Raw genomic sequence first — 60,948 nt, forward strand, 5'->3', positions numbered from 1 at the left:
ATCAACCGATATATGTCTCAAAATTCATAATAATTCCATAATCAAGCTGTTTCTTAATCTGACTTCGATTCTACGATGTCTAACATATAAAAAACATCATATATGAATTCTATTCAATTCTGACAATGAAATAATTTCAAAGCATGTCAAAACGTAGCAAAACTTACGTCAAGTTGTAGCCTACGTTGATAGGATTACAGTAGTGAAGTCAGATTACAATTTGGACGGACGGATTTCTCACAAAAGGCGTAAGGATTTTCAACACATATACAGGAACATTTTCTCGATTCTTCTCTTTTCTTTCTACTGAAGGAAACAAACGTATATATGTATATATATATATCCTAAGTTGCATGTTTCAGCAACGTGTCATTTTTTCTTGAATCTCGGTTGGCGCTCGGGCGGGCATATATTTTCGCCCGGGCGCTTGCTCGGCGCTCGGGCGGTTGAAACTTATCGCCCGGGCGCGAGGGGTTCTGCCTTCCGATTATTCCTTGGCGCTCGGGCGGTCAAAAACTACCGCCCGGGCGCCACATCTTCTGTCCGAGGCATACACTTGTTGCACAATGGCGCTCGGGCGGTCAAACACTACCGCTCGGGCGCCACTAGTTCTGTCCACCACTTGTGTAACTTCATATGCATTGCTCAATCTGGTCTCGGGATAGCCCGGATATAATCACATCAATTCATAATCAATAAATCATATCAGATTAATAGAATCAAAATCTCGGGCATTACAAGCGCCCAGTGGTTGATTGGACTTGATAGAAATTAGTCTGCTACATTTGACGGGCCCATAATTTAATTGGGCTTGTAATTAAATTGGACTTCCATAAGTAATTATTTTTAGCCCAAACAAATACGTAAAGACAATCTTGAGGAATAATGTTTATAACCCATTTCATTCACCCTGTATATTGCTAGTACTGGATACCCATGATCTCGCATCAAAATCGATCTCTAACAAACCCATCACAATCCACGTATCGCAAAACAATAACCATCTATGATTTATGAGATTCATCAATTGCTTCATCAACAAGAATAAAAAATTTGGCATCTCCAACTTCATCACGAATTTTACTTCGATCAAGATCGTCAATAATTTTTAGTATCTCTTGTTGATATGATGGTGATATATATTTGGCATTATTAGCTGCTTTATCTAAGATAATATCACCAATGTCTTTGCATAATTCTCCTTGAAATTTGATCAATGTCATCCTCCTATCAATATGTTGAGATACATTTTTCAAACATTCCAATTTTTGCGTAGATATACTATGTAATGAATTGAAATCCCCTTCATGCTTTTCCAATGGACAAGTTTTGCAATTAACCCTTTTCCAGTTCTTGAATCCTTCGACTTTAAATTTCTAATGATGTGCATGTCAAAAAAATAACATGGAAAACAAAAGGAACTTTCCTTCATTTTAGAGAAATCAAGCCAAGGAAATTTTATAAAACAAGAAGATTGAAAACTCCGTCATTTTAGGCACTTTCCTTCACTTTAGATAATTCATTTTAGAGAACTTAGGCACTTTGACATCTTAATTCACCTATATAAAAATTCCTAAATCATCATTTTATTTTACTTATAAACATAATATTAATGATAAAAAAAACTAGTTAACAAAGACATAACAAGAGCAATGTGTAAAGTCCAAAAACTCCAAATCCACATTACATACAATACAATGCATAAAGTTAAAAACAAAAAAAAAAAAAAAAAAAAGTGAAAGAGTGGTCACCAATTTTTAACGAGAAGTGACAGATGCGAGAAGCTTTTTCCAGCGGTAGTAGAGAATACAGGTGACTCACGAGCAGTAATTTTTTTTTTTATGGGGAATTTGGTGATAAATATCTAAGCAAAAAAATAACTTTATGTTCAATCCGCATATCTAAAATCTTATTCTGCACTGCTTAATACAAAGAAAACTTTTTTTCCACTCTCCCTGCTCACATATTTACTCATTTTTCTTTTATTTTATTTCTACGATATTTAACTCTAATTGATTTCATGTCCATCGATTTTAAATGGGTTTTAAGTCAATAGTAGGGCCCGTTAATTATTTCATCTTCTTCTCGATAACCAAAAGATGCAAATCATAGCTCGCAAATCATGAACTTTGACAAAGGGGATTCATTTTTCATGTATTTGGCATTTGTTGTCATTTGTTTGGTCGAAAAAATGTATGGTCATGTTCGAAATTAGGATTTCCAAAATTAAATTTGATTGTATTTTCAAAATTAGCGATTTCAGTCGGTTGTACAACCATCCATTCAGTCAGTCATGTACAACCATTTGCTTGTTTTTTCATCTTTGTAATGGCAAGAAAGTGTTTGACGTTAATTTTAGTATGCTTTGCATTTTTTTTTTCTGTCTTGTTTTTTTATGTGACTAATTTTGATGGTACGCGGTGTTTGGACTAATTTTAGAAGTTTATGTTGTTTTTAATTGGTTATATTTATACTTTTTATTATTTTTTCTTTTACAGAGGTAGAGAAGATTTTTGTGGTTATGAAGAAGTCTCGGACAAGAATCGCAATATCATAATGAATTATCTTACAAAGAAATAATTAAGGTAAAGCTCTTACCATTTATCAATTTTATTTCTTGTTTTTATTTCATTATAGTTAACCATATTCTTGTTCTTGTAGTAATACTGTATGGGAAGGAGAAATATTCAAAATTTGTGGCCTTAAATTTTGTGATTTGTTGTTTGAGAATGAGTTGAAAGAAAATATCATCAACTGTTATACAAAATTGTAAGTGAGTATAGTGGGAAAAATGATTCTGAAATATTTTGCATGCATACAATAGTCAAGGTTTGTATTTTTTTAAAAATTTGAATGATTGTTTTGTATATATGAAATATAAATATGATAATATGTTTTTTTCCATGCTTGGGATGAGGTATTGGGTGCGTTACAGAGCTTGAACAAAAAGAGAAAGTTAAAAGATGATGGCTACCATGATTTTTTTATCACATTTGACAAATTATTCGAGGGGAAAATTAGAAAAATTAAATGAAAAGTTGATGGATCGTTATAGATTTTTGTTGTTCCCAATTCACACCAGATATCATTCATTCTTGCTTGTAAAAGAACTAAGAAAATAAATTTTTAATTTAAAAACTTGATATACACATCTATGTCACTTGGAATCGCAAGATCTTATGTAAGTTAATATTAACTGAGTGTTTGTTGTCATTTTTTAGGCTTTGATATTACCAACAATTTAAAGTGGTTACTTTGATTTACCGTAATTAATATAAAAAATATATTTATTAAATATTTTGTACAATATTTTATATTTTAAAGTGTATTAAATATTTAAGTTTTATAATAGCTTGTATAAAAAAATATAAGTTGTATAATTGTATTATTTTTGTTATTTTTACATGTTCGGAAAAACAAAAACAACTTTCGATAGAAAAATGAGAATGAGATGATACTTAAACCTATATGAAGTTGATTTCAATATCCACAATATTGATGAAAAGCTTGAGATAAAATTATTCTCACAATTGAGGTCAAATTAAGCAACAAGTGAAAGTGATACCAATATAATTAAAGTTTTATCAAGCTTGAGTATCTTAACGATATCTGTCAAAATACTTAGTAAAAAAATATGAAAATTTATTACAATTCTGGAAACTCAATTATGAACAACATTTTTTTATGTGGAAGAATAAATTCCGTTGGCAAAATTGTCAAAGATGGAGAGCAAAATGCTATAAAGACTTGGGTCATTAATGAAGAAAAAAATGTGCCAATTATATGTAGAAAAATAATATTTTATGTGAGACCCCGAAAATAAAATACTATTGATGGTATTTTTGTAAATAATTTGAAAAATAATCAATTTATTTTGATGGCATTTTCGTAAATAAGTTGAAAAATAATGAATTAATTTTAAGGGTAAAATGGTAATTAATGACATATCTTGGCCATATGAAGTCCAAATGATTTGAGATTTGGATATAACGTAAAAAACTTATAGATATAAAAGTTTCATGTTTTGAGTTTTGGAAAATTTGATCGTTTGACTGGTCCAAAAGGATATACCAGAGTTAAAATAATAAATATTATATATTATATTATATTATTTTATTTTATTAATATAATATAATAAAATATTTTTTTAAAAAATATATACATAAATCTTAAACGTGAGTCGGTGAATGAATTGAAATTCATTCATCGACAGCAGAGTTAGCAGAAAGAGGAGAGAAGATAGATAATAGGGTTTTCGAATTTTTTTTTTCGATCTTGCGACTTATCGGTTTATCCAATCGATGAACCGATTTCAATTCTGGGATCGTTGACTTGAGGTCTTCGATTTGAGGTATAAATTTTATATTTTTGATGATGTTTGAAATTCATCTATTTTTGGAATACATCCGATAAATTGTTAAAGCATACAAAAATTGAAGATTGTTGAATAGTGTATGATTTTAACGAATAAAAGATGATTATAGTGATGTTATTTTGAATTATTCCTAATTTATTATAATTAGGGAATTTTAATCGTTGGATTGAGATTGAAGAATTGTTTGTCAGTTGTTATTAATTCTGATTATATATGTGGAAGAATAGCCGACAAGAAACTAAGCTTTGAAGTCGGAATTAAATTATGTTATGATTTCGATTTGATATGAGTTTTTGAAGTTTCAAAAGATAATTGAAACTTATATTATTGAATTTGAATGATTTTATTGATTGAAATGAATATGTTATTGATGTAGATAGATTATTATACTGATATCTTCAAGCTACATCGACTGGAACGGAGAATTGAGGTATGTTGCGACCGAGTAACATACGACAGGTATCTGTATCATATGATATATGTTTGATTGATTTGATTGATTTGATTGAGCATATATGTCTATATGCCTTATTTGTTGAGTTGATGTGGCATACATGACATACACGTTGAGCTATGATCCTTGGATACCCTGATATGATTTGATTTGATTATGGGGTTTGTGAACACGATGCTATGTTTGGCATTATGTGGCCCTTAAAGCATAGTCATTTGTGGCCCAGCTGATTGATTGAGATTTGAGATTTGATAGCGCTTTGTCGACGTTATCATATGAGTATCCCTGATTGAGGCCGGTGTGCCAGCTCGAGCATTGATTTGATAGCGATTCGATTGTTCTGACATGTGCTAAGTGGATGGGCATTTGACCTGATACCTCCACGACATACATGCATTGCATATCATATATCATTGTTTAGATACTTGTGGTATATTGTGGTTGCTTCAGACTGAGCTTTTCTCACCCCAGAGGGGGCTATTGTTGTCTTTGTATGTTGACAACAGGTACGACAGGTTATCAGGAGACCGGAGATGGTACTTCTGGAGGGAGTCATGGTTGATTTGAGGTTTAGTGGTCTATTCCAGTATATATGTATATGTATCTATATACCGGGGCATGTCCCGAGGATATGATTGTTTGTCTGTATTTGGGTTTGATTATGTGTGGGCATATTGTATGATGTGAGATGAACTACTATTTTTAGTATTCAAATAAGATGTTTTGGGCTCATTGTAAAGAAAATTTAAACTCGTTTTCCGCTGTAATTAATTAACTCTAATTAGATTGCATTGTAATAACGATTAGAAGTTAAGGACCCCACACAGAGTGGTATCAAAGCATAGCTGGGAATGCTCGATTGAGTCTTGTGTACACTTGAATAGGCACAAATGAATTGTGCGTTTGTGTTTGATTTATTTGTATTACTTGCTCCTACTTGATTTAGTTTGAGTAAGTTATTGATGAGATTGATGATATGAGATGATGATGATGTGAAATTGATATTGATTTGTGATATTCATCCTTTGATTTGTAGATGGATCCCACGAATGAAACTGCGAATAGCAGTAATGAGAGGATAGTTGGACAATTTGAAGGATTGTCCATGGATTTAGTGATGGCTCGATTCCAGGATTTGAAACCACCGAAGTTCTTTGGCACCGAGAGTGCAGAAAGAGCAGAGGCCTGGTTGAAGGATATCGAGCACTTGTTTAATATTGTTGAATATTCTAAGGCTCGAACAATGAAGCTTGCTTTGTATCAATTGAAAGACCGAGCAAAATCTTGGTGGGAAGCCGCCGAGATTGGACTGAAAGAAGCCGGAATTGAAGTCACCTGGGATGTCTTCAAGGCCCAGTTTTTGGAGCAGTATTCTTCTCCTTCTTTTTATGCTGCTCAAGAGAATGAATTCAATAATCTGCAGCAGGGAACAATGACTGTTGCAGAATATGCTTCGAAGTTTTCTACTTTATTGAAGTATGCGCCTCACGTAGCTGCGAATGCAAAAGCAAAATATAACAGGTTTGTAAATGGTTTACATCCTGCTATTTATACTTTTGTCATTTCTGGTTTACCTACGAGCTACGCGGAGGCATTCGAATAAGCTGAGGCCACCGAAGCTGGACTAAGGCGAGGAGGTCCAAAGTATACTCCTCCACCTCCAGTGTCAGCTCAGCAGCCTACCTTGCGTCCGAGAGGTAGGAAGTTTAAGAAGACTGGTTCCACTGTTTCTTCATCTTCTTCGAGTTCGAGTGGATCCCAGCGAGGGATTCCAGTGATTGCTCCATATTTTAGTCATTGTGGAGGTAAACATACTATCGAGCAGTGTCGAGGTATGTTTGGTACTTGTTATCAGTGTGTACAGGAAGGCCATTTTTCTCTAGTATATCCGAATAGGGGTACGACTTCTGCCCAACCCCAGCCAGGATTTAGAGGTGGCCCCAGTATGATGAGACCTGCTGTTCATATTCCTTCTTTCCAGCAGTAGAATCTTTCACGATATTGAGGACCTGGTAGTCAGACTGCCCAAGTCCCTCCTCAAGTTCGAGTGTATGCAATGACCGAATATCAGCGAAAGAAGCTCATGGTGGTGTGATTGCAAATATCTGCATGCTTTGCGATTATCGTGCACGTGTTTTATTTGATACAGGAGCATCTCACTCATTCATATCTCATGCATTTGTTGCATATCATGACATTATGTGTACCCCATTGTATGATACCTTATCGATAGCAACGCCAGCAGGGAAGATTATTCTGTCTGATAAAGTTGTGCATAATTGTGTATTGATATACGAGGATAATGTGATATTCCTAAATTTGATTGTCCTCCCAATGCACGACTTTGATTGTATTGTTGGCATGGATATCTTGACAACAAATCGAGCTACTGTTGATTGTTTTCATGGGGTGGTTCGATTTTGTAAGGACCCTGTATCGTATTATCGTAAATCATATGTTTATTATCGATAATTCATGAAATTGTCATGTGATTATGTATATGATGTATATCATGACAATGAAAGTGAGAAAATAGGTGGTGAGGATGAAAGATTGTATTAGAAATTGATTTGTATTTGAAACATGTGATGAACCGCAACAGAAAAGTGACACATGTTACATTTTTTAACATAATTAATTGAGTATTAGTCCAAATGACTTGAGACCAATTTCATTGAAAATCTAATACATAGTACTAAAACTTTCATGTGTGGAGTTTTGTCCAAATCCATTTGGAAATAGGGGCAAAATCATCCAGAATTGTATCGTGTGCGTTGCAGTTCCTGCACTGACATATTTTGGGAGAATGAGCATAACTCTCGCATCCGATATCCAAATTGAGTGAGGTCAGTGGCAAATGAAATCCAAGACATAGATCTACAACTTTCATGTTTATCACTTTTGATAATTCGAAACCTAAAATAGCGTTTCGGACAGAGCAAGGCGCGCATCCGCGTAGAACTGCGCGCGCGGGTAGTACTGGGCGCGCGGCCGCGCGTGTTTTGGCGCCACTGTGCGCAGCATTCTGTAACACACGATATAAGGGTGATAAGGATGAGTTTGTTGATAAGTATCCATCCATTTCCTCTGAAGCTTCGAAGGGAAATGTTGGAATTCGATTTCTTTCGTACGAAATCACCTCGAAACGTTGTCCAAACATGAAACAAATTATATATTCAGAATCCTCGTGTCGAGAGCTTTCTTTTGAGGTAATTTTTTTCTAGTTTCAGCACTTTTAGCTATTGAAGTACTGGAATAACATGTATTTGAAGTCGAGATTCATATATGTGGTAGAATAACCGACAAGAAACTAAGTTTTGAAGTCGGAATTGAATTATGTTGTGATTTTGATTTGATATGAATTTTTGAAGTTTTAAAAGATACTTGAAATTTATATTGTTGATTTTGAATGATGTTATTGATTGAAATGAGTATGTTATTGATGTAGATAGATTATTATACTGATATTTTCAAGCTACATCGACTGAAAACGAAGAATTGAGGTATGTTGCGATCGAGTAACATACGACAGGTATCTATATCATATGATATATGTTGGATTGATTTGATGGATTGGAATGAGAATATATGTCTATATGCCTTATTTATTGATTTGATGTGGCATACATGACATACACGTTGAGCTATGATCCTTGGATACCTTGATATGATTGGATTTGATTCTAGGGTTTGTGAACACAATGCTATGTTTGGCATTATGTGGCCCTTAAAGCATAGACATTAGTGGCCCCGATGGTTGATTGAGATTTGGGATTTGATGACGCTTTGTCGACGTTATCATACGAGTATCCTTGATCGAGGCCGTTGTGCCAGCTCGAGCATTGATTTGATAGCTATTCGATTGATTCTGACATGTGCTCAGTGGATGGGCATTTGACCTGATACCTCCACGACATACATGCATTACATATCATATATCATTGTTTAGATATATGTGGTATATATTGTGGTTGCTTCAGACTGAGCTTTGCTCACCCCAGAGGGGGCTGTTGTTGTCTTTGTATGTTGACAATGACAGGTACTTCAGATTATCAGGAGACCGGAGATGGTACTTCTGGAGAGAGTCATGGTTGATTTGAGGTTTAGTGTTTATCCCAGTATATATGTGTATGTCTTTATATATACCGGGGCATGTCCCGAGGATATGAGTTTGTTTGTTTGTTTGTAGCTGTTTTGGATTATGTGTGGGTTTATTTTATGTTGTGACATGTTGAGACGAGACTATATTATATACTATTTTAAGTATTATAATTACAGTTGACACGTTTTGGGTTCATTGTAAAGAAAATTTAAACTCGTTTTCGCTGTCATTAATTAACCCTAATCAGATTGTGTTGTAATAACGATTAGGAGTTAAGAGCCCCACACAGAGTGGTATCAGATCATAGCTGGGAATGCTCGGTTGAGTCTTGTGTACACATGAATAGGCACAAATGAATTGTGCGTTTGTGTTTGATTTATTTGTATTACTTGCTTCTACTTGATTTATTTTGAGTAAGTTATTGATGAGATTGATAATATGAGATGATGATGATGTGAAATTGATATTGATTTGTGATATTCATCCTTTGATTTGTAGATGGATCCCACAAATGAAACTGCGAGTAGCAGTACTGAGAGGATAGTTGGACAATTTGAAAGATTGTCCATGGATTTAGTGATTGCTCGATTCCAGGATTTAAAACCACCGAAGTTCTTTGGCACCGAGAGTGCAGAAAGAGCAGAGGCCTGGTTGAAGGATATCGAACACTTGTTTAATATTGTTGAATATTCTAAGGCTCGACCAATGAAGCTTGCTTTGTATCAATTGAAAGACCGAGCAAAATCTTGGTGGGAAGCCGTCGAGATTGGACTGAAAGAAGCCGGGATTGAAGTCACATGGGATGTTTTCAAGGCCCAGTTTTTGGAGCAGTATTCTTCTCCTTCTTTTTATGCTACTCAAGATAATGAATTCAATAATCTGCAGTAGGGAACGATGACTGTAGCAGAGTATGCTTCGAAATTCTCTACGTTGTTGAAATATGCACCTCACGTAGCTGCAAATGCAAAAGCAAAATATAACAGGTTTGTGATACGATTACACCCTGATATTTATACTTTTGTCATTTCTGGTTTGCCTACGTGCTACGCGGAGGCAGTTGAACGAGCCAACGTAGTCGAGACTGGACTAAGGCGAGGAGGTCCTCAGTATACTCCTCCACCTCAAGTGTCAGCTCAGCAGCCTACTTTGCGGCAAAGAGGTAAGAAGTTCAAGAAGACTGGTTTTGCTTCTTCATCTTCTTCGAGTTCTAGTGGATCCCAGAGATGGAGTCCCATGATTGCTCCTTATTGTAGTCATTGTAGAGGAAAACATACTATCGAGCAGTGTCGAGTATGTTTGGTACTTGTTATCAGTGTAGACAGGAAGGTCATTTCTCTCGAGTATGTCCGAACAGGGGTACGACTTCTTCTCAACCCCAGCCAGGATTTAGAGGTGGCCCTAGTATGATGAGACCTGCTATTCTTGTTCCCTCTTTTCATTAGTCGCCTGTTCCATGATATCGAGGACCGGGTGGTCAGACTGCTCAAGGCCCTCTTCAAGTAAGAGTGTATGCTATGACTGAGGATCAGGCGAAAGAAGCTCCTGGTGGTGTGATTGCAGATATTTGCATGCTTTGCGATTATCCTACACGTGTTTTATTTGATACAGGAGCATCCCACTCATTTATATCTCATGCATTTGTTGCATCGCATGATATTATGTGTACCCTGTTGTATGATACATTGTCGATAGCCACGCCAGCATGGAAGATTATTTTGTCTGAGCAAGTTGTGCATAATTGTGTATTGATATATGAGGACAATGTGATATTTCTGAATTTGATTGTCCTTCTAATGCACGACTTTAATTGTATTGTTGGCATGGATATCTTGACGACAAATCGAGCTACTGTTGATTGTTTTCATGGAGTGGTTCGATTTCAACCTATTGATGGACCCAAATGGAATTTTTATGGCAAAGGTTCCTAAGCTAAAATTCTTTTGGTATCCTCTTTGGAAATGTTTCGACTTCTGACTAGCGAAGATGAGGGTTAATCTTTTCTATGATATTGATGTCTCTAAGAAGGAGCCTTCTTTATCTGAAATTCCTGTTGCGAAAGAATTTCCGGATGTATTTCCCGATGAGATTCCTGATTTTCCTCCTCATCGAGAAGTTGAGTTTAGTATTGATCTTGTGCCGGGGACTGCACCTATTTCTAAAGCTCCTTATCGCATGGCACCTCTAGAATTGAAAGAACAATTACAGGATCTTCTCGATAAGGGATATATTCGACCGAATGTATCACCTTGGGGAGCTCCAGTTTTATTTGTTCGAAAGAAAGATGGTACTATGCGAATGTGTATCGATTATAGGCAATTGAATCGGACTACTGTGAAAAGCAAGTACCCACTTCCTCGTATTGATGATTTATTTGATCAGCTTCAGGGTACTTTTTTTTACTCTAAGATTGATCTTCGTTCTGGATATCATCAAGTACGTGTTCGAGAAGAAGATGTGCCTAAGACTGCTTTTCGTACCAGGTATGGCCACTATGAGTTTTTGGTTCTGCCTTTCGTTCTCACGCATGCTCCTGCTGTTTTTATGGATCTAATGAATCGTGTCTTCCGAGATTATCTTGACCGATTCGTTATTGTATTTATTGATGATATTCTTGTATATTCGAAATCGAGAAAGGAGCATACTGAACATCTGAGACTGGTACTTCAAACTCTTCGCAATGGCCATTTATATGCTAAATTGTCCAAATGCGAATTCTGGATGGACAAAGTAGTATTTTTAGGCCACGTCATTTCGAGACATGGCATATCTGTTGATCCTGCTAAGGTCGAAGCTGTATTGAATTGGCTGAGACCTACGAATGTTCCTGAAATTCGAAGCTTCATGGGTTTAGCGGGTTATTATCGTCGTTTTATTGAAGGATTTTCGAAAATAGCTAAACCTATTACTCAAGTGACACAGAAGAATTAGTGATTCATTTGGTCAGATGAATGTGAAGCTAGTTTTCTTGAATTGAAGACGAGATTGACCACAGCACCTGTGCTTACTATTCCCTCAGGTACCGGAGGATTTGTTGTGTGCACAGATGCGTCTGGTAAAGGTTTGGGCTGTGTTCTGATGCAACATGGCAAAGTGGTTGCTTATGCGTCTCGTCAATTGAAATCTCATGAAACACGTTATCCTGTTCATGATCTTGAATTGGCCGCCATTGTGTTTGCACTGAAGATTTGGCGTCATTATTTATATGGAGAGAAGTTTGTTATCTATTCAGATCATAAGAGTCTGAAATATCTCTTTTCGCAATCTGATTTTAATATGAGGCAACGCAGATGGATGGATCTCCTGAAAGACTTCGATTGTGAGATTCAATAGCACCCTGGATCGGTGAATGTTACTGCAGATGCCCTTAGTCGTAAAGTGCATGATTCTGTGTTAGCATCTGTTTGTGTCGCCAAGGTACATGAGGATATATGTACTTTTGGTTGGACTTTTCACTCGAATTGGAATTCTGTCACTGTCTCAGCATTGCAAATTGAGCCGAACTTGATATCTAAAATACGAAAGACCCAACGAAGCGATGCTCAGATTCAAAAGTCAAAAGAACTTATATCTACAGGACATCAGTCTGGATTTTAGATTTCTTTTGATGGTTATTTACGACTTAATGGTCGGCTGGTAGTTCCTGCTAATTCTGATTTGAAATCCACCCTTCTTCGACAAGCACATTGTAGCAAATACAGTATTCACCCTGGAGGCCGGAAGATGTAGTTGACATTGAGACCCCAATTCTGGTGGAGACGTATGAAGAAAGACATTGATGAATTTATTTCGAAATGTCTTGTATGCCAGCAAGTGAAAGCCGAGAGAATGAAACCTAGAGGATTACTCCAAAGTCTTGAAATCCCGAAATAGAATTGGGAACATATTGCTATGGATTTTGTGACTCATTTACCTCGTTCGCCCAAGGGCTGTGATGCTATTTGGGTTATTATTGATCGGCTTTCGAAATCTGCACATTTCATTCCGTATGAGCGGACTTATCCTTATAAGAGAATGGTCTGTTTATACATCGAGAATATTGTGAGACTTCACGGTGTGCCAGTCTCAATTGTATCTGATCGTGATCCCAAATTTGCTTCTAAATTCTGGGGTAGTTTTAAAGAAGCGATGGGTACGCGTTTGGCTATGAGTACTTCTTATCATCCTCAAACTGATGGCCAGATTGAGCGTACGATTCAAACGTTAGACGATATGTTACGTGCGCTTCTGATGGACTTCAGAATGGGATGGCAAGATGCCTTACCATTAGTAGAATTATCTTATAATAATAGCTTTCAAGCGAGTATTGGTATGGTACCGTTTGAAGCTCTATATGGGAGACGATGTAGATCACCATTATTCTGGGATGAAATTGGTGAGAGACAAATGACTGGACCTAAAATGATACAGGAAATGAATGATAAGGTTCATTTGATTCGACAGCGAATGAAAGCTGCTCAGGATCGTCGAGTTATGCGAATAAACAAGGATGACCCTTAGAATTCCAGAAAGGTGACAAAGTGTTTTTGAAAATATCTCCCTTTAGAGGCACTGTTTGATTTGGCATGCGAGGGAAGTTATCACCTCGATATGTTGGTCCATATGAGATCCTTGATCGAGTTGGGGATCTTGCTTATCGGTTAGCATTGCCACCAGCTTTATATGTCATTCATGATGTATTTCATGTTTCTATGTTGAGAAAGTACGAACCAGATCCATCACATGTACTTCAACCTGATGAGGTTGAACTTGATCCTTCACTTTCGTATGTTGAACAACCTGTTCGCATTATGGATCGAAAGGAGAATATATTGCGTAATAAATCGATTCCTTTAGTTCGAGTACAATGGACACGATATGGTGTGGAAGAGTCAACGTGGGAATTTGAAAGCAAGATGCGAGAATCATATCCACACTTATTTGATTCTATTCCACCTGTTCCATTGTATTCAATATATAATGATCTATTTACTGATTTTAGTTTTGATATATACTATAACGGGTGACGTACTATATGTTTACCAATGTTATGTATATATGAACACTTGAGATTTCGAGGATGAAATCTTTTAAGTGGGGGAGAAATGTAAGGAACCTGTATCGTATTATCGTAAATCCTATGTTGATTATTGATAATTCATGAAATTGTCATGTGATTATGTATATGATGTATATCATGACAATGAAAGTGAGAAAATAGGTGGTGATGATGAAAGATTGTATTAGAAATTGATTTGTATTTGAAACATGTGATGAACCGCAACAGAAAAGAGACACATGTTACGGTTTTTAGCATAATTAATTGAGTATTAGTCCAAATGACTTTAGACCAATTTCATTGGAAAGCTAATATATAGTACTAAAAATTTCATGTGATGAGTTTTGTCCAAATCCATTTGAAAATAGGGCCAAAATCATCCCGTATTGTATCGTATGCGTTGCAGTTTCTGCACTAACACATTTTGGGAGAATGAGTATAACTCTCGCATCCGATATCGAAATTGAGTGAGGTTAGTGGCAAATGAAAGCCAAGACATAGATCTACAACTCTTAAGTTTACCACTTTTGCTAATTCGAAACCTAAAATAACATTTTGGACAGAGCAAGGCGCGCACCGCGCAGAACTGCGCGCGCGGGCAATACTGGGTGCACGGCCGCGCTTGTTTTGGCGCCACCGCGCGCGGCGTTCTAAAACACACGATATAAGGGTGATAAGGTTGAGTTTGTTGATAAGTATCCTTCCATTTCCTCTGAAGCTTCGAAGGGAAATGTTGGAATTCGATTATTTCGTACGAAATCACCTCGAAACGTTGTCCAAACTTGAAACAAATTATATATTCGGAATCCTCGCGTCGAGAGCTTTCTTTTGAGGTAAGTTTCTTCTAGTTTCAGCACCTTTATTTGTTGAAGTGCTTTAATAACATGTATTTGAAGTCGATATTCATATATGTGGTAGAATAACCGACAAGAAACTAAGTTTTGAAGTCGGAATTGAATTATGTTGTGATTTTGATTTGATATGAATTTTCGAAGTTTCAAAAGATATTTCAAACTTATATTGTTGATTTTGAATGATGTTATTGATTGAAATGAATATGTTATTGATGTAGATAGATTATTATACTGATATCTTCAAGCTACATCGACTGGAAACGAAGAATTGAGGTATGTTTCGACCGAGTAACATATGACAGGTATCTGTATCATATGATATATGTTGGATTGATTTGATGGATTGGAATGAGAATATATGTCTATATGCCTTATTTATTGATTTGATGTGGCATACATGACATACACGTTGAGCTATGATCCTTGGATACCTTGATATGATTGGATTTGATTCTGGGATTTGTGAACACAATACTATGTTTGGCATTATGTGGCCCTTAAAGCATAGATATTAGTGGCCCCGATGATTGATTGAGATTTGGGATTTGATGACGCTTTGTCAGACTCACATTGACCTTACATGGGAACATGTCAACGCCTTTGCTGAATCCAAACTGAAAGTTTATAATGCTTGGACGAATTTCAGAACACATACTTTTGCCAAACAGTTGAAAAAGAAGTCTAAACTGAATACATTCATCAAATTGGAAGCAAATGTTCTCAAAATGGTCAAAGCTGCTACAATTGTTCAGGCATTGGAGAGAAAGAATTATTTCTTTTACCAAATAAGAGTCAAAAAGTTGGGCCAACTGATTGACAAGATCAAAAGCAACTACATTCCTACAAGTCCAACTGCTTATAATGATCGTGCTGTGCTCACTCAGTTGGACACAGATCTTATTGCTCTGCAATCGCAGATAAAGTTTTGGGAAATAGATCAGGAATTAGTCATTTATGAAGGCTCTTCCTAAGATGAAGAAGATGAATCGACTTCTCAGTACAAAGAGCCATCCCCAAAACAAGCTGCTGCTACAACAGTAAAGCCAATTCAGGATGTGCCACTATCTTCTTCTGTTGCTGATACTCAACCTTACTCGGACGCTGACTTGACACTTGCTGATATCGATGAAATCATTCAGTCAGTAGCCCGAGAATTTCAAACAAATGTGCCTTCAACTGAATCAGTTGATCTTCCAATAGATCAAGCAGCTACAGATGCTCATATCCATGTCTCTGCTGAACAAGATGTTCAAATTGAAGTGCAAATTCACTCAACTGTTGAACTAAATGTAGAAAATGTTGTCACTGAGGAGGCTCAGTTGCATGTTGATGAACCGCAACAAGTTTCAATTGACCCACAATCAGAACCACTTGTCACTGATCTTCCAACTAAAACTTCCACAGATCTTCAAATCAATCAGCAGGACAGTCCATCTGCTGATCCAAATCAATCTTCTTCTCCTCCTATTCAACAAGAAGTCAGTATACAAGACGTTACAGAGCTGACACATGCTGAAACAGAGGTTTCTGACCGGAATTTGGTAATATTTGATCAATCTACCAAAGAACAAGAACAAGGGACATCTGGACCTGTATCTTCTCATCCATTCTCAGACATGGATTTAGTCCTCGAAGAGATTCAGGGTATTCAGAACAACATGTCACAAATAATGAAAGAAATCAAGGAGATTCAACGCACTCAGCTTGCTCATTCTCTGAAGCTGAACTCCTCCAGTGAATTCAACTCAGAAAAACTGAAATCTATTCAAACAGCTGTGACCTCCATCTCTTTTGTGATCGACGAGCTTAAAAAGAATAGAGGCTTAGCTGAGAGTCTCTCCCTTACTCAAGACTCAATCAGCAAGCGAGTAGAATCTATGGAGACATCTGTCTCAAAGAAAATCGACTTGCTGCAAACCACTGTGTTGACTGCTGTCAAAGATATTGCAGCTGATGTTAGGATTTTATCTCTCAAAGTCGACGTTCTTGACAAAAAGGGGGAAGCAACTAGATTGATGAAGGAATAAGAGAGGATACAACTGAAGAGATAACTATTATTAGTTGAAGATTAACTGTTTTCTTTGTACGACTCTGTACACTAGAAAAATTATTTTATCTACAAGGATTCTCTTTACTACAACTGATCAGTTTATTAAATTCCAAGTTTTGTCAATGAACAAAAAGGGGGAAATTGTTGGAAACTAAATTTCAGTGATTTGACAAACCAATCATCGAATTTATTGAACTAACTGATCAAGTTACCAGGCTTCGCAAATCGACTATCACTTGCCTAACTGATGATTAATGTGCTTAATATTAAAGGCAACTGATACCAACGCAACTAATTTACGCAACTGAATGAGCAGTCAACTGACTGATCAGTCGTAAACCTATCAGTCGATATATTCAGCCAAAAACACTCAAGCTAGTATCTTTCAACTAATCTCTCAGTTGTACACGTCATCAGTTGAGAACGACAACCGACAAATAGTACGACAGACTGCAACAAGTAGTGGAACGCCGCATGTCAGAGATTGCAGTGCACGAATGTCAGAGAATATTAACGTGGCAATCAACGGATATATGAATTCAAACGTTATTTAATATTACCGTTGAGAGGGAAGCCTATAAATAGGTGAAGAGGGCAGCTGAGAAGAAATTACGAACTACTATTCTATTCAAGCTTGCTGTTACTCTGCTAAAATCACAACTCGTATTCAAATATCGAAAGCTCACTCTTATCAGATTGATCAGTAGCAATCAAGGCTACATTTACGAGCTTGTTAGCACTTTGAAATCTTTGTTAGATTCATTAAGTCGTGTTAAATTTCAGTCACGCACTGTAAAAGTTTTTGTGAACTAAGAGTTTCAGTTTTGGCAGTATTAAGTCCAAACTGAAGTGGGCCAGTACAACTATTGTATTCGATCAAAGTCTTTTAGTGGAAATCCTATCTTCGTGATAGAAGGGGTGACGTAGGAGTTATTCTATTCTCCGAACATCCAGAAACAAACCGTGTGCATTTTCATTTCAGTCATTACTTTCAGTTAGCTATTCTATCTCTCAGTCAGTTTACTTCCGCAACTGTTTTTCTCAGTTAAACTGATTGTTATCGACTGACGAGATACCAAGAATCAGTTTGTCACTAAACTGAACTCAACATTCGAAAAGAATACAAAATACGTGAGTGTTTATTCAACCCCCCTTCTAAACACTTATCACCTTATAACCGATCCTTTCATGCTTAGTGGATGGGCATTTGACCTGATACCTTCACGACATACATGCATTGCATATCATATATCATTGTTAAGATATATGTGGTATATATTGTGGTTGCTTCAGACTGAGCTTTGCTCACCCCAGAGGGGACTGTTGTTGTCTTTGTATGTTGACAATGAAAGGTACTTCAGATTATCAGGAGACCGGAGATGGTACTTCTGGAGGGAGTCATGGTTGATTTGAGGTTTAGTGTTTATCCCAGTATATATGTATATGTCTTTATATATACCAGGGCATGTCCCGAGGATATGAGTTTGTTTGTTTGTAGCTGTTTTGGATTACGTGTGGGTTTGTTTTATATTGTGGCATGTTGAGATGAGACTATATTATATACTATTTTAAGTATTATAATTACAGTTGACACGTTTTGGGTTCATTGTAAAGAAAATTTAAACTCGTTTTCCGCTGTCATTAATTAACCTAATCAGATTGTGTTGTAATAACGATTAAGAGTTAAGGGCCCCACAGATTTCGACCAATTGATGGACCCAAGTGGAATTTTTATGGCAAGGGTTCCCAAGCCAAAATTTCATTGGTATCCTCTCTGGAAATGTCTCGACTTTTGACTAGCGGAGATGAGGGTTATCTTATCTACGCTATTGATGTCTCTAAGAAAGAGCCTTTTTTATCGGATATTCATGTTGCGAAAGAGTTCTCGGATGTATTTCCCGATGAGATTCCTGATTTTCCTCCTCATCGAGAAGTTGAATTTAGTATTGATCTTATACCGGGAGCTGCACCTATATCGAAAGCTCCTTATTGCATGGCACCTCTGGAATTGAAAGAATTGAAAGAACAATTACAGCATCTTCTTGATAAGGGATATATTCGACCGAGTGTATCACCTTGGGGAGCTCCAGTTTTATTTGTTCGAAAGAAAGATGGTACTATGCGAATGTGTATCGATTATAGACAACTGAATCGGGCTACTGTGAAAAACAAGTATCCACTTCCTCGTATTGATTTATTTGATCAGCTTCAGGGTACTTTTGTATACTCGAAGATCGATCTTTGTTCAGGTTATCATCAAGTACGAGTTCGAGAAGAAGATGTGTCTACGACTGCTTTTCGTACCAGGTATGGCCACTATGAGTTCTTGGTTATGCCTTTCGATCTCACGATGCTCCTGCCGTATTTACGGATTTAATGAATCGTGTCTTTCGAGATTATCTTGACCGATTCGTTATTATATTTATTGATGATATTCTTATATATTCGAAATCAAAAAAGGAGCATGCTGAACATTTGAGACTGGTACTTCAAACTCTTCGCAATGAGCATTTATATGCTAAATTGTCCAAATGTGAATTCTAGATGGATAAAGTAGTATTTTTAAGCCACTTCATTTCAAGACATGTCATATCTGTTGATCCTGCTAAGGTCGAAGCAGTATTGAATTGGCCGAGACCTACGAATGTTCTTGAGATCCGTAGTTTCATGTGTTTAGCTAGTTATTATCGTAGTTTTATTGAAGGATTTTCGAAAATAGCTAAACCTATTACTCAACTGACACAGAAGAATCAACGATTCATTTGGTCAGATGAATGTGAAGCTAGTTTTCTTGAATTGAAGACGAGATTGACCACAGCACATGTGCTTACTATTCCATCAGGTACCGAAGGATTTGTATTGTGTACAGATGCGTCTGGTAAAGGTTTGGGCTACGTTCTAATGCTACATGGCAAAGTGGTTGCTTATGCGTCTCGTCAATTGAAATCTCATTAAACTCATTATCCTGTTCATGATCTTGAATTGGCCGCCATTGTGTTTGCACTGAAGATTTGGCGACATTACTTGTATGGAGAGAAGTTTGTTATTTATTCAGACCATAAGAGTCTAAAATATCTCTTTTCTCAACCTGATTTGAATATGAGGCAACGCAGGTGGATGGATCTCCTGAAGGATTTTGATTGTGAGATTCAGTATCACCCTGGATCGGTGAATGTTACTGCGGATGCCCTTATTCGTAAGGTGCATGATTCTGTGTTAGCATCTGTTTGTGTCCCCAAAGTACACTAGGATATATGTACTTTTGGCTGGACTTTTCACTCGAATTGGAATTCTGTCACTGTCTCAGCAATGCAAATTAAGCTGAACTTGATATCGAAAATACGAATGGCACAACGAAGCGATGCTCAGATCCAAAAGTCGAAAGAACTTGTATCTGCAGGATATCAGTCTGGATTTCAGATTTTTTCTGACGGTTCTTTACGACTTAATTGTCGGCTGGTAGTTCCTGATGATTTTGATTTGAAATCTGCCCTTCTTTGTGAAGCACGTTGTAGCAAATACAGTATTCAACCTGGAGGCCGGAAGATGTAGTTGACATTGAGACCTCAATTCTGGTGGAGATGTATGAAGAAGGACATTGCTGAATTTATTTCGAAGTGTCTTGTATGCCAGAATGTGAAAGCCGAGAGAATGAAACCTGGAGGATTACTCCATAGTCATGAAATCCCGAAATGGAATTGGGAACATATTGCTATGGACTTTGTGACTCATTTACCTCATTCGCCCAAGGGCTGTGATGCTATTTGGGTTATTATTGATCGGCTTTCGAAATCTGCACATTTTATTCCGTATGAGCGGACTTATCCTTATTAGAGAATGACCCGTTTATACATTGAGAATATTGTGAGACTGCACGGTGTTCTAGTCTCAATTGTATCTGATCGTGATCCCAGGTTTGCTTCTAAATTCTGGGATAGTTTCCAAGAAACTATGGGTACGCGTTTGGCTATGAGTACTACGTATCATCCTAAAACTGATGGCCAGACTGAGCATACAATTCAAACGTTAGAGGATATGTTACGTTTGATAGTGATGGATTTCAGTATGGGATGTCAAGATGTCTTACCATTGGTAGAATTTTCTTATAATAATAGCTTCCAAACGAGCATTGGTATGGCACCTTTTGAAGCCTTATACGGGAGATGATGTAGGTCATCGTTATTCTGGGATGAAATTGGTGAAAAACAATTGACTGGACCTGAAATGATACAAGAAATGAATAATAAGGTTTAGTTAATTCGACAGAAGATGAAAGCTGCTCAGGATCGTCAAACGAGTTATGCGAATAAACGAAGACGACCCTTGGAATTCCAGAAAGGTGACAAAGTGTTTTTGAAAATATCTCCCTTTAGAGGCACTGTTCGATTCGGCATGCGAGGAAAATTATCTCCTCGATATGTTGGTCCATACGAGATCCTTGATCGAGTTGAGGATCTTGCGTATCGATTGGCATTGCCACCAGCTTTATCTGTCATTCATGATGTATTTCATGTTTCTATGTTGAGAAAGTATGAACCAGATCCATCACATGTACTTGCAGCTGATGAGGTTGAACTTGATCCTTCTCTTTCCTATGTTGAACAACCTGTTTGCATTATGGATCGGAAGGAGAAAGTATTGCGTAATAAATCGATTCCGCTAGTTAGAGTGCAATGGACACGACATGGTGTGGAGGAGTCAACGTGGGAATTGGAAAGCAAGATGCGAGAATCATATCTGCACTTGTTTGATTCTATTCCACCTGTTCCATTATATTCAATATATAGTGATCCATTTACTGATTTTAGTTTTGATATGTATTATAACTGGTGACATATTATATGTTTGCCAATGTTATGTATATAAAGATGTTTGAGATTTCGAGTACGAAATCTTTTAAGTTGGGGAGAAATGTGAGACCCCGAAAATAAAATAGTATTAATGACATTTTTGTAAATAAGTTGAAAAATATTCAATTTATTTTGATGGCATTTTCGTAAATAAGTAGAAAAATAATGAATTAATTTTAAGGGAAAAATGGTAATTAGTGACATATCTTGGTCATATGAAGTCCAAATGATTTGAGATTTGAATATAACGTAGAAAACTTAAAGATATAGAAGTTTCATGTTTTGAGTTGTGGAAAATTTGATCGTTTGACTGGTCCAAAAGGATATACCGACGTTAAAATGTTAAATATTATATATTATATTATATTATTTTATTTTATTAATATAATACTATATAATATTTTTTTTAAAAAATATACATAAATCTTAAAGTGAGTTGGTGAATGAATTGAAATTCATTCATCGACAGCAGAGTTAGCAGAAAGAGGACAGAAGATAGATAATAGGGTTTTCGAATTTTTTTTCGATCTTGCGACTTATCGGTTTATCTAATCGACGAACCGATTTCAGTTCTGGGATCGTTGACACGAGGTCTTCGATTTGAGTTATAAATTTTATATTTTTGGTGATGTTTTAAATTCATCGATTTTTAGAATAAATCCGATAAATTGTTAAAGCATATAAAAATTGACGATTGTTGAATAATGTATGATTTTAACGAAGAAGAGATGATTATAGTGATGTTATTTTGAATTATTCCTAATTTATTATAATTAGAGAATTTTAATCGTTGTATTAAGATTGAAGAATTGTTTGTCAGTTGTTATTAATTCTGATTATATATGTGGAAGAATAGCCGACAAAAAACTAAGCTTTGAAGTTGGAATTGAATTATGTTATGATTTCGATTTGATATGAATTTTTGAAGTTTCAAAAGATAATTGAAACTTATATTATTGAATTTAAATGATGTTATTGATTGAAATGAATATGTTATTGATGTATATAGATTATTATACTGATATCTTCAAGCTACATCGACTGGAACGGAGAATTGAGGTATGTTGCGACCGAGTAACATACGACAGGTATCTGTATCATATGATATATGTTTGATTGGTTTGATTGAGAATATATGTCTTTGTTGAGTTTATGTTGTATACATGACATACACGTTGAGCTATGATCCTTGGATACCTTGATATGATTTGATTTGATTCAGAGGTTTGTGAACACGATGCTATGTTTGGCAATATGTGGCCCTTAAAGTATAGTCATCTGTGGCCCCGCTGATTGATTGAGATTTTGGATTTGATAGCGCTTTGTCGACGTTATCATATGAGTATCCCTGATTGAGGCCGGTGCGCCAGCTCGAGCATTGATTTGATAGCGATTCGATTGATTCTGATATGTGCTCAGTGGATGGGCATTTGACCTGATACCTCCACGACATACATGCATTGCATATCATATATCATTGTTTAGATACTTGTGGTATATATTGTGGTTGCTTCAGACTGAGCTTTGCTCACTCAGAGGGGGCTGTTGTTGTCTTTGTATGTTTAATAACATCTAATTCCCCTTATAAAATATTTCATCTTTCTCTCTATTTTGAGCAAAAAAGAAATTAAAAACATAGTTGGATCATCTCCACAAACATTGAAAAATATTTGTGTATTTTGTGGGTCTAGTTCTGGAAAAATGAAATGTTTGTAGAAGAAGAAATTAATCTTGGCAATGTATTAGCTGAGAGAAAAATCCACTTAGTATATGAGAGAAATAATATTAGTTTAATGAGATCCGTTTCAACAGCAGCTCATCTTGAAAGTAATCAAGTTTTGAGCATTATTCATATATCTTTAGCTGAAGGTAAATGACAGGAGTTACCATTGGGGAAGAATTGAGAGTTTAATCTATGTATGATAGAATCACCAAAATAATTGAAAATTCTGATGCTTTTATTGCATTACCAGGTGGTTTTGGTACTTTAGAAGAAATTTTTCACATTATTTCTTGGGCACAACCTAATATACATAATAAATCTGTTGGCTTGTTGAATATAAATAATTAGGATGACAGTTTGTTGACATTTCTTGATAAGCTTGTGGAGCAGAATTTTATTTCAGAAAATTCACGACTGATGTTTATATTTGTTTCGACTGCTGACCAGTTAATCGATGATTTGCAATCTTTTGGTCACAAGCTTGATCCATTGATAACAAACATCAGTTGGTCGCAATCTGTTGGAACATTTCATGTTCGCAATCTTGATTTTGATGTTAACAAAACTTGTTGTTGTGTTTCTAACATATTTACTCAAGTGTGAAGTTGCTAAAACAAGATGCAAACTGAAATTGAATTCTGCACAAACTGAATTTCTGGCAAGTTTCGATATTTTGATGATATCTCTCAACTGGAGGTTCCAAATGACAATCTGCTAACTATCTTGATTAGAAAATTCAATTTGGAACAAGTCGTATTTCATGTCAGTTGGGAAAATTCGGATGTTATCAAGGTCTAACTGATCGCTTAATTACCGAACTGATTGCATGAAAACATCAATCAGTTGGGTATGAGCAGTTGCGGTATTTTGGTCATATCTCTCAGCTCGATTATTGGAATGAAGCGATTCAGTATGCGTTGGAAAGATAAGAATGATCTACATATCATCTTCAAAAGTCAAAGTCTGAATCGAACCTTAAGATGCTGATAAATGAAGATGAAGCTACTGATTCTGCACAAACTGAAATCATCTAGGCTGATTTCAGCACACCAGCTGAAACTGAACTGAACCAGCAGCTGACCAACTGAACGGAAACTGAACTAGACCAGCTGAAGACCAGTTGAACCAGACCAGTTGAACTGAATCGAACCAGCAGCTGACCAATTGAATCAGCTGAACTAAACCGAACCAGCAGCTGACCAACTAAACTGAACTGAACCAGCTGCTGACTAGTTGAACTGAACAACCAGTTGAGTTTATCAGAGTTGACCAGTCGGGAAAATGTCCAGCAAGACAAATGACCGTTGCAATTTCAGAAACAGTACAGAAACTTTCCAAACGGTCATATTCTTGTATCTAACGTATATATCATTGTTGGGGCTTATAAATACAACATCTTGAAGATCAAACAAGAGCTTTCGAAGAGGATTCAAAGTATGGGCAGTTAGCATGAAAAAATCAGCTAGTTGAGAGCACAAGCCCTTGTGTGAGAATACATTTGAGATGTACGCTGTAAATGATAAATTTTTCACACACAATCACTCACACATATACAAGAGAGTTGAACTTCAAAGATTAGTTGAGTGAGTCTTGCACAAAGACAATAAACTTGTGTATGTATTCTTTGCATATGAGACATTAAATAATATGATGATTGTGAGGTGTTGCCTGCAATCTTGAGTGCTAGGAGTTTCAATTAGGCAAGAGATAAGTCCTAAGTTGAAATGGGTTTGTACAAGGTGTTGTATAAATCAAAGTCTTCTAGTGGATCCTTCCCAAGGGGAAGAAGGGGTGACGTAGGAGCATTTGAAGTCTCCGAACATCCATAAACAAATTCGTGTATGTTTGTTTATTGCATTTACTTATCATTTCCATTGTTTTTAAAGATGAATTGTTGAAGCATTTTATGTGTTCTTCAAATACCAAAATATTGCATACAAAGTATTTGATAAAATGCTTCAACCAAAATATTTTTACTCATTCAACTTGCATATATTTTAAATGCTTTACAAAATATTTAATCGGTTTCTATGAAGAATTAAATCGAGTTTGGTATCAAACAAGAGCTTTCGAAGAGGATTCAAAGTATGGGCAGTTAGCATGAAAAAATCAGCTAGTTGAGAGCAAAAGCCCTTGTGTGAGAATACATTTGAGATGTACGCTGTAAATGATAAATTTTTCACACACAATCTATCACACATATACGAGAGAGTTGAACTTCAAAGATTAGTTGAGTGAGTCTTGCACAAAGACAATAAACTTGTGTATGCATTCTTTGCATATGAGACATTAAATAATATTATGATTGTGAGGTGCTGCCTGCAATCTTGAGTGCTAGGAGTTTCAATTAGGCAAGAGATAAGTCCTAAGTTGAAATGGGTTTGTACAAGGTGTTGTATAAATCAAAGTCTTCTAGTGGATCCTTCCCAAGGGGAAGAAGGGGTGACGTAGGAGCATTTGAAGTCTCCGAACATCCATAAACAAATTCGTGTCTGTTTGTTTATTGCATTTACTTATCATTTCCATTGTTTTTAAATATGAATTGTTGAAGCATTTTATGTGTTCTTCAAATACCAAAATATTGCATACAAAGTATTTGATAAAATGCTTCAACCAAAATATTTTTACTCATTCAACTTGCATATATTTTAAATGCTTTAAAAAATATTTAATCGGTTTCTATGAAGAATTTAATCGAGTTTGGTATCAAACAAGAGCTTTCGAAGAGGATTCAAAGCATGGGCAGTTAGCATGAAGAAATCAGTTAGTTGAGAGCATAAGCCCTTGTGTGAGGATACATTTGAGATGTACACTGTAAATGATAAATTTCTCACACACAATCACTCACAAATATACAATAGAGTTGAACTTCAAAGATTAGTTGAGTGAGTCTTGCACAAAGACAATAAACTTGTGTATGTAGTCTTTGCATATGAGACATTAAACAATTTGCTGATTGTGAGGTGCTGCCTACAATCTTGAGTCCTAGGAGTTTCAATTAGGTAAGAGATAAGTCCTAAGTTGAAATGGGTTTTTACATGGTGTTATATAAATCAAAATCTTGTAGTGAATTCTTCCCAAGGGGAAGAAGGAGTGACGTAGGAGCATTTGAAGTCTCCGAACATCCATAAACAAATTCGTGTCTATTTGTTTATTGCATTTACTTATCATTTCCATTGTTTTTAAAGATGAATTGTTGAAGCATTTTATGTGTTCTTCAAATACCAAAATATTGCATACAAAGTGTTTGATAAAATGCTTCAACCACAATATTTTTACTCGTTCAACTTGCATATATTTTAAATGCTTTACAAAATATTTAATCGATTTCTACGATGGATTATTTCGAGTGTCTTCCGCTTGTTTTGAACACCAAACTCTATTTAATTTATCGGTGTTCAATATTTCAAGAACTGAGCTATTGTAGCTCAATGATTTTCCCCCTAATCGATCATAACACAATATAGCAGTAAGAAAAGAAAGATGGATTATCGATGAAGTCGTGGATTGGTTTGTGTTTCCGTTTACAATATTATATATATAACTTGTATATATATATATTTTTCCCTCAACTAATACTTTGTCAGGATTATTTGCTTCTTCTACAAACACTTCATTTTTTCCAGAACTAGACCCACAAAATAAACAAATATTTTTCAATGTTTGTGCAAAGGATCCATGTTTTTACTTTCTTTTTTGTTCTGCAAAAATGGAGAGAAAAGATGAGATATTTTATAGAGGTAATAAGATATTATCATGACAAAATTATGGGTTCCAGCTGAGAACAAAATAAATAATAAAAAAAATAATGACGCACACATGCGTATATACAGTGATGTGATTGTGGCTCACCATTTTACTCTGGTTTTACTTCCAGAAACGGCTTCAACGCCCTTTGTGAGTCGAGGATATGCTTTTCATCCAATTTTCTTATAAATTAGCAAACATGGTCTTTTTTAGTCAGATTTCCAAGACTATTACGATGACGCTCATCATGGAATTGTTTCCATAAACGGAGAAGTTCAATATGCACATGTCAACTAGAATGCGTCTCAATAGTCAATAAAAGGCCATCTAAAGACTCTTCACTCAGCTTAGTCTTAATGAAATCAATTTTATCTTCTCTATTTTTTGAAACAAATCCCAAAGAACTACATCGTTTGCCACAATTCATTCTCGCATACTTATGACATACCTCTAAGTTTTTTGTCCTTTGTTTTTTAGCATAAGTGTTTTTTCCTAATCCAGACATATATTGAATGAGTAATGACTGTGAAAATTCTCCTCTTAATCAGACTTTGGCTTCAATTACAAGACGAATATATTCTGGAATTCTTTTTTAATAAGCATTCTCAAACTTTTACACCTGCCCTTATAAATTTTTCTCAGAAATGTTTAGAAACAGAAGGAAAATATTTAATTTTTTTTTTTTGAAAATTTCATCTATTTTAAAAAGAAATAAATGTTTTTTTAAATTTTTGTATCAGCTATTGTGGGAAATTGATTAACCGACTGTGAGAGCCACAGAGTACTGTTATCTGCCACTTAACTAGAGAAAAAATTAAGTAAAGCTGAAAACAATCAAAAAAATAAAATTAAAACAACACAAAATATCAAGGAACAGAAAAGTGGAATAAATTTATCTTGAAGATCTCATTTTCTAGAAAAGTTTTAAGTCTTTATCTATTTACTTTAAAAACATAACAATTTCTAGGATTTTCAAAGTCCAAAGCTCTATAGGAGTACACATGTTTTACGACATATGATCTTGTCCACCTCAATCGTAATTTTCTAGGAAAAATGTGAAGTCGAGAATTATAAAGCATACTTTTTGACCAATCTCAAATGATTTTCTAATGATTGTTCTATCATGAAATGATTTGATTTTTGCTTTATAAATCTTCGAATTTTCACATTTCTGAGTTCAACAAGCTCATTAAGTTGCAATTTGCGAAATTTGTTGGCATCATTCATGCTCGAATTCAAAGTTTTGATTGTCCAGTAAGTTTTATGTTTCAATTCCACAGTCAAATGACAATATTTTCCATAAACTAACCTATAAAAATACATATTTAATGATGTTTTAAAAGCTGTTCGATATGCCAAAATTGCATAACTAAGTCGTAGAGACCGATATTTTTTTTTTGAGAACCGTTTTTTCCAAAATTTGTTTTATCTCCCTGTTAGCTGGTTCAACTTTGTCCATTTGTTTGAGGAAGATAAGAAGTAGTAAATTTGTAAGTAATACCATATTTTTTCATTAATGAAGCAAATGATTTATTAACAAAGTGAGTCCCCCCCTCCCCAACCCGCTATCACTTATCATGACTCGAGGAATTCCAAATCTACTGAAAATTTTTCTTTCAAAAATTTGATTTCTATTTTATGATCATTTGTTCGACATGGAATTGTCTCTATCCATTTGGAAACATAACTAACTGCAATTAAAATATACAAGTATCCAAACGACGGTGGAAAAGATCTCATAAAATCAGTTCCCCAACAGTCAAAGATCTCAATTTCAATTATAGGATTCAAAGACATCAAACATAGGTTGTTCTTCAATGACTATTTCTTGAACATGATTTTCTTGATTCGATTGCAGTTGAGTGATTTTATGGGTCAAATCATCAATCTTAACAGTAAGTGTATTCAAAAAATCTCTCTCAAAAAATCAAACATTCTTTTATCGTTTAGTGTCTGGCCAACCCACATTATTTTCAGCCATATTACCAATTATTTCCAAGGTGACTCGTGGGGTCTTCCTGTATAAATTACAATTGGCTGAGGCATCTAATATGAAACACACAAAATGATCAAATCCATTATAGAAAATCTGAACTTGTTTGGATAAAGAGAAATCATGTTGAGGACTCCTCCTCTACATCTTCCTAAATCTTACCCAGGCTATATGTATTGTCTCCCCATCCTTCCACCGAAAAGATGAAATATCAATGAACAATTGTGCTAGCTTGGTAGGCGGAAAATATGGATTCATGAACTTTTCCGGTAGACTGTTCCATTTAGTGATAGATCCAGCTGGTAGATCCCTAAGTCATTCGGCTGTTTCACAATGAAAAGAGAAAGAAAATAGCCTCAAATTGATGGAATTTTTTGCTCATTCCATTAATTTTGATCGTGTCACGTATAGATAAGAATCTTTTAAGATGCGCATTCAGATTCTCAGTCTATGATCCTCCAAATCTCGCTTGATATTGTATCCTCTGAATGATGCATGTTTTCAACTCAAAAGTATTTGCTTCCATGGTAGGACTAGTGATGCTTAAACCATAATTTCCACTAATTTTTCTACTAAGATCATGAACAGTACAATCATCCTCTTCGTTATCCATTGCTTTGATCCTTGGTGTTTCAGTTTTAGCCCTTTCCTCTGATTTAAATTCTTTTTCCAATTCAAAATCCGAAAACTTCCATATTATCTCTTATGTCTACACCAAAAGTATTTTCAACCTCTGGATCAAAAAGGATCAAATCTTACGTCTCCTCTAGCACGACTCATGCAATGCCAAAGATCACCTGAAAACAAAAATTAAGCAAAAACTTCAAAATTACGAATAAAATAAAATCCAAAAAACGATAAAAAGTCTAATATCAAGAAAGTAATAAATCCAAATAATAAATAAATTGATCTCCGGCATCGAAGCCAAAAAATTCGGTTGAGAATAAAACTAGCAAGCAGACTATGTCAAGAATAGTAAATAGATAATGAGTCAAAGTATCGTATCCACATAGATCAACGCTTAAATACTATAATATGAATTTTTTCCCTAATTTAGCCTAACAAAATTTAAGTTAGGTGAGATTAATTAATTTAAACTTAATTAAACAACTACCATAAAGTAACTAAAGCGAGAAATTAAAACTAACAATGACAAGAGAATGTTTAGGGAAGAAATTCAAATTAATAAAAACAAACGACTGATATACGCGACGGTACCATGAAGCCAGAAGATGGGAAATCTTTGAAGCCCGTTTCTCTGCTTCACCTGTGCAGAGTTGGAGTGATTCTCTATGACTGGTTCGATGTTCCATGGCTAAAACGCTACTACAGTTTCGGATTAGACCATTTCAATATGTCTAGCAGAAATATAGGGATTTGGGGTATGTTATTTGCCTCATTGGGAGGAGTGACCCTTCTGTATCTGGAGATTATTCTTCCAGATCTTACCATTCAAGGATTGATCAGATTAAACAGCCATGTGCATACGTTTCCGGACACATACTATGTCAGCTACGCCACCAAGCACACGAGACAGTTAATGAGAGTCACTATTCCCTCTGGCATTCTGGGAATGCACCCTATGTTGTTTATTAGAGTCTTGCAGATGAGCCAATGGAGGCATTCCTCAGATATCACCCCTCCTTATAAAAGTTACGGGTCGGTTCTGCATCATGCTTTGTTTGACATTTAAGTAGTCTCTGGCAATGTACCTCGAAATATGTCTGAATGTCCAAAACCAGTGAAAATCAAGTAATTTGTAAAGTTCCATATTATAAAGTTATGAATTCATTTGTAGAGATGAAGATTGGTGGGATAATGCGCCCTCAACACCATATCGACGACACACCCTCCCTTTCCATCCAGGAATCTGGTTTGTTCCAGTTTCATGCAATTCAAGATTTCTACCCGGGTCACATTTTTGCTACAATCTTGAATTTAAATAGCTACGGATTCTTGGTGAGAGTCGACTGCTATCGGATAAAAACCTGTATTGTTTTCATAGGAATTCTGCTTCTGATAACAGGTACTACAAGATCGTGGAAGGTGATCATATTCTCTTCATTGTGAACAAAGAAAGAGCTGGGGCACAGTTTGATTTGATATATGACGCCATTTTTTAGCGTTGTAGGAAAAATGCATTCAGAAAGGCTCCTATATTGCCTAATCAATTGCATAATTAGTGATATCTTGGTGTTTCTTTTCTCTATTTTTTTTTAGGTTTTTCTTAGAGAGAAATGTAGCATTGCTCTACATGTAATATACTAAGAAAAACTGTATTATACCTTCTTTTTTTCCAGTAATTTGGTGGTTGGAACTTTCAGTTGTTCAATCCTGTTACTTTGTTCTTAAAGTGGATCATGATACCAAATTAACTAAGGTTGTACATGGATAGAGAGATTTAGAGCCATGAATTTTAAATACATTTGATTTATGGGATTGAAATCTATTATTTTCTTAACTTATGCAGACGTAGTCTTCAAATACTTTTTTGAATCAAATCCTTTCATCCAAGTACAACCTAACGTAACATACAAAATTTCAGAACCCATGTACATGGCAGTTGCCAAAACAAATTGAGTGGAACTCGGTAGATAAGTAGAATGTTCTTCAAAATCTGTGATTCTTGATTCTATGGTTGCAAACTTGAAATAGAATTTGAGGAAGGCTCCAAGAGAAGCACATTATATTGCATTTTTTATCACCAATTTATTGAAATCAAACTCAACAACCACTTGGCCTTTCACACTCACTGAAAATGCAGCTATAAATACATATTATAGTGTTCCCAAAATTTCCAAACTGAGAGGATTAATTTCTTGAAGCAAATACACCTTTATCAATAGATGTCAACATATTTTCTCTACAAAACGAGTAAAAAATTGACAGTCCAATACTTGCATTAAATAAAAAGTAAGCAAATGATGTCACTGTTACAAGCCCACGTCCCGTATGACAATGAATTGCTCCAGAGTTCACCACTTACAACAAGGAAACGTGATTTTCCACAGGTCGGAGATGGGCTTAACGAATCGTTTGAGATAACAAGCACGGAAATTTCAGGAAATCCAAAACAAAGAAGCGGCGATCAAGTCATCAAATAAGTCTCAGCTCGTATTCACCGGCCATTGTAATGTATCTCACCCATGGAAGGGCCTGATAGCCGCTTTTCTCAATGATTTTCAAGTATCGAACCTACAAGTCCATGTTCCAAATACAAGGAAAAGCTAATCATGAACAAGTAGCTGAAAAAAATATGCATACACTGTAGTCTAGTCTACCAGAGCTAACTCTTCAGTTGAAAATAAGTTGAAAGACAGAGAGATCAGGCAAATTAATAGAAATCATTAACCTGTTATGAAAAACCCACGGTAAAACTCCCCATTCTCAACGTCACAAGGTTGCCACTACACCACGAATTTTATCTCAAATCAAGCTATAAAAAGTTCCACGTATTCTATTTCTAGTCTATGATACTGTCACATGGTTTAGCCTGGTTTGCATTTTGATTTCTTCTTTGCGTTATCGATATCATTTAACAAAAGTTTTAAAGTTATAAAATTGTGAACCTAAGCACTAAAACATTAGATAGTAATGAGAATTTTGATAGCTTAACTTGTTTGGACATCTGAACAAACTATAAACCCTCTAAACCGCAACATTTCTGAAGGATGGGGTGGTTGCAATATTGCAACCTGCTCTCTTTCTTTTTCTAAGAATAGTTTCATGGATTTTACCACTCATTTATGGCACAAACTTTATATTCTTCCCATGGAATTCGAAAGAAATATGAGTTTTTACGATATCACACGGAATCATCAGTGATTTTATCATATCTAAGGCATGGTGTTTAAAATTGCAATGTACCAAAATCGCAACATGAAAATAAATATAAGAATTTTTTATTGGCGGCCCACCTGTATTCCTGAAACAGTAAAATATGGTATTTCAAACTTCACTCTTATAGGAGCTTTTCTCTCGGGCACTGATTCCTCAGATGTTATGCTAGGAAGCCTAAATTCTGCTCTTAACATGTATTCCTGAAAAACAAGCAAGTCAAGATAAGCATACCAACACATAACTAAAGAGCAGGCACACAACTCTCCTACCTTACCACCCGGGAAAGATTTAATTTTCCAAACTAAAGCATCATTTTCTGGGGCATAAGCAGCGGATCCCATTGATGTACGGACATTCGGATTAGTAGCATCAGTAGGCACGGGTAACTCAATTTCGACATTAGTTGCAGTGCTGAAATTCAAATCAGCTCAGAAATGAAAAAGACAATGCCAGCCAAATAAAAGTCATATCATAAACCATTCACAATGACAAAAATAGATTTTAGGCATACCTACGCTCCTTGTACTGGCTCCTGGCTTTTACCATAATTTCTATGCGACTTCTAGAATGTCTTTCAACCTGAGCTTCTACCCATATCAGAGGCTTAACCTGGAAAAAATAATGACCACATGTTTTAAGATACTGATCATTTTCCACAAAGAGGAGCTCGATAGAGAACTCTAGAGAGCAATTGTTTTCCCCTTCCATAAAATGGGTCAAATTTTGAAGAATGGACGAACAATTTGGGACTCCGTTATTCACAAGCTTTTTTTCGTCCAAGCAACATTCTATGAATAAACCATCCCATCTGTACGTTTGAATCATGAAGAGGATAAAATCTAATAATAGGAAGAAGAAAATGGATGCAAGCACCAAACCTGAGTGCTAAGCCTGTAAGTCATGAGATCAAAAGATCCATCAGGAGGAATGAAGGATATTGTTCGGTCATTTTCAAAACGGGCCAACCGCACACACCTAAAGCAATAAACAGAAGTTGAAACAAATAGCGTGAGCTAATCATTCAATCAAAATATATTTATACATACATAATTAAAAATTATAAAGAATTCTACATAAGCACAAGCACCAGTACACAGTAAACTAATGCATATCACATAATTTATAAAAATCAACAACAATCATGCATTGAAATTAATACACAAATAATCACATACTGATGAAACTTGATATCATCCAGGTCAATGGCTTTTCCCTTAGTAGCTCGCCCTTGTGCCTCCAGCAAAACTCTATCATTTAGCCCAAGCTTACATTCAGGCATCCCACTGCAGTTGATAAAGTGTCATTGATCATCATAACAAACAACGGACAAGAAAAATTGGAAAATTAGAATCAAAATTATAAAATGCAGTAAACTCTAGCGATATTGCATAGTAACTATCATACTTACGTCAGCTAGCATTTGAGTTCACTGGCACTTTCTAATGGTATAATCAACATGGAAGAAAGGCCCAATCACAAACAAAATCAAGGTTTCCAATTTGACCAAAACAATGATGTATTTATATGCCATATATCTACACCTTAACAAAATTCTAATTCGAACAATAGCTTCCAGAGCTTTCCCTTATTTCACAAGATATAGCTCAGGAAGTAGCAAAACAAGTGTAGACAAACCTCAAGTATGTTCGCATCTTTAGCGCCCCAACAACGTCTGATCTAATTATTTGGCCATTACTATTGACTAGTATATTAACACTTTCAACAACATCAAGAAACACCTGAAAAAACACCAGAAGTCCATAAAATCCAGTTACTAAGAAACACATCAAAAGGTTGATAAAAAAAACTTACTTCATTCTTCTTGTAACGAATTCCTTCACTGCGCCACGACACTGCATTTGTAACAGCCATTGGAGGCCTCTGAGATACTTCCATTCTATAAGCATCAGTTTTTATGAACTCGCTAAGAATCTTTGCTTCAGTGTATTGCGGGTAGCCAAAGTCCATAATTTCGTCAAGTAACTCATACTGAAAAAGTATTAGGCATCAGTTATATACACACATAATTAGAAAACTGCATTCTCGAAAATTTAAATAAGAAACAGTCCAAAAAAGTTACCATACCACCACAACAAAATTATCTCTCAGTGATTCCTCTTCTAAGACTTCAAAGTAATGTTTGAAGACCTGTCAGAAATTATTTTATGAGCAACAATATAGAGGAAAATTACATTAATGACTAGCTGAAAATATCCTGATGTGTGATTCCTTGATTATCGATAGTGCTTACATCAACTACACGGTGTAGGAATAGAAGAAGGCTAGCAGCATTGCAGTTTTGCCGCGATGCAATCATGAGATAAACATTGTTGTGCTGTACAAACATGTATGTAACACCATTATCATGCACAACTGGATCTTGAGATTCTGGATCACCCTATACCATTTAAAAATAACATTATGGAGAATGCACCAAGCTAAGATAGGTACAGAATACAATGCATAACCAATTTTGTCATTTGGCAGGAAACTCCGATTTCATGTGGGAAGCAATGCCCCAAAACACAAGTTTCTAGACAAATCTATTCTTTAAGTGAGTATGATAAGAATAATAGAAGATCATGTGCACTTCCAACTATGAACCAGCATAAAACAGGTCAAGGATCTAGACAAAAGTAATTAATTTTCCATAACAAAACCAATCCATACCAAACCATAAGAGTGTTGGCACTTTTACTGATATCTCACGTGATACCACATACCAGAATGAAGAACATAAAAAGATTTGATAGGTACTACTCATATCATCAATGTGCAACTTCTTTCTGGAACTCATCACATAATAACTCTAAAGTTAAACGTGTTTGATTTGGGACAATTATGAGATGAGTTGGGAAGTTTCCTAGGTGCGTTTGAGTAAGAAAATGAGCACGTTGGAAATATCAGCGTTGGTACAGTTGGGACAATCGTAGAATTTTGGGGCGTTTCAAATGATATCAGAGACTACCTCTCTTAGTACGATGTGGTTCGAAGACAAACCAAGCGGAAACTAGTGGGCATGTTACGTCAGGGACTGAAAAGAGGAGGGGAGTGATCGCCAGTGCCAAGAGGTTGCACGAACAATTAGCGGCTCCTGACAGGCTTTTAGACGAAGGGAAAAATTAATGAACTGATCCCACACCAGAATGAGAGAGAGACTTTGCAAGTTCACGTCGCGTTCTGAATGAGGGGTAATTGCGATACCCCGTACAAGAATAAAGGAATCATCAAGGTGCACCTTCTTTTCGAGAACTCATTACATAAAAATTCTAAAGTTAAGCGTGCTTGACTTGGGACAATTATGGGATGGGTGATCCCTTGGAAAGTTTCCCAGTGTGTGTGTGAGTGAGAACATAACCATGCTGAAAAGACCATCGTCGATATAGTGGGGACAGTTGTCAAGTATTCATGCATCACATATGAGCTACAAGATTTCAATATCTAATCTTTAAATTTACAATATTTTTAGCACATGAACAATTATTTTCCACCAAATATTAGAGATGCATGAATACAAAATATATGAAACGATAACTCCAATTTGTACGAACAAAATTTTGCGCATGGCATGCTTAAAATTCAACTCTATCTATGTTTTCCTATAGTTATCAAAAGCAATAGGCTACGTTAAGGTGTCAGTGTACCTAAGGAGTCTAGGAGCATACGTGCGAATGTGAGGCACACTGAGAGAAAAATTAATACACATTAGACAATTCTCAATCAAATTGAATCATGATCAACTGATTCAAAAATCTCATAATCTATGAATTATATATCCCAAATTTAGAAATCAAGCCACCAAATTACGATTATCAGTGATAAATTATGTTTTTCACACGTAAATGATGGACATTTGCACGTGAAACCCAAATTTCAGTCAGTAGAACCAAAAAAATTATAAATAATAGACTGATAAATTAATAAGATGCGCAAGGAGTACCTTGCACCTTGGTTGAGGCACACTAACCTGCACCTTGAAAACCTGGCGCTCGAGTCATGCCTTTAACACTCTAGATAAGTCTCACACTCCAATTTTGGGTGTGTGAATGTACTTTGAGCCTAGGCTCTTAGGTACATTAACACCTTACTGTAGGAAAGCATCTGGGCTCAAGGCACACACCAAAAATTGGAGAGTACAAATTATCTAGTGCGTTAAAGGCTTGCTCGAGCTCCAGACTCTCAAGGTCTAAGGTGCAAGACACGCTTTGTGTGTCATATAAATTTATCAATCTATTATTTATCATTCTTTTTGCAAATTATTTTGGTGATCACGACTGAAATTTTGGTTTTGCATTCAAATGTTCGTAATTTACGTGTGATAAACATAATTTATCACGGATAATCTTAATTTGGTGGCTTGATTTCTAAAATACATAATTCATAGATTATGAGATTTTTGAATCAATTGATCATGGTTCAATTTGATTGAGAATTATCTAACGTATATCAATTTTCCACTAGCGTGTCTCACCTTTGCGCGCATGCTCCTAGACTCCTTGGTAACTTTGGTGAACCTTTAGTCTTTAGACTTATGACTTAAGTGAGACGGATTGAGTATCAAACTTTACATGAATGAAGAAAATGATGTCATTATTCACTAACCATGTAAAATGAAATTTATAAGTTATTTAACAACAAACATCTTTTTTGGGCCTCCAAGGCGCTTGAAATTTATAAGCTATTTAACAACCACCACCTTGCAAAAATTATTATATCAAGCAATCAGTGTTGTCCAATAATGAAACTCGATAAACCAATTAGAACATGTACATAATCTGCAAATTCCCAAATATTTTCATGTGGGCCCACTCCTAATCTTTTTTTTTTGAATTAGCCCACACCTAATCTTGAAATATAATGGTTGAAATTTTGGTGCATTATGTGGGGTGAATTAGTATAGAAAAATCCATATAATCTTAATTCGACAAAATCTAACTCTGGCACACTCATTTTCATTATTATCTTAAAAAAAATCAAATCCATTGAACTTCAAATCATAAAACGAACAAATAATAATAATTGTCAACATATTTTAATTCGATGAAATTGTTTTCTAATCCTTTCACCTTCGACAATCTACGTGCGAATAACAAAATCTGTTTTTTCTTTAAATTTCTCATCTCCCCTTTCTATTATCGGATTATGGATGTAGTCAAGATAGACTTGTTTGCTCAAAACAATGTCGTCACCACTCTTGGCAATCGATTTCATGTGGATTTTTCTATACTAATTCACCTCATTTAATGTGGCAAAATTTCAACCATTATATTTCATGATTAGAAGTGGGCTAACTCAAAAAAAAAGATTAGGAGGGGGGCCACATGAAAATATTTGGGATTTTGTAGATTATATACACGTTCTAATTGGTTTATCGAGTTTCATTATTAGACAACATTGATTGCTTGATATATCATTTAGAGTACGAGTAAATATTAAAGGCTATTACACTGGATTTTACTTAAAACAGATGATCCATTCGTCGGAGGCACATTTTGGGTTCCAAGGCGCTTGCTTTATTAACAAGGTGTGCATCTGAGTAAAGAGCTGGATGTTGGCATGCTTACAGGTACAAAGGTTGGGTGTGTGCCTTGAGCCCAGAAGCATACCTTGTAGGCTTTTAACAATTATGAGTTCTCCTACAGCTCAAGTGCTCAACTAAACTTCTGAAATCATCGAAACCACTTAATTTCCATTTCCCGTACGAAAGTTAGATCAATCAAAACGATAAAGGTCAGATCAAGCTAAAACTAATCTCGCCCACCCAAATTTTCTCACTTTCGTAACAGAAAAAATAGAATGTTCAAGATTCTATGCATTTTCATACACAAGATGCAGATCATCAGTACACTAAACAGTAATCACCTAAAAAATAAAACCCAAAAAACGGAAGAATCAATCAAACAGACAAGAAGCGTGCAAATAAAATATACACAGAAGTGAAACCTCTTTCTCAATGAGCTTGGCGAAGAAACGCTCGGCTTGTACCGCGGAGACGTCTCCACGATAGTCCCTCCATACCAGAACCCTACCCTTTATGTCCAATAGGAACAGCGCCGACGCTGCTCCCGCCATTCCTCCTTCTAATCGAACGATTTAATCTGATTTCGACTGACCTGATTCAATTTGCCACAGCGATCACAGATGAGATCTAGCGGAAAATGGGTGAAAAAACGAAAATTGAGCGTCAATTCTGCATCGTTTTCAATGGGCTTCTACTGCACAACTTGCGCCTGAATCTGTGGATTCTGTACGAAGGATTGATGAGGAACTGCAAGGAGAATGGAGCATTTTGAGTGCTGGTTCTTCGTGGGGTAGAGGGTGAAACTACAAGCTCACACTTTTAATTTGGGCTTCATTTTCTTGGGCACGTTTGTTTCTATTTATTGGGCTTCTATTTTTAGTTCATTATCTTAAATTATTTTCTTTCCTTTTTTTATCAAAAACACAATATATCAAATCAGACCGATAGAAGATCCGTTGACAGGTTCATATTTAGAGTGAAAAGTAATAGTTTTGTTTTAAAAATAGTACTTTTTATGGGTTGAATTGTGTAGAAGATCCGTCTCACAAAATTATTTTTGAGACAATCATAGTAGTTTTGTGTTATAATACATGTTTATAATTGATAATAATGCTCTAATAAGTACTTTGTTTTTAGAGTATATAATCTAGCACTTGTTGAGTTATAATATGATGTATATTGACACAAAAACTCATGTGAGACCATTTCATAGATCAATTTGTGAAACAGATCTGTCTCACGGATAAATATTCATGGAATCGTCTCACGAGAGAGCTGTCATATATTAATTATCACGTATACAATAAAATATTTAGTTTTGTATTTGATATGAATCGACCTGCTTGTTTAATGGGAATATCAATGAGTTATTATGCATAAAAAGTTGTAACTTACCAAGCAAATTAAATTACTCTTGCTTTTTGAACCTGTCACACCTAAAACTATAAAAGAATGAAAATATGAAATTTTCATGCACGCTAGTAGCTTATATATAGTAAAGAAATGAAGCCAAATTTTGTTATCTGCCGATCAAAACTCCATTGTAAATCTGAATGTTTTCTCCCAGTGATGCTTCCCATTCGATGGATGATGATACTCACGGAAAATTTAGGGTCCGATTCCAGCAAGTGTCACTAGTTCAGACGCAGGTTTTGAAATTACCCTGAGCCTGAAATCACAAATAAGATCGTTAGGAGGGGGCCACGAGGGTGTCCTGGCGTAGCCCCTCCGACGCTCAAGTCAGAGACTGAGGATATATGGGAGGAGCAGCTAAGGGTGCTGCTGAAAACGATATATTGAATCCCTCAAATGAACACTCAAAACTGGTATTTATAGGAGAATACCTGGGCCCTGATGGGCTTCTCACCCGAATGTGCTCTGGGCCTCCAAGATGTAATCTACCTGGGGCCTAATAGGCTTCCCACCCGAATGTGGTCCGGCCTCCAAGATATAATCTGGGCCTAGAGGCCCATGGGGTATAAGATGACATTCGGATTCAAGCTAGAGCAACAACCACTTCGCATATACCGCCCCTGTCGAGAGGATCGTCACTCAGACACCATTTGCACAATAGTCATCAGCTAGTGCCGAAATTTCTTGAAACTAATTAGATGTCTGAGTCTACTACAAATGTGGATGGAATCGATGTTATTATTGACCTTGTATATGACTTCAGAAAGGTAATTCCCTTTGAGATTTCCATCTATAATCAACTCCAGTGCGGGTTTTGGATCTTTTTCATGGAAATATTGAAGTGTGTTTGAAATTTGATTTTTTTCTCTGTTCATACATTTTCTGATCAACGTTTTGGTTAAAGGGATTTCTTCAATTTTCTTACTTCTGTGATGAGTGATTTCATTCTATTCGGCTCTTTGTTGTCACGTACTAGTGCGCTTTGGCCGGTTGTTAGCTCGGAAAGAACTACTCCAAATGCAAAAACATCAGTCTTGGTAGTTACGTACTTGTAGCTCTTTCACAGCCCTGCAAAATTAGACCAGATGCAATTTATAATAATCATTGATTTTTTCCGATTTATTAAATGGGATTCTCTTATGGTTTTGGATAAAATTTTGTTCCAGGAGATCAACGCTTACTCTGGAGGAAGATATCCCGGGGTTCCAACAAGTCGAGTTGCTAATAGCTCATCTTCATTTGTTTTACCAACAAGCTTTGCCCTGCCAAAATCTGATACCTGTGGAAATGGGAAAAAAAATGTCACATTTTCTTCAAAAAAAACTGGCATTTTGATGTCCAGAGATCATCATCCTCGACTAAAACTTAGATATGCATTGGATTTGGTAGTACCTTTTCTATGTGGCCTTCACCAAGAAGAATATTTATGTTTTTATATCAAGATGCACGTATTTTGCCTTTGTGTGGTCGTGGATGTATTCGGTACTCTTTGCAGCATCGAGTGCAACTTGCATGTTCGAGTAGATGTCCTGTTAGCCAACGGTTGGTTAAGAAATTTATTAACTCGGTTGTAATAAACAGTATTTATTTTAATATAATTTATATTTCTTGGTTTCGTTTTGCTTTATCTGTATAGACCACTTGAGCTTGAGACTAGCATTTGTAATGTTGTATACCGCATTTCTTGGTAAGGACATACAGATGTCCAATTATGCAGATGGGTAATCATATGATGATTGTACCGAAAGACCATTTCTCGGTCTTTCAAAGTGGTTATCATTCACCAAGAGGAAAAGTATGTTGTTATAATTGTACATCCTTGCGATCCGAGACAACAGTAAGACTTTACATACTAAGATTGTACTTTGACTCGTTTACCGACTCCGCAAAGGTCACAAGGTGGCGAAGTTGGTGCAATTGCAACATGTGTAGGAGTCAGTGCATTGTAATTGGGAATTCACCGCTCACATATGGATGTTGATATCCTATATGATATAACGAAATTGTAATGCATGAAATCTCTTGCCAGAGTGTAAGATGTACATTAGGAACAAAATTTTTCTAGTTGTGCGTGCGATGACTATGAATATTTAATGAATGTATCACATCGCTATCGAATCTAACATGCAAACCTCGATGAACCAATGGTTGCATATTCGATCGGGATATATGAAATGAAAGGACGGTATTGTACGTTAATCATAACTGGTTGGTTCTTGTAGGCATTATCACTGATACTTAGGGAATCATGGGGCGATGCTACTCGACGCTCTTATCACGATTCGATGAGTTTAATCAAAAAAATGATTTCTGACATTCTCGTGATCAAATGTTGACACATGAAATGTGGCAAATTGGGGTAAGCCCGAATAAAGGACAATGTCCTGAATCACAAAGAGTTGTAAACTCACGACTAACTGATCCCTGAATCATTGAGGGTTACACAAATACAAGATCATTTGTTACCGTTTAGACAATAAATTTAAAGAGTTGAATTTATATAAAATTATGATATAGTAAATTCAAGGATTTGAATTTATGAAAAATTAAGAGTTTAAAATATTAAACTCAAAGGTTGAGTTTATAAAATATCAAATTAAATGTAATGAGAGTATGCATAATGAGCTTGTAGGAATACAAATCCAACATACTAAATAATTAAAATTCTGAATGGACTTTGAAATATTAATTAATTAAACTAGTTGGACTAGTCAAATTAATTAACTAAACTCATTAATGTTTTGTTTAATTAAGAAATCCTAAACATATAATTAAGGAAACTAGGTTAAGGACTCATGATTTAAAAAAGGGACACAAACCCTAGCCTCCACACACGAAATTTTCGAAAATTCTCTCTTCCTATTTCTCCAAAATTTCGGCCATCTCAAAAATATTTTAGGGTTTGAGACATCGTTTTGTTTTTTATCCCAACGTTAAACTCTTCTAAAATTTCTAGTACAATTTAGAAAAGGAACAAATATTCCAGTTAGGACTTGATTGGAGATTGAAGAAAAGTGTCAAAAAATCGTTCGTAGGGAATACTAAAAGAGCTATCTCCTTCAATCCCGGAATAGTTGGTGTCAAGTGATTTATTTACTCAAGATATACTCATAAACGTCCTATGAATTTTTATTTTGTTCAAACCATATGAATGCTCGAAGACATTATTTGAATGTCAAATAATGTTTTTTTTAAACTTTCTCTATGTTTTGGACACGAGAAAATCGATTTCCAGCAGTGGTATCAGAGCCAGGTTCCCTATATCATATGGTTTAATTTCATGTTGAGTATTTTATTTCTAACCACACAAAAAAAATTTTCCAAAAAATTGATGCATCGTTAAAATTTTGATTTTAATCAGGGGAAAAAAATTCGAACAGCTCGTTAATAAGGGCGCTCACCCCGATCTGATCGGGCAGATTCCAATTATTCCGAGTTTTAAGTAGATATCGTCCTTCTTGTAAATTCATACAAATGGATCTTCTTGCTTCTTCGATCTTCATATCAAGTCTAAGATCAAAAACTTTGTTTCTCGTACAGATCATACTAGAGATCTAAACGGAGTTTGATTCGAAATTGGATAGCCGGAATTTCATAACTGTGGTGGCGTCGGGGCAGTGGAAGGATAGCGGCCGAATTTTTTTCTCCAAAATATAGGGTGGCTATTGGAATTTATAAGTTTCAAAGTTTGACAAACTGATCAGTAACCAATCAGAAGATCTGAGCTGAACCAATAACTAAACTGAAAGAACGTAACTGAATTGAAGGAGACTTATAAAACTTAATGGACCAAGTAAAACTGAAGTAAACAAATTAAATTTCTCAAAGGAATTAATAAATTTTCAAACTGATGATTCAAAGATTGACGAACTGAACTGGTATAGCATAAATCGAAAGCTGAACTGAAGTGTTCAAACTAAAAGAATATTAGTTAGAACTGATGTTGACCAGCTGAACTGATCATTCGGCCAATTTGAGTCCTGATTAGTTAGCCACATCATCAGTTGCAATCTGAATCTCAGCAGACAAATTGACAGTCCGTACCAAAGCAGAACAAATTAAGCATAACAGTCTGATACATCGTACGTCTGTCAGACAAAGTCATCTACATGGAATTAAAGATGACTCAATGTATATTAATCATGAAATGCATTCAATGTGACTATTTAAATCAAATATTATATATAGCTAATGAGTTCAGTTGAGAAAGGTTATCCATCACGAATGATTACGAACAACAAGAACAATTAGTCAGTTGCGATTTACTTTCAAATTTCTATTTAGTTTGTAACTCGCAAATCTAGCTCACACTTCATTGATTTATTCGTAGCATTCAGGCTACTTATTTGAGCTATTCAGTTATCAACTGATAAGTGAAAAGAAAGGTTAAGAGTTTCAGTTTGGCATTGTTTAAGTTCAACTGAAGTGGATAATTACATTACATTATATTCAATCAAAATCTTTTATTGAATTTCTATCCTCGAGATAGAAGGGTGACGTAGGAGCATTTGAGTCTCTGAACATCCATAAAAATATGTGTTTATCTTTTCATTCATTTAGTTATCACGATATCCTAGCCAAATTATTCAATCTATCTTTCAGTTTATTCTGCACTACTATTATTAGTCAACTGATTGATATAAACATACAAGATTCACTACAAGAAAATTGATTTATATTGACAAAAATTTAATGAGGGTATAAAAAATAGGTCACTAAAAACATAATTTTTGAAGTTTTTACGAGGTAAAAAAAACCATTATTAAAGAGTTAAATTATTAGTGACGAATTCTCAATTTCGTAGCTATAGATAACTAATCCCATCATTATGTGAATACAAAAAAATCCCTCTCATAATTTCCTACAGATTTTAGGCGCCATGTATAAAATTATTTCCCTCCAATTACCCCTACAGATTTTAGGCGCCTAATGCATTTTTATTTTTTATTAATAAAAAAATAAAAATATCTTTTACCCCAAATACGATTATATATATTTCTCACCTTCAATTAATCTGTGTAAACCCTCCCCTCCCCTCCGACTTCGACTTTTTTTCTCACCTACAGATTTTTCTCGCCTCTCATAATCGCTTATCTCTCATTCTCGGTGCTCTCTCATACTCGATGCGACTGAGAGAAGGGAAATCCTAGCTGCGTCGTTGGTGGAAGACATGCAAGGTTGCCTCTCCCAGTGAAAAGTCGATTTGCACTCCGCCATCGCGTTTCTCCGAGAGATGTTTGCGCTCATTTTGAATATGAAATTTACCTTATTTTTCCGTTTCTCTTGTTTTAATGGTCAAAGAATATCACTATTATTACACGTTTAGCTAATTTTAGATAAAGATGCCAAATTAGATTAACACATTTGAGTTCAAAATACCGTGAATCCAGAATTTTTTCTTTGGGAGCAGCAAGATTAGTTGTTAGGTTTCCTTATTTACTCTTTACTCGAAGAGGCTGTGCGACAAGTAGCTAATGTCACCACCTCCAGAATTTCACCCAATCACGTTCCCCATCTTTGCAATCACCTCCTCAGCTTCCGTCCAGTAGACCACCCATTTTTTTATTATTATTCAAAATTCGTAACCTTTGATTATTTGTGAAATCTGAAATTGGAAGGGGAGCATAAACCAAAACTTGTATCTACATGGTACACCACATCTTTTTATGCCATCTCCAAAAAAAGCTATCTTTTTTAGACAGAATGGACCATTTAAAAATCATATGTTGTTTTCTGTGCGATAACGTATCTGCATTTTTTTTTAGGGTGGTTTTATGCTCCCTTTCCAATTATTCTCAACCGAAACCGGGAAATCTGAAATTTTTGGTTCGAATCGGTTCTATCTGTCCTTTACCACCCCACTTTTTAAATTCTGATCCCATTAAAAAGTTTTTTAGTGTATACATTTGATCTCAAACTAAAATTCCAAAATTAATATGATAGTACTTTTCGCATATATGAAAGTAATAGTTATAGGATAAATTCCATTATGAAAGTTTTTTTCGTATATATTATGAAAGTTTTTTAGTGTATACATCTGACGTGTAATCTGAAGCCCCTACCCTCATCAGCATCAATCTGCACTTGTTTTAGATCATACAAAATTCCATTTAACCTTCTAATGTAGTATAGATGTGTCATCCCAGTAATAAAAAAGAAGGTTTTTAGAATCTGTTTATATAACTTATGGGAGTGGTTAACTTATAGGAGTGGTTATTTACCGTGCTTAAACTCTTTGCGGCGGTTGCATGTAACACTTTTATAGGAGCTATTATAGTAATCGATGGTAAAAGCTGCGACAACTGTTTCTGAGAGATAATATGCTGCAATATATCAGGAAATTGAAGACTCTTAAATCCTTGAAAAAATTATAGTGATAGGAGGGATTTGAATTATTAGGCAAGTAAAGTGGTTTTTAACTATTGCGAAAACTACAGTGATAGAAGTTGTACAAACAGCTCATAAATCCAGAAAATTACTTTCATATATGCGAAAATGGGGTTTTGAAGCGCTACTGTTGCTAGATATAAAATATGTTTGCGATAATTATAGAATATGATAGAATAATTGTTTAGTTTATTATAAAATATGATAGCAAAATATGATAGCATAATTGAAAGTTGTATTATGATAATAGTAAGCTGAAACTATCATTTTTTAGCATCACAAAACATATATTTTTGTTGTGTTGCCTCTAAATCTGTTGCAGATTCTTTTGAGCAAGAATTCATACTCGTAAAAGAAAAATGGCAACTAATAAGGAATGGATGATTTTTTTCAATGATCGATTCAGTGAAAAATACAAGGTTGGAGTTGAACAATTTTTGAATTATGCTTTTAAGAAGACACGTGAAGAGAATAGTATTCGGTGTCCATGGGTGAAGTGTAATAACACTGATTATGGATCTCATGAAATGGTTGAAATGCATCTAAATGTGAATGGAATAATGCCAAATTATACAACTTGGTATCACCATGGTGAAAAGCTTGGTGAGTCTTCATCTGATGATGAAGAATCGGAAGGAAGTGATTGTGATGAAATTTTAAGGGATTTGTATCCTAACATGGATGGTTTTTATAGAAGTGGATCTGAAATTGGTTCATCAAGTGAGAATAAACATGGAAAGTAACCGAATGATGAAGCAAAGAAATTTTACAGATTGTTAAAGGACTCTGAGCAACCAACTTATCCAGGTTGTGACACCTCAAAATTATCTATGCTTGTCAAACTATTACACATTAAGAGTATTGGTCGATGGAGTAATGAATCATTTGATATGTTGCTACAGCTGTTGAAACAAATACTCCCAATCGGTTCAAATTTGCCAGAATCCTATTATGATTCCAAAAAAACTATTAAAGATCTTGGTCTCTCTTATAAAAAAAATAGATGTGTGTAAAAATAATTGTATGTTGTATTAGAAGGAATAAGATAAGTCTAACATGTGCAAAATATGTGGTGCTTCTAGATGGAAAGAAAATAGTCATAATGAGGAAACCAAAGTTCGAAACAATGGTAAGAAATTAGCAGTGAAGACCTTGCGTTACTTTCCTTTAAAGCCAAGGCTTCAAAGGTTATTCATGTCTAAAAAGTCTGCTTCTTTTATGAGATGGCATCATGAAAAAAGAGTAGATGATGGACTGATGAGACATCCAGCTGATTCTATGGCATGGAAGTCGTTCGATGATTTGAATAAAGATTTTTCCATTGAACCTCAAAATGTACGACTTGGTCTTGCGAGTGATGGTTTCCAAGATTTTACTCATTCAAAAAAATCATACAGCATTTGGCCAGTAATACTCATTCCATACAATTTGCCTCCATGGATGTGCATGAAGGAATCTAATTTTATTCTTTCAAGTCTCATACTAGGTCCCGAGGGTCCGGGAGATGCTATTGATGTCTATCTTAAACCTTTGATAGAAGAGTCGAAAGAGTTGTGGGCACTAGGCATTGAAACATTTGATTCTTCAACTCGCCAAAATTTTAAATTGCATGCATCTTTATTGTGGACGATCAATGATTTTCCAGCATATGGGAATCTGTCTGGTTGGAGTAGCAAAGGTAAGATGGCATGTCCTTGTTGGAACAAAGACACTTGTTCTATGAGGTTAGCTAATGGTAAAAAGCAATGTTATATGGGTCATCGACGTTATCTTCATAGCAACCACAAATGGATAAAAAATAAAAGTTTGTTTGATGGAACTAAAGAGGTAAGACCACCACCACTTTCACTTTCAAGTAGTGATGTGCTTGCTCAAGTGAATGACCTTGAAGGAATCATCTTGACTAAAGATGTTAAAAGAAAGGTGAAAATATCACATGAAAACAGAGGTGATAATTAGAATAAGAAAAGTATTTTCTTTGAACTTCCGTATTGGAGTTCTCTTTTGTTAAGACACAATCTGGATGTGATACACATTGAAAAGAACATATGTGAGAATATAGTCAAGACAATTATGAATACGAAGGGGAAGACTAAGGACAATGTCCAAGCTCATCTTGATTTGGAAGCTCTGAAAATTAGACCACATTTGCATCCAATTCGCAAGGGGGATAAACTTGAGTTGCCCATTGCATCCCCTACTTTATCTACAGAGGAAAAGCACTTGTTTTGCTTATTTTTTAAGCAATTAAGAGTTTCAGATGGGTTTTCATCTAATATTTCTCATAGTGTTAACATGAAAGAACATAAAATATTAGGTTTGAAAAGTCATGATTTTCATGTCCTTTTACAACATCTACTTCCTGTTGGGATACGAGGCCTCCTCCCTAAAGCAGTGTGTGAACCACTTATTGAGTTGTCTTTTTTCTTTACTAGTTTGGGTGCTAAAACATTGAAGGTATGTGAGTTACAAAAGATTGAATCCCAAATTCCGATTACTCTTTGCAAGTTGGAACAAGTTTTTCTCCATTCGTTTTTTTATGTGATGGTGCATTTGCCTGTTCATTTGGCTAAGGAGGCTATAATTGGTGGACCTGTACAATATCGATGGATGTACCCTATTGAGCGTATGTTGTATGAGTTAAAACAACTGATTCGAAACGCTCGTCCGGAAGGCTCAACAGCAGAGGGCTACATAGCAAAGGAGTGTATGACTCTTTGCTCAAGATACTTGAAAGACATTGAGACAAAATTCAGTAGACTTGAGCGGAACTATGACCATGGTTTTCATAAATATAAAGGTGAAATATCCATATATTCGCAATGTGGACGAGCATTAGGAGCTGGTATAAGTCGTATTCTCGATGACGATGCATGGGAGAAAGCTCATATCTATATTTTAAAGAATTGCGATGAAGTACAACCTTTCCTCGAGTAAGCTCAAATACATCTAAACAACCATTTCTTTTTTATTTTTATATATATGCATTTCTCATTAATGTTGTAACGCAGAGCGTACTCTAAAAATGCAAAAAATTATACACCACAACTATCGGATGACGAATGGAATAGCAATTTTATTGGTTGGTTTAAACAAAAAGTAAGTGATTCTATTGTTATAAATTATTTTGTGTTGAATAAGATTATTTGTTCGAGTTATTTACATTGTAATTTATTTGTAGGTTAACAAAATGAAAATGCAAGACCAACACAGTAAATATGATGACCTGCTATCGTTGTGCCGTGGTCCTTCAATGTATGTTACATTCTTTAGTGGTTATGTTGTCAACGGATATAGGTTTCGGATTGAAGCTCGTGACAAAGGATATAGAACACAAAATTCTGGGGTGTGTGTAATCGGTGATATAGGTAGTGAGAAGAATTATGTTGACTATTATGGAGTGTTGACAGAGATTCTTGAACTGCAGTATCTTGACGGAAAACAAGTGGTTTTATTTCGATGTAGATGGTTCGATGTGCATGATAATGAGAAAGGAGCCAAAGTAGATGGATATGGATTCACTAGCATTAATTGCCATTGTATTTTGAAAACAAACGAACCCTTTATTCTCGCCAATCAAGCTTCACAAGTGTTTTATGCCATTGACAACATCAATAAAGGTTGGCATGTTGTTGTTAAGACACAACCTCGGGATCTATATGAGATGCCACAACTAATAGAGTACGAGAGAAATAATGCAGATGATTTCGGTGAAGCATATCAGCATGCTAAATCTTTAAATTTTGATTGTGGGGGCCAAATTTCATTCGATGAAGATGGTCAAAACATTTGGAGAAGAACAGATTTGGAGCCGCTAGTAGTTGACTTACCAACAAACAAAAGAAAGAGAAAGAGAATTCCAATTTGAAGAAGTATTTCCGACTTATCATGTTTCTTAGTTGTTTTTTTATGCTATTCTATTTTGGTAAAATCTCCGTTCTTTTATGTGTTAGTTGTTTATTCATTCTGGTTCCTAATATGTTACATTGCTTATATTAACAGATGAAACCAATGCTTGCCAAAAGTAGTGTAGGCAACATCCGAAAGCCTGTAAATTTTTTAGCTCCTGGTAAGTTGGCCAAGGAGCGTGGATATGGACATAAAACGAGGCATGTTGGAGATTCTACTGGTATTTTCTTTTCTAAACTGATAGCATAGATTTATTTTTTTTATAGAATTTCAACGGTTGTTATAATTATTTCATAATTAAGTTATCTGATTTGTTGTTTACCAGGAAATGAATCTTCCCACAAGAGCTTAGGGGGAATTCAAAGGCTACAGGTTGAAGAGCAAGAAGCTCAATACATCGGCTATCAACGAAGAATTGGTAAACCTCTTAACTTTATGTAGACATTGTAATTTATAACTCATGCAATTTTTTAGGTCGCTCTCTCTAATTTTAAGTGAAAATATATTCATATAATTATAAAAAGTGTTTTTTTTTCTTCCGAAAGGTAGAATTTCAGCCCATACTCTTATTGTGCATTTTGGGGAAGATGAATGGAAAGAAAGAGATTTTACGGATGATAGTTCTTTCTTAGAAATCTTGAACATATGTAAAAAGTTCATTGACATATATTCTGTTGGTTTCAAAGTCATGGATGGGGATGGTAAGACTTTGAGAAATTATAAAGATTTATTGGCTATGTTGAAAGAACATGAGTACGTGGAGAACATAGACATTTATGTAGATGTGGATGAAACTGCCCAACCATTGCTCTTCAAATTGCCTGAAGACAATCCAACATCTGATAGTGTTAATAAAGAGTTATTTATTTTGAGATTTTCTTGTTTTTCTTTATCATTGATTTATTTCTTTAAATTTTTACAGATTATATCCCAATCCCAAGAGTTCCAAAAGTGAGAGATACTAAAATATTAGGTGATTATAAGACAAATGAGAAAGTCATTGTACGGGGGGATGTGGTAAATGAAAGTGAACAAGCTAGTACAGTTCAATGGTTCTATAACTATTTCGAAGAACTTTGATATCGAGACTAGCTTGCAATCTATCAGTGAATGTACGATCAACAAGGCAAGTTCTTTGGCTAAAATATTATTAAATGTTCCATGAACCATAATTTAATAATTTATTATTGTAATTATATGATTTCTTTAGGATTTTCAAATACCTATTGAGGCTGTTGTTCATTATCTTGTTGCTAAATTTACTCCTATGACTGAAGATGGTGAAAGTTGTGAATCGAGCTATGTTGTTACAGACAAATATGTTGATGGTAAGTATAATATATTTGAAATGTAGTGTATTATGCATTTTCTATTGATTTCAAATTATAATCTTGATACAATTATTTATTAATTCAATTCATTGAATAGATTCAGCAATTCAAAAGGCAAGAAAAGTTTGAGGAAAAAATAAGAATAAGAAATTGCAACTTTAAAAAGTGGAGAAAAGATGGAGATCGAATTCTACAACAATCGTGCAGTGGAAAAACATCACAGATATTGGTCAAGACACTTGGGAAAAATCGTGCGCGACAAGCATATCTGCCCTATACAAGTGAAAACATGAAAAGAGTTGAATGAATTAGACAAGCAACACATGTGGGATTCGGTGAAGGTAAAAGAATTACATTATTAATTTCAGGTGAATTTACTGTTGGCATAGAGATAATAACATATTCTAATATATTTTAAATTTTGGTAAATCAACCATATGCAAATTTTTTTGGGTGACTTTTAGTTTATGGTGTGTTTTATTTTTTAATTTGGTGATTTCTAATAAATTTAATACTTTTTAAGGCGGATCTAAATTTTTTATAAGCATAATGAATTGTGGAATTGGAGATGGTGTGTTTGGATTTTGGAGAAGAAAGCTTGATCTGAATGAAGTTTTGATTTTGGTATGTAATTTGGGAAAAGATGGTGTGATTGGAATTGGAGATGCTGTGTTTGGAATTTAATAATCACAGATTTTGAATTAAGCCTTTAGGGACCAAAACCTGTTTTTGAGAATGGTATGTAGCATCTAATATTAATGTCAAATCACTTATGTTAAAATTGTGCTATTAGTGGGGAAAAGTTTGACATTTTACATTTTAGCCACTGGGGAACAATCTGTTTGCAATTTTTTCTTGGTATATGATTGAGATCTGTAAATTTTTTTTAGCTCTTCGAAACATTACTGTCAAATACAAATACCTGCTTCATTCTCTAGCATTTTTCATACTTGGTGGACGATTGAAATGGCAGAGGTACACTTTAGATAATAACTATTGTTGTATTATGATTATGTTGCAAGAATGCTTTTTCAGTCCTAATATAGAATTATATCGTAAGCATACTTTGGAGCATATGGGGGCTTTTTGGACAGCATGGAGGTAATCTTTGAATGTTGATTATGTGAGACCTTGCAAAACTAAAGCTGAAGTTTTAAAAAATGTGCCGCAAGGGTTTAATGCTAAAGAATGGGACTGACTTGCAACTAATAATTTCTTAACTGATGAGTTTCACGTTTAAATACTGGTTCAGAGTGTAATCAGAAATATATTCATTTTGCAGTTAAATTGCACTCATGGAACTGATGATTGTGATTTTGGTTTATGATTTATGTAGAAAATCAGTAACCAGAATTCTAATAATCGGGTAAATGGAGTAATGCCTCATCGAACTGGAAGCAAGCCGCACAGACAACTGATATATGAAATGGTCATAAACATCTATATTAATTATTATGTTTATTATTTATGATTTTTTTGCTTAATTAACATATAGCCTTTTATATATCTTTCAGGAAGGCAAGGATAATAACCCTCCTGATATTGCAAAAAATTTCTATGAGACTCAACATAAAAATGGAAAGCTTGTTGAGCCAGAAACGCAAGAAAAATATGTAAATATCACTATTTAATCTTTTAACATAAATTTGTTGTTTATCATTTGTTTAAATGACATGAGTGATGGACCATTGTAGGATGAGATTGTGAAGACTGTTCAATCTAATGCATCACTCTCACATATTGAGGTTGTTGAAAAGTGTTTTGGACCACAGTGCCATAGTCATGTCTTTGGTTTTGGAGGTGGAATGAAAAGAAAACATTTTAATTTTTCACAAGCTGCTTATATAAAATATCTTGAGGCTAAGCTCCATGAGAAGGAAGAAGAAAATAATAACCTTAAGAGACACATGGATGAAATTGAAAGTAGATTATCCAAAATCGAGATTCAAAACCAAGCAACTTCATATGCACCTACAATGTCTGGTGAAGGTGTGTTGTGCTACCTTGAATTTTTACTACAGATATTTTACTTCAGGTCTATACATTATTCTGCATTTATTTCTTTTTGAGAGTTTGCTAGTTGTGTGTATTAGGCGTCTCCCCATGATATAATGCCCCTTTAACTTGGCATACATTTCTAGTAAATTACCCAAAATCAAGGTGAGCTAATAATGAAGCAGATTGTTACGGACAAGTGGACTAGTAAGATCAAAGGTTATGGATTTATTAGTTTCTCCCCATGATATAATGCCCCTTTGTGTATCTCCATGTTTTCTTGTAGACATTTTGATCCATTTTAGTGAATCCAAATTCTAATGAGACAACATTGTTTTGTCTTTTATGTGGGTTTTTAGTTGAGGATTGTTGTACTGAAGAGTTGGAATCAAAGGATCATTTAAGCAACTCGAAATTGTGTTTGTGGCTTCTAAAATTTTGCTCAATAAAAAATTGTGTACTTGTTTAACATCAATATTCGAGGCTTCATGTGTTTGGTCTATCTGCATAATTTTCTGGCATTCGCTTTTTGTATGAGATTAATATCTTTGATAAGAGGTTTTTTTTTTGGAATTTGCGATTTTGTGTTGATATGTATATAGACTTTACTTTTAAATTATTTAAAAATTCACTTCACATGTGTTTGACATTATATATCATTGTTTTCAGGATATTTTGTTTACAAATTTCGACATCAAGAAAGTTGTCACTCTTACTTTATGTTTGGATTACATCTTTATTTTAATTTATTTTTCTATTTTTGTTTTACAGATGACTTGCATGATGCCTTAATCTGATGTTGTACTTCAAAGAAGAATTCAAGCATTGATTAGGAAATTAGTACATGATATTTTGAAGCAACTACTAAGTGATCAACATTTATGGTCCTCAAATATTATTGTACTCCAAGGAGTAGATATTAGGAAATACTTCAAGTATCCATCACAATGGAACTCATGTTTTGGAACAAATTGCAATTCTGTATATTTTGAATATATGAATAGATATGGATGCAGTTGTTTATATAAAATATTTTGTTCAAAAAAATTACTTGTTCCAGATTTCATATTTTTTTATTAATGTTATCTTTTAATATAATGACAAATTCATATAAAATAATTATTATAAATTTCATCACAATTAAAAATATTTTTTAACAAGGGTAATTAATGATTTAATGAGGGGTAATTTCATAGTTAAATCGATTTTTAGTGAGGGGCTAATTACAAATAATTATGGTAAATTTCATCAATAAAAACATATAGTGAGGGCTAAATAATGATATAATGAGGAGATGTGTTGCCATTAAAATATTATTTAATGAGAGGCAAATGATAGTATAATGACGAAAAAATTCATCATTTATATTCATTTTAATGACGGTATAATCTCATCATTAAATATGTTATACCAATAATGACGGGATCTCTTTACTGTCATTAATTACTTTTACCTAGAAGGGCAGTAATGAAGGTATATGACGGGAAATTCCCGTCATTAAAAGTTATTTATGACAGATTTTGGACATTTAATGACGATATTTTCCGTCACTATAGATCATTTTTCTTGTAGTGATTTCAGGATCAGTTCCTCAAAAAACCGATTCATGTTTGAAAATGGTTATTCAATCTCCCCTTCTAAACATTTCACCCTTATTAATGATCTTAACAAGTGGTATCATAGTGGTTAAATCTTGTCTTGAATACTGCCAAACACTTACATCTGATAACCATATCTTCGTTCAATAAAATTCATATGTTTACAGAGAAGAATTTGATGACTGGAAGATTAGAATGGAGGCTCATCTAGCTACACAAGATGATGATATGGACCAATAAAAATAATGAAGGCAAATACTGCAGTTGCTCTAACTGATGAAGCACCTCATCGCTTTGAGAAGCCACACGATGAGTGGACAACTGAAGATAAAAAGAAGACAAATCTGGATAATGTTGCCAAGGATATTATCTACAAGATGCTGGACAAGAACACCTTCGCCAAGATCAAAATGTGAAAATCTACAAAAGAAATTTGGGAGAAGTTGATCCAGCTATGTGAAAGAAATGAGCAAACCAAGGAGAAATAACTCTCAGTTGCCCTGCAAAATTTGATAACATCAAAATGAAGGTTGTCGAGTCAATGAACGAGTGAGCGACATCGTGAATGAACTGAATGCACTAGGAAAAGTGTATTTAACAAAGTAGTTGCTCTAAAGGTGATGTGAGGCCTTCCCAAAGAGTGAAATGTTAAAACTATGGCCATGTGAGAATCAAAAGATCTCAACAAGGTGGAACTACATAATCTATTTGAAAACCTGAAAGCATATGAATTCGAAATGCAAACAGAAGAGGTCGAACCATCAGTTCCACCAGTCACAACTGCCCTCAGCACTCTGAAATTGGAGTCAACAGCTTCAGTTGAGAAGACAACTGAGCAGCTGAGCAATGACACAATGTTATTGTTTGTAAAAAAGTTTTGGAAGATTAATGAGAAAGAATTAAGGATCATTCCAAAAAAACTATGTACCAAAGGAATGAATCAAAAGAAGAACTGAACGCGTGCTACAACTGTGGCAAAACTGATCATTTCATAGCTAACTGTCTCAAGCCAAATAAGGACAGCAGGCGGTATGTTGATAAAGGAAAGAAATCCTTCGAGCACAGGGAAATATCTAAGGATGACAAGAAATCATCCAGGAAGAAGCACGAAGCCCTAGTAGCTGAAGAAAGAAAATCAAAATGGGCAGAAACTGACATCGAAACATCAGAAACTAAGAGCTTAAACAGCTCTAGTGATGAAGAAGAGGTGAAATACCTCATGGCCGATGATGATGAACTGGAATCTAGCAGCGAGTATGTATTTGATTTCAATTCTTCTGATTTTACACGTGAAGAACTTATTTCAACCCTGCATGACATGGTAAATGAGTACCGTAAGCTTGCTCTCTCCTTTGAGGAATATAAAGATACGAAAACGGATCCTACCAATGACAAAACTGAAATTGATTGATTACAATTGGTTAAAATGTCTAATATCAAAGAGAAGATTGCTAAGCTGACGGTGGAAAATGATGAGAATCAATCCTTGAATCTGCAGTTGAAGTTCGAAAACTCAAGAGTAACTGATCTGATTCAAGGCTAGAACAAGTCATCAGTCACTTTGACTGAAATGCAAGGTTTACAGAAATCAGTTGGGAAAAAAACTGGTTTAAGCTTTAAAAGTCAAGATAAATCCTCAACAAGCGTTACTAAGCCAGAACTGAATACATACAAAGAGAAATACATTCACTTTGTTAAATCAATTATGGAACATAAACAACCTGAGCCCAGTAAACTGGTTGAACAGTCGATTGAAAATATGAACAAGGCTAAAAGGCACGGGATTGAATATAGTCCAAAGAGTTCAACTGATTCACGCAGCTGGTTTTCTAAGCGATACAGTTATCACAAATAGAACTCTGTAAATGGCTATTACAGTCATTATCATAATTGCAAGCCTATTCAAAAACGATATTGAATGAACAACAAGGCGAATAGAGCTAAAAAGCATGTTGTAATATCTGAACACAACACACCTAATACACACGAACTAGGTAGATCTATTTGGAACACATCGACTGGAAAGTCAGTTCGATTGATCCAATTCCGAGTTCCTAAAAGACTAATCAGTTCAGGACCCAAATAGATTTGTGTGCCAAATTTATTTATTATTTGTGATTGCAAGTAACAGGAAAACTAACCAAAGACCAGTCTGCTTTGTTGTTTCAAATCAATTTAAGAACTGGTCATGACATAAAGGTTGAACCACCTAAACTTTAAAATCATTGCACAACTGAGTAACCACAAACCAGTAACTAGTCTGCCAAAAATTGAGTTTTCAAAAGATAAAATTTGCAGCTTGTCAGTTTGGGAAGCAAGTTATATCATCTTTCAAAAACAAATAATGTAAATCTTCTACCCGATGCTTAGAACTGATGTATATGGACTTGTTTGGTCTAATACCAGTTATGAGCTTAGAGAGAATGAAATATATATTAGTTATTGTTGATGACTTCTCTAGATTTACTTAAATAATTTTTTTAAAATCAAAAGATTAAACTGCTTCACAACTAACAAAAATTTTCAAAAGATTTTTAAATGATAGTGTTAGAACATTTCATGTTCGCAATATTATTTTGATGTTAACAAAACTTGTTATTTTGTTACTGATAAATTTACCTTAGTGCGCAGAGCTGGACAAGTTACGAGCGGTCAAAATCGCAAACTGAAGACATCAAACTGATCCAGTCGAACTGAAATGTCAACGAACAGTTTAACTGATTGTCCAACTGATAGGTGGTGAACTTCAGAAGCCTGGCCATCTGATGAAGAGTTAAAATGATGAAAAGCCCAGCTGACCAATTCAACTGAAAGAGTGAAATCAGTTCAATGACGAGTCAACTGATTTCACCAGCCCAACTGAAGATCAGTTCAGATGACCAGTTCAGAGTATCAGTTAGAACCAATCAGTTTCAGATCAAGACAAGCTTATCCAAGTGGATTCCAGCTCAGTACAAGGTTACAAATAAAAGGAAAAATTATAAACGTTGCAACCGTACATAAAGTCAAGACGTTCCAGAAAGAGTCAGACAGTACAAGACAAACATTTAGGTACGGATTCAAAGCTGCAACGGACATATTTGATGAGTCTTGATGCACGATCACACTATCCCTATAAATACAAGATCAAGACAATCAACAAGAGAGCCTCTGGAAAACAAAGTGCGTGTAAATCATAAGAATAGTAGAAGGGCACACTCAACATATATCAGCTTACAAAAAGCAATCAGCCCATATTTGATGGAACACTTCAACATGATTATCAGCTTAGATTAGAAGCCAAAATCCATTAGTGTCTGAGAACACTTTCGTGTTTTATTCATAGATCAGTTCTCACACATGCACACACAATCACTCACATATACACATAGAATCGAGCATACTGAATAGCTGAGTGAGCCTTGTATAAAGACGTAAAACTTGTGTATATAGTCTTTGACACAAAGACGTTAAACAAGTGTTGGCTGTAAGGTGCTGCCTTCAGTCTAGACTAGGAGTTCAGTTAGGCAGTAGGGTAAGTCCTAAGCTGAGTGGGTTTGTACAAATCTTTGTATAAATCAAAGTCTTCTAGTGAAACCTACCTGAGGTGGTAACAGGGGTGACGTAGAAGCAGTTGAATCTCCGAACATCCATAAACATATCTTGTGTATTTAATTGTTTAACTTCTGTTTTAAAACTGATTTGATCAGTTCAAGCTGTTATCAGTTCAGTTCTCGCTATAACTGAACTGATATATGCAAGAAATGATCCATCTTATTTCAGTTATTCAGTTTACACAAGTTAAAAGCTTTAAACTGATTAGCTTTCTTAACGAATGATTTTTTCAAGTGTCTTCCGCTTGGTTTAAAAAACAAACTCAATCTACTTCATCGGTGTTTACATTCTTAGAATACGAGCTATTGGAGCTCATTGAAAATATTATGTTTAAAGCACCCTCAAAGGTGTCCGAACCAATCCATCAGATAGTTCAGTTGAGATTGACATAATAAAATCCAATCGGGGAACTGAATTTGTCAATCAAACTCTCTCTCAGTTTCTTGAAAAATTTAAAATCAGACATGAGTTCTTGGCTGCAAGAACACCACAGTGAAATGGTGTAGCTGACAGTAGAAATTGGACTCTTAAGAAGGTGTCGAGAACTATGCTTTCTGATTATGGTATTTCTCAAAGGTATTGGGCAGAAGCTGATAATGCAGCATGTTGCACTCATAACATATCGATGATTAATAAGAATCATTCAAAAACACCCTATGAGATCTGGCGTGGAAAGAAAAGTGTGTTTCATACTTCAAAATATCCGGGTATAAGTGCTTCATATACAATAAGGCTACGTTTGGTTTGGAGGATAAAATAAACTAATGATTAGTACGTAAATGATAAAATAAATGATTGTGATAGAAATATAATATATAATGTAAAATTGTATTTTGTTTGGTATGATTTTTAAGTGTGGGATAATTTTGAATTTTTTGATGAAATGACAAAATTGTCCTTTTTTTTTCCTTCTTTACTCCGACGACGGCGACGGTGTGGTGGTCGGTAGAGGCGGTGGTCGGCCGTCAGTAGGCGGCGGCCGACCGGAGGTGGTCGATCGACGGCGGCGGTCGACCTGCGACGGCTGCGGTATTCCGACGGTCGGCCGGCAGTAGGCGGCGGCGTCCGGCGGCGGTCGGCGGTCGTCGTCCGGCGGCGGTCGGCCGGCATTCAGCGGTGGTCGGTCGTGGCGGTGAGTTTGGATTTAAGAGAAGGGTAAAATTGGAAAAATAGGATGGATTAAGAGTTGGATAAATAATCCTAGGGGGTGAGGAGTGATTATTTTATCACACCTTATACAACCTAATCATTTATAGGAGGGATTGCGTTGGTTAAATAAAAATCGTACAAAATGCTTGATTAGGTGAGTTTAAAAATAATAAACCCACCTAATCCCATGAACCAAACGCCCCCTAATGGTAAAAACCACTTAAATGTCTTCGATGTTAAATTAGAAGAATGATTATTTCTTGGTTATTTATCAGTTAGTAAATCTTATAGAATATTTAATAAGCGTACTCTTAATATTGAAGAATCTATACATGTTGTTTTTTATAAAACTATACTAACTGATAAGCCAACTGATCCAGTTGAGCTAAACAATTGCTTAATAAATATCAGTTTGGAGGATGACAGTGAAGATGAAGTTCGCGATGTCAGAAATTTTCTTCAGACAGCAGAACTTGAAGTGATAAATCAACCAGTTGGACAGGACGCAGTTCCTGATAATCAGTTCGAGAAACACAAAGATAATGTTCAAACACAAACTGAAGTCAATCCAACTGTACCAGAAGAAACTGGTCAACTGCAAACTAGACCGGTTTCACAAAGAAATTTGAAAGATCCAACCTACAGATGGAGCAAAAATCATCCTCATGATTTGGTAATAGGCAACTCATCTGATCCGGTAAAGACTAGAAAAAAATGTTTAATTTATTTTTACATTATATTTTATAATCTCAATTAGAACCTACAAAAACTGATGAAGCTTTAGCTGATCCCAGTTAGATAAATGCTATGTAAGAAGAGGTAAATCGGTTTATCCATAACAATGTCTGAACTTTAGTTCAAATACGACTTTCAAAATCTATTATAAGTACAAAATGAGTGTACAGGAATAAACTGAACGAAGATGGTTCAGTTGTGCGCAGCAAAGCAAGGCTAGCGCAGCAAAGCGAGGCTAATCGCACAAGGCTATATGCAAGAAAAAGGAATAGACTACGATGAAATGTATGCTC

The 60,948-nt window shown here is 35.2% G+C and overlaps 3 protein-coding genes across 3 annotated transcripts; 2 read left to right on the forward strand and 1 right to left on the reverse strand.

The window, feature by feature from the left end:
* Positions 1-31,979: 31,979 nt before the first annotated feature.
* LOC142520713 (AP-1 complex subunit mu-2) lies at positions 31,980-39,378 on the reverse strand. The gene is made up of 11 exons (XM_075623818.1): positions 38,967-39,378; positions 35,275-35,421; positions 35,109-35,171; positions 34,836-35,012; positions 34,659-34,762; positions 34,199-34,306; positions 33,902-33,998; positions 33,535-33,632; positions 33,293-33,434; positions 33,101-33,223; positions 31,980-32,378 (listed from the first exon to the last, which is right to left on the reverse strand). The coding sequence occupies exons 1-11, from the start codon at positions 39,093-39,095 to the stop codon at positions 32,280-32,282; spliced, it is 1,287 nt and encodes a 428-aa protein (XP_075479933.1). The 5' UTR covers positions 39,096-39,378; the 3' UTR covers positions 31,980-32,279.
* A 10,706-nt stretch (positions 39,379-50,084) lies between these two features.
* Positions 50,085-52,268, forward strand: LOC142521232 (uncharacterized). The gene is made up of 7 exons (XM_075624460.1): positions 50,085-50,216; positions 50,347-50,473; positions 50,579-50,671; positions 50,799-51,098; positions 51,176-51,270; positions 51,464-51,581; positions 52,108-52,268. Exons 2-7 carry the CDS (start codon positions 50,347-50,349, stop codon positions 52,266-52,268), a joined length of 894 nt encoding a protein of 297 aa, XP_075480575.1. The 5' UTR covers positions 50,085-50,216.
* Positions 52,269-52,290: 22 nt separating this feature from the next.
* On the forward strand, positions 52,291-53,653 carry LOC142520019 (uncharacterized). Its single transcript, XM_075622967.1, has 4 exons — positions 52,291-52,818; positions 52,921-53,013; positions 53,099-53,197; positions 53,279-53,653. The coding sequence occupies exons 2-4, from the start codon at positions 52,963-52,965 to the stop codon at positions 53,651-53,653; spliced, it is 525 nt and encodes a 174-aa protein (XP_075479082.1). The 5' UTR covers positions 52,291-52,818; positions 52,921-52,962.
* The last annotated feature ends 7,295 nt before the right edge of the window (positions 53,654-60,948 follow it).

This window comes from Primulina tabacum, chromosome 12, assembly GCF_025594145.1.
Source record: "Primulina tabacum isolate GXHZ01 chromosome 12, ASM2559414v2, whole genome shotgun sequence".
Lineage (NCBI taxonomy): Eukaryota > Viridiplantae > Streptophyta > Magnoliopsida > Lamiales > Gesneriaceae > Primulina > Primulina tabacum.

Bases quoted from the DNA above. Each gene is read 5' to 3' on its own strand.
- LOC142520713 (XM_075623818.1), bottom strand. From the start codon at position 39,095: ATGGCGGGAGCAGCGTCGGCGCTGTTCCTATTGGACATAAAGGGTAGG. The intron at 35,013-35,108 runs GTATGGTAACTT...ATACTTTTTCAG, and splicing joins GAGATAATTTTGTTGTGGTG to TATGAGTTACTTGACGAAAT. The intron at 33,633-33,901 runs GTTTGGTGCTTG...TATTTTTTCCAG, and splicing joins CTTACAGGCTTAGCACTCAG to GTTAAGCCTCTGATATGGGT.
- LOC142521232 (XM_075624460.1), top strand. From the start codon at position 50,347: ATGAAACCAATGCTTGCCAAAAGTAGTGTAGGCAACATCCGAAAGCCT. The intron at 50,474-50,578 runs GTATTTTCTTTT...GTTGTTTACCAG, and splicing joins GCATGTTGGAGATTCTACTG to GAAATGAATCTTCCCACAAG. The intron at 51,582-52,107 runs GTAAGTATAATA...ATACTTTTTAAG, and splicing joins TACAGACAAATATGTTGATG to GCGGATCTAAATTTTTTATA.
- LOC142520019 (XM_075622967.1), top strand. From the start codon at position 52,963: ATGCCTCATCGAACTGGAAGCAAGCCGCACAGACAACTGATATATGAA. The intron at 53,014-53,098 runs GTCATAAACATC...TATATCTTTCAG, and splicing joins GACAACTGATATATGAAATG to GAAGGCAAGGATAATAACCC. The intron at 53,198-53,278 runs GTAAATATCACT...GGACCATTGTAG, and splicing joins CAGAAACGCAAGAAAAATAT to GATGAGATTGTGAAGACTGT.